This window comes from Protopterus annectens, chromosome 5.part0 (assembly GCF_019279795.1).
Source record: "Protopterus annectens isolate FY-2018-M chromosome 5.part0, PAN1.0, whole genome shotgun sequence".
Taxonomy (NCBI): domain Eukaryota; kingdom Metazoa; phylum Chordata; order Ceratodontiformes; family Protopteridae; genus Protopterus; species Protopterus annectens.
Window position 1 is genome coordinate 1585913673 of NC_056735.1, and position 72089 is coordinate 1585985761.

A 72089-nucleotide genomic window follows, 5' to 3' on the forward strand; every position below is an offset into this window, starting at 1 on the left:
CTGGGAAATATAGACCCATTAGTCTGATTAGTCTAATTTGTATGGCTATGGAACATATCATATCTGATTTATTAAACGATAATGTCAAAAGGTCATACAGTTTGACTCCAAGTAGTATGCTTTTTTAAGGGGAAATCATGCCTACTAAATCTAGTAAACTTCTTTGCGTAGGTCACTGAGGCAGAACATAGTGGTCATTCTGTCCATACATTCTATTTGGATCCTCTCAACTCATTTGATATTACCCCATTTGCTGGTATTGTAAATATGAACCATAAATTTCACTTTTATGTCATCATTTGGATACAAAATATCTTAAAGATAGATCCCATAGTATTATGGTGGCAGACAACTCCTCTGAAAGTAAAATGGTAACTAGTGTTGTACCTCAGGGCTCAGTGATATGACCCCTTCCTTTTGGCTTATATTTCTCTGACCTCAACTGCACTTCAGCTGTTATCATCAAACAATCCTCCAATAACGATCCATTATAGTAGAAGCTGATAATCTCTAACAAATGGTGTATAGAAACAATTTAAAATTCGGTGCAAAGAAAGGTGCAATTTCTTCCTCAATGTACAATATAGCCAATACTCCACGCCAAACTAACAAGGTACACATAGATTTTGATATCTGCATTGATAATACACTCTCCTTCAACCACCATGTAGCATCAGTAGTCAGAAAATTATTCTATATAGTGTAACAAATATTGAAAGGCATATCATCAAGATCAAATAAATTATCATCCATCTGCATGCAGCACTTATTAGGCCATTTATAAAATACAATGTCTCCTTATCAGACAACTAGAAAGGCCATAACGATCAATAACAAAGAAAATTGTTGGCCTAAGGACCCAATGCAATGCTTGAAGCCCTACCCTTATATGTAGTCTCTTACATGTTCTTACATGGAAATCTATGTCTGGTATTCTGTGACATTAGTGATTCAACCATTCTTGAACTCTTGCAGCTGCTACAAAAAAGGAACGACGCCACAATTACTAATAAAAAGGACTTAAATATCCACCAACATATAAAGAAAACTCATTGGGGGGACATATTTATTATCCAGCTGTTATTATCCCATCTCTGGAATAACCTACCCCTGCAGTTAAGCCAAGCATTGCCCTGCATCCTTTAATTTAAGCATTAAAGACTCTTGAGTGCCTGCAAACCTATCCCTGGAGAAGTATGTTCTGCTCTTCTAGACATAGGGGTATAACTTGTGGGTGGGCACTAGTAAGGCACAAATGGTGTCTTGACTCCTTTGCTTTGTAATTCTTATGCTATTGTGATCCTAGTTCCTTATGACATGAGTAAAATGATTTATCACTTTAGAATCAGTGAATGATTGTGCATAACACTATGGTGTATTTCAGAGTATATTTATGTATGTGCATGTTTATTTGCTTATTTGGCTGCTTAAATCCCAGTGGCCATAGAAACTTTTGCAGGGATGAACTAAGGAAAAACAAGCTTCACAAAATAATGACAAAAGAAAAGTAACAAATATCATTAGTTTAATGCTTGAATTAGTGAAACTCTTTCACTGGGTGCAGGCCTCTTGCCCCAGACATGTGCATGGCGAAACACATATTCTAACTAAATAACCTCACCACCAACAGCATGTTGTCCTTGGATATTGGTATATGATATGTATGCAGATAGCCTTTAAGTTTCTGTAATGGGGGGAGGGGGTGCATGCCATTTATGAATATCAATTTTGTCTGTGGAAAGAGTTATAGAGCAAGACTGAAATTCCTTCCATTTACACAGTGAGCTGAAACTAGGAAGATAGGAATGTCCTTTCTTCCTCATCCATATGGACAACATAATGTACTGTACCATAAAGAGATGTAAGTAAAAAAAAAACTAAAGGCTGTAGTGTATGCAAGTGTCTTGCTGAAGCATGACAAATAATTAAACAATAAGGAGTGACCAGAGTAATGTTAATGAGCTCGTTAATTATAACTTGGGGGTGTCATGTGGTACAAGGTCTTTGTATTCTGCATGTAGCTGAGATCTGGGATGAGCCACACTCCAATGTACTTCAAAAAGTCTACTTTTCTCAGGAAATGCACCGTCTGAAACTAGACTAGTCTATTTCTTATCAAAACCAACCAGTTTTTATGTATACTAAAACCCATAGCTTCTGTTTATTAAGACTGACCTACAGATCCAGTTTATCTAACCACTGTCATGTCTCTGTGAGATTTGAGGATAATCTGAAGGAGACAACATGGTGATGTATATTGGATTCTTGTAGTACCAGGTCATTTGCATAGCAGATGATATAGAATTTCTTAAGGCAGATAGGTATTGCATTAATGAAAAGGAAGAACAGGTGGGGTCCTAGTACATGAAGTAGAAGAACCAGTTTTCTTTCATCTTGTAAAGAAAATGGAGCCTGTTCTATAATAACATGGAAAAGTCTGTCCAGAAAGTAAATGGTGAACAATTGCAATTTCACATTTCCTAGGCCACAGAGTTATTATTTATTATTTATTATTTATTTCTCTTTGTTTACCAAGAAGTTCTCACTGGGGTTTATTCCATTTTCAGCAGAGACTAGGGAGAAGAGTGCCACATATTATGCGACTACAGGTATAGACAAAAAAATGACATATTGTAAAATAGACTGAATTTACATTAAATCACAATTGCATGGAAACATCTAGAATACATTATTTAACATACAGTAGCCTATGAATTTAAGGAAATACATTTTAATGAAGTTGCTGGTTACAGATAAATTACACAGATAGGTGCATTGCATAATACATCCATTGTCTGTCAGTAAGAGGTACAGAGTAGGGTAGGAAAGGTAACAAGGGATTTTGCAGGAGGTAGAACTTAAGAGGAGAAGTAGTTATATGAAACATTAGGTAGATTGAGGTAGAAAGCTTGTACAGGCCTGCATTAAAGAAAATAGAGGTAGTAGAAGTTACATAGCAAATGGAAGTTTTGTAAGAGAGAAAGTATGTAGCGGGTGGAGTGGCAGGCTCTAGAAGAATAGTGTAAATGACAGCTGTGGGAGAATGTACAGTGACATTTATTGGCTATATAACTATAAAGTTTCATATGTAAGACTAGGGTACTGAGAGATTAAATAAAGGGAGTGTAACTTTGAAGGCAGAGCATAGGTTGAATATGGGGGTGGTTAGCCTGGAGTAAATTAAGTAAGGTGATAAACTTGTGGTCTAGAAATAAAGTCTAGAAAAATAGTACTAGATATCACCTTATCAATTATATCTAATGAACAGTTATAGTTTGCAGGCACATTGACAAATTCTAAACTCATGTTTTTGTCACTGAAGAGTACAATAGGAGCTTAGGTGGTTTTAATCGGTTCCGGTACAGATGCCTCCAAAATCTTTGATACAAGAGGAAAAAGGGAAATGAATGCAAGGGATTCATCAACATTTTAGGTCCTGTTTAAGCAAAAGTACAATATTTGCCATTTGCAGAGACATTTGATAGTACCCTGTTTTGAAATATATTGTAAGAATGTGCCTCGAAGGCACTGCAAAAAAGGAACACGGACAGTTATAATTTTATGGCAAGGTCTGCTAGTATATGTGTGGCCAAAATGAAATATATATAAAGAATCCACTTTTTGATTTAATAGAACCACTTTATCAGTGTAATTTTTAAAGCACAACCATGCAATCACTCAAGGACTGTATTTCTTCAAATGTAGGAATAATGGCAAAAATGTTGCACAAAGTAGAAAGCAACCTTTTTGGGATCTTTTTCCTGCTGTGTAACAATGTTAGGAGAAGACATTACCTCTGTCTTCCTCCGTTTGTGAGATTGTTAATCTTGATCTAGAATCTCTAGTCATTTGTCAGCAAAGCTAACTATCTCTGCCTCTTTTATCGAGCATTAGATTTTTTGCAGTGCTCTCTCAAAAAAAAATCACTATAACTTTTGGACTGTTAGTGTACTGTAGATGTATTCCATGCTGATTTCCTATCAGTGAAGGCCTTGTGAATTTTCAGAATGACCAAGGACTAGGTGCCCCTTTAGACCTTCCAATTTTTATTTGCTAGAAACAGGAATTATGTCAGTGTGTATTCCTTTTGGTCATTAACAGTCCAATCTTTAGAAACCATGAATTCCACAACTGATTCTGCTGACATTTCAAAGCATAATTTTTTTAGGTTGTATACATAATCCGAAAGCACTTTGGATAGACTGCAGTGATCTCTGGTACTTCAAATGAAGTAGAAAATAAACTTTTAGGTAAGTTGGTGCATACTCAGTTTGGACAGCACACTTAGAAGTCAGAGACTGGTAAAGGAAACATCATTAATGGAACAAAGTGAGTTCTGCCGAGGGTTTCTATTGAATGGATGGTTTAGGTTATCCAATAAGATAGTGTTCTATCATTATTACTAAGGCATGATGGAATTGATAGTTATGCCGGTGGAAGGTACACAGGCTGATAGTTTGTTATGCCTGGTCAATTTTTAGCTGGAGTTTGTTGCCAATGATGCACATACACGATGACCAGCTGGGGAAGTCACCACACAGATATGTAGAACAGGAAATGATTACAACACTGATGTATCTTTTTTCCAGCAGAAGAAACACTTTATCTCTTCAGTCTCATGTGGCACTGGAATTGATGTAAAGTATGCAAAATATATTCAGATATATTAACTTCTGGTTTTAGTCTAGTTATTGTGTTTACCAGATTACATAGTTTATCTGCACCTGTACAGGGTTCAAAGGAAAGGAACATGGTTTCCCATGGCTTGCATTTCCACTTGATATCTAAATTCACTTACTATTAGCTGACAAGTCTGTGCAATTACTGGCAAAGCTGGACACTGAATCAAAGACAAGCAGTATCTAATGTTAGTAGACCTTATCATGTAGCAGGCTAGAGATCCACTGATAATAGACAGAAGGGGGGGAGACATAATATATGAGGAGCAGCTATGGTTAACTACAAATTCTAAGATTAACCCAATTGCTTACAGAATATAAATGTTACTTTTCATTGTCAGAACGACCAACACAAATGGTATGTAAGCACAAATTAGATACTTACACTCCAACATCATGACCTACCTCACTGCAAAAAGGTAAGTATTTAGAAACGAAATGCCTTATCAATACAAATTAAATACGATCAAATATAAGTGTAATAGAGAATGAAAATGTAGCAATCATTGCATAGCTGAGCTCAGAACCAGCAATATTATGGAAAATCCCACCAATAGTCAGTTAATGTAAATCCCAGCAATAGTCAGTTAATGCAAATCCCAACAATAGTCAGTTACTGAAAATCCCAACAATAGTTAGTTAATGTAAATCCCAGCAATAGTCAGTTAATGCAAATCCCAACAATAGTCAGTTACTGAAAATCCCAACAATAGTTAGTTAATGCAAATCCCAACAATAGTCAGTTAATGTAAATCCCAGCAATAGTCAGTTAATGCAAATCCCAACAATAGTCAGTTAATGCAAATCCCAACAATAGTCAGTTACTGAAAATCCCAACAATAGCTAGTTAATGCAAATCCCAACAATAGTCAGCTACTGTAAATCTCAACAATAGTCAGTTAATGTAAATCCCAACAAAAGTCAGTTAATGCAAATCCCAACAATAGTCAGTTACTGTAAATCCCAACTATAGTCAGTTAATGTAAATCCCAACAATAGTCAGTTAATTTTTTGAGAACAGCAAGTAGCAATAGCTACCATGATAAGCAAATGAATAAAATAACAATTAACATCATTAAAGTGAACAGGATTATAACCCTTCCACCATGTACCAGTTTTAATCAGTCCATTAAAAATGAAAAAGAGCTTTAACAATGAAGCTACTCAATGACTCAATGTACCTTATATTGTCTTCATACTAGTACCTCTTAATTTTCAAGAAATATTCAGACTGTCTTTGATTTGCCTCATGATTTTGTCTTGACCCTTGCACTGTTTTTGATTTTTGGGTAAGTTATTGAGGATTATAGTCAGTCAATATTGTTGGACATTTGAGTTTCAGACATCTTGTTGTTCGGCAAATGCATGTTAATAGAAAATCTCTTTTTCTATTAACTTTTTTAGTGTATTAGAGAAATATCTACAATTGTTTTTGATTTTTGGCCATTGCTGCCCATTATCTTTGGCTTTGTCTAGAATTAATGAGCAAAGAAGTTGAGAGGTATGTTCACAGTGAAAGATAACTTTAAAAATACCAAGAGTTACTTCAAAGTTCCTGTTTAAATGAATTTTAATACATAAAATTGTGATGTCAATTAAATAAAAATCAAATAGCTCAGACAAAATTCAGTTAAGCAGCAGGCAATAGGCAAGAATTTGGGAAGCTAGAAAACAGATTCAGCTAGTAGGCCTGGTTCAGACCACAGCCAGTCAAAACAACACCATGAACACTTTACATTACTCTACAATTATGGCAGGCCCTGCATTACCTATTTTGTAAATGGAGTAAGATGTTCTAATTTAGTTCGAAAGGTGTTCAAAGTAAAACAAGTGAGTAGTCAAATATCATGTTACTAGGACAGATGATTTGCTCATTCATACTGTATGAGCCCCTAGCCCCATATGCAGCCATTCATTCTTTTAGTTATTTTTTCATGTAGTTATTGCAGGTTTCAAGAGTATACCTGGAGACTTTGGCTATCTGAGCCAGCTGGCATCAAACTCATCATCTCTGTAACCTTCTTCACCCAAGGATGTAGCAATCTATTTTATGCCATAATATTGTAGCATTGTTTATTAATCTCAAACTTTGTAATGTCCTTTTATTTATACTGTTTTGGTTGTAATTGTACTTAACTTATAAACACCTTAATGAAGTTGAACTGGAATTTGAATTCCTGCTGAAAATGGAAAAGAGCTTAAATTAACAACTTACAGGAAGTGGAACATTAAGAATAAAATGTCATTTATTGTAGCATGTTCTTACAAGTCTAAAAGGCTTCAAGATGAGTTTTCTCCCTGTAAATACAGTCAAAAAATGTTATGGTGACTGAGTGAGGGATTCTAGAAACATAAATAGAAATGGTTCAACTAACCAGTGAAGCAAAGGTATTGTACCTGATAATAAATAAGTTAATCTGGTAAGATTCTCTTATACGATTTTAATTGGCACATCGGCACTGCATCTGAAGGAGGTGAAAGGGGCTGTGAGAGGAAGAAAAACAGAGCAAAAATTGAAAGATAGAATTTATGGACATATTTATGATATAAAAAGAAGAAAGAAATGAACGCTCTGTACAAAACAAAAAAAACACACATATATACATGTGTATATATATATATATATATATATATATATATATATATATATATATATATGTGTGTGTGTGTGTGTGTGTGTGGTTTCACTTCATAATACTGAAATATCAAAATACTAAAATTCAGAACACTGAAACCAAAATCCTGAAAACTCAAAATACTGAAAGTGAAAATACTGAAAACACACAGCATACATATACTGAGTTTAAACAAGATAAATCATATTACTTTCCACCAAGTATAACCAGGGGGGCAAGCCTCCTGCACCCCACACCCCCTGGTACATAAATATATCAACTCCAAGATTGCACTTCACTACACTAAGTGCAATCTTGGAGTTGATATATTTAAGTAGCAGGGAGTGTGGGGGGCACAGCCCTCCACATGGGGGGTGTAGGGGGCACAGTCCCTGTGCTTATATTTGAAGGAATGTAATTAGTTTTTTGTTGTTTACAGTCAGTATATGTATCTTATCTGTTTTCAGTATTTTGACATTCAGGATTTTGAGTTTTCAGGATTTTGATTTTCAGGATTTTGAGCTTACATATTATGAAGTTTTCTCATCTTCAGTGTTTTGATATTTCAGTATTATGAAGTGAAACCATGTATGTATGTGTATATATATATATATATATATATATATATATATATATATATATATATATATCGCAACCTGGGACATGATTTTAAATCTACTATAGTTGAAAATGTGGTTCCTAATAAAAGAGAGGGGGCCCTGGTCACTTATTTTAAAAAAGAGCGAACTCTATTGGCAGCTTTGGCTTAATGTTGGAGGCTGGCTTGGTCTTAATGAATGTACGTCAATTTCCAGTTTATTAAAACTGTAGATAATGAACTATTTTACATTGTTTATGATTTTTTTTATTTATTTATTTTTAATTCTTTCTATTTTTTTTTTTTATTCTTTCTTTGTGAAGAATTATATATACCTTTGTTGAATGAAAGTGAAAGTTTTATAACTAAGGATGTATTTCTTCAACATGTATGTTCCATTGTTATCATGTGTAAGGTTTCTGAAAGATTATTGGGAGTTGGTTAGGGGCTTGGCAGTCACATCGTTTTAAATTTGTGATATAAAATACTGTTGTTATATGTGTTTTTTTTTTATCTGATGAAGTTTTTATGAAAAACAATAGGGCTAATCTTTATCCGACTGAATATATTGTTTTAATGGCTGTTACATGCTGACTAACATCATATTTGTTGAACTTTGTACTACCACATCCAGAAGCAGGTAATGGTGGTTCCTGCCTGAATAATGATCAGCTACTGCAGAATGAGGTTGGGGATTTTGACGAATGCATTGTGAGATTTCACATTCTTTAGGTGCTGGAGGAGGTGACAGGTTTCAAGAGCTCATGTAGGAAGGGCAAGGGCAGGACTCAGGATCTAGAACTGGCAAGTGTTTATTATTTAATAGTGGGAGTGCAAGATACCATGGCCTTAAGTTTTTCCAAAGATACCACTGATGACCATATATTTAGCTGGGACAAATTTACCTAATATGACACTAACAGGAAATAGTTTGAGAGCTTGTGATGGAGGTCAGTCGGTTGCATGTGTCTGCATGCCAGGACAGCAAATTATGGATTATACTCCCCAAACCACAAAGGACAAAATTTTGAGGAAGAATACGGGGACATTTTTGATTTAAATAATAATGAAGGTATTCAAGAAATAATAGAGATGAATCTAATTAGGTCTAAGGGCTTAGCAGTGTCCCTTACAGTTCTGGAAAAAATTCTTAGGCAGTCCGGATTTGAACTTCATCTAAATGATGGTGATGATAACAGAAAATGAGCCACATCAAATTGTACCTCTATTGACCAATCTGCTTACTGTCAGAGAGGCTCTAAAGGTAAGCAGGTCTATCATGGCTACTGCTACTATATGACCAGCATTTTTGTATGGTCAAGGTAGTTAATAAAACTGAACCTTATTTACAACAAGTACCTGTCACTCAGGTTCTTGGTTAGTCCCTTTCATCTCAGCGATCCCACTGCTTATGTTTAATCCTTTACTACCACATTCTATGCACATGAAAATGTGCCTGTCCCCCTTAGAAACAATTACTGTACTAAATTCAAAAATACCCCCTACCCCCATGGAGGAACCCTAATATAAAAGACTCTATTATAAAAGAAAAAAAAATAATTTTCAATTATCTGTGGCTAAGAACACTATATATAGACTGGATAGCATTCCAAGCTGCCTATTAGTTAGCCAGAAACGTGTTCTTGGACCCTCTGAAGAGGCTATTTAATATTAGCCTCACCATACCAGGTAATTAGTAATTATAGACCCATAAGCCTGACCAGTGCCATCTGTAAGACTATGAAAAGGATCATTATAGAACTAATATATATGGATACAGGTAACCTGCAGACTCTTGACCCAACCCAGTTTAGCTTTGTCAAAAGTGGTATTGTATACTTAATCTGGTTGTCATCTTTTAAAGTCACTGATACAACAGATGAGTGGAAATCAGTGCACATTGTGTATCTAGATCTCTCAAAGGCATTCATTGCCATTCCACACTCAGGCATCATAGATAAACTCTACCAGATCAAAACTGGCATTGCTTATGTAACTTGTTGGGCAGCAAACTGGCTCACAAATAGAACTCAGAAAGTAAGGGCAGGCAGCTCTACCTTCTCTAACAGATATGTCTGTAGTGGAGTGACCCAGGTTTCAAGCTTAAGCCACTCCTCAATGGCTTTTACATCTCAGAGGTCAAAGCTAATGTAAAGAGATTGTGGATGACCTAGTTTACAGATAACCGCTGATTTGGTGTCATTCTAAACTCTCCAGAGGCCACTAGGATCCTACAAGAGGGCCTGTTCCAAACAAATAGTTGGTATCAAAGATATGGACTAAAACTATGTGAAAATAAATGCATACTTTTTCCTTCGGGAAGCATGACTCCCCTTTTACCTGTCATACTTACACCCCCCTCCAGAAAGTTGATCCCTTGGTTAGAGATCTGGGAACATATGTCGAAAGGAAACTGTCCTTTGATAACCATGTGTCCATTATTGCAAGGCAGTCTTTTATTATTGCACAGTTTCCATGTAAGAGTATGGCATTCATATCTAGAGACATGATTTATTTATTTTATTTTACATTTGTTGACCGGGATAGTCTGACTGGATACATGTCCATTTTCGGTGGAGGCCCAGGGAGAAAAGCTCCAAAGGTAATTACATCAACAAACATGACAAAAATGCACATTTAGAAAAGTTTACCGACTCAGTTAACATTTGAGTTATACTAGCTAACACATTTATGGTGTAGCACACTTAAAATAACAGACTGAATAGTATTAGTACACAAGTATTTCCAAAATTTAGTCAGGTTTAGTGCAGGATCATAACCAATGCGATTTAAAATACTGCTTGAGACTTTTCTTAAATTGTGTTAGGGTGGTCTCTAGAGTGATGTCAGCAGGCAGCGTGTTCCAAGTTTTACTGACAGAATTGGCAAACAGAGAGTTTCCAGCAAAGTTTTTGGATTTAACAGTTTGGCCTACCAATCTATTAGATGAGCGAAGTGGTCTAAGGTTACAGTGGTGATAGATAATATTTTTAAGAGAAGGTGTATTATCTGGTTGGTTAAGTACTTTATGAGCAATTATTAGTTGGTTGTACTTTAATAGGCTGGGCAGCTCTAGCCAACCAAGATAGTTTAGGTTTTTACAATGATGTGTTCTATAAGGCATACCAGTGGCAAATCTAGCTATGTGGTTATAACAGGAAGAGAGTTTATTAAGATCACTTTTGTTTAATTTAGTGAGTATAGGGGAGGCATAGAAAAGGGTAGAGAGTAAATGAGAGTGGGCTATGGCAATTCTAGCAGGTGGGGAAAGAAATGGTTTAATTATGTATAATGTACCAAGTTTTTTGTAAATGGTTTTGATAGTTTGGTTGACATGCTTATCAAATTTAAGACTGTTATCAACCAAAACACCTAGAAGTTTTGTGCAATCATCAGGGGAGATTGTGGTACCATTATTAGATTTAATGGAGAAGGGTAGTACAAAGGAACTTTGGGTGGGTGAGAAGAGTAGAAGTTTTGTTTTGTTTGGGTTTAAAATTAGATGACACTCAGAAAGCCAGTTTTCGAGTATGTTAAATGTATCTAGGGTTAGTGTCTGCAATACTGGTTGGGAGGTGGCAGAGCATATCAAAGTAGAGTCATCTGTGTATTGAATACAATTAGCTTTTGGAATGGCTGTATGGAGGTCATTAATGAAAATGGAGAACAAAAGAGGGCCGAGAATGGATCCCTATGGGACTCCAAGGGTGTTGGGAAAGAGGTTGGATAGTTTGTTCTGCCATAGGACAGCTTGTTGTCTATCACAGAGATATGATTGGAACCATTGGAGAGAATGATTGTCTAAGGAAATTGCTTTCTAAGTGGAAATAAGTACTTGGAGGTTAACCATATCAAAAACTTTTTATAGATCCAAAAAAGGGCAGAGGATAGTTTGTTAATGTGTATGTTATAGTTAATAGCATCAGAGATGGTAAGAAGGACTGAGGTGGTACTATGGTGTGGTCTAAAGCCATGCTGAGATTTAGCCAGTAGGTGGTTCTGTATTAGTGCAGAAGCTACTTATGGATGCACTTTTCCATAATTTTCCATAATTGCTCCATGTTACTTGCACTCAATAGGCAGATCATTGAGAATAATTACCCTTTTTGTATGTACCTGTCCAAACACTTGTCACAACTGGAATGCTTTCTCACTAAAAAAGTTTAAAGGTCTAAATTATAAAAACTATGCAGACTAACACAAAGCTTTGTCTTTCTTCTGTCACATGGGCTTTGGAGAGATGACCTCTGTCTCATGTCTAGAATCTATTCAGTCAGACCTATCACATGTTTGGAAGTCCAATGGTATCACAAACACCTGCTCAGGAGATCTCTATTTCTATTACAAAATTAACAGAACATAAAGGACAGAAAGGTAATTTTCACAGAGAATACTGCTTCTGTGGAGCTCTCTTTCACTTGACATAAAGCAAACAAATTAGATAAATGGATGGGTAACTACAGATTCACTCCCAACCTAAGGAGAAACTCACCTTTTAGATTGTTGCTGCGGGATAGGCATTTACCAAATCAGTAGATAATTTGTTGAAGGGTGATTTACATTAGCCTTGTTGAGCATGGTTGACTAACCAAGTCATGTATTGCCTCATTTCTTGTTTAGTATAATGGTGTTTCCTTTTACCAGGATGACTGAGTTAAGAATAAAGATACTGAATTCCATGTGGATGTGGGTGGGAGATCAGCTGGGTTCAGCTGGAAAAGAAGCCTTTGTAGGGCAGCAATGTTTCAGCAGTAAATGGCCAGCAAATTGGGACAGTGAGGCTCACAAAGATGTAACATTTCTGAAAATCGTTATGGTTTGGACAATGACAGTAGCCTGGGTAGATGAAGATCACAGCAACAGAATAACTTTTTTGCTCAAATAACCAGGCTGCTGTTGTGGCACTAAACAAAAGCAAAACACATTTAGAAAGAGGAGAGTTTTTGTTGACAGCCTTGGTGTTATAGAGGTTAAACATTAATGTGTCTTTCTGTGCATGGTACTATTCACAGAAAGTTAATGAATTATCTTAGATTCTATCACATTTTCTGCTCTGCACATTCCAGGCACTGTCTCCAGGAACATATATGCATTCAAAATAGATAGTACACAAGTCTGAGAGACTGGCAAAGGCATGTGGTTTGATTGATCTCTGAATCTTGTGGTAGATTTAAGCTTGTATAGTCAGGTGCAGAAGTTCTCTGACTTCAGCAAGCAGGAAGCAGTCATCAGGTTGCCCAAGGGATGGAAAAGAGTACAGGCACATACAGAAGCTCAATAGCTGCTCCTAGACAGGGAGTTTTTACCTTTGACTCTAAAAGGGCTGTAAATTATCGACATGAATTATGACATGTATGACTCATTAACAATATTGACCCTATTCCTATACTATGTAATGTTCAGAATAAGTGATATGCTAAGCAATGAGTGATATGGGAGTGTCCAGCAGCTGCTGATATGAGACAACATTTTTATTGCTTCAGGCAGGTTCTGTAAGGACTAAAAGGTCCCCAGACTGATCAAGGATCTAAGTGAGCCTTAAAATCACTGAATGCAAATTCTGGCACCCTTTTGTATCCAGTCAAAATATCCGTAATGCTACAGTACCATCCGTCCATGAAACAAAAAAAAAATCAAGACAGCCCTGAGTACGCTGTCATCAGGCAAGCTTCTTTGTACACAATACCCAGAGATGTAGCTAAAGAAACATTTGGAATATCCATGGCTTGATCGTGCAGGGTATGATTCACATTCTGTATATATTGTAAGGGCTTCAGATTTAAACAAAAATGAGGCAGGCCATAGATCTGATGAATTAGTCAGGGAGATGGCCTACTAGGACTTACTTGGGGTATGCATAATAAAAACAAGGAAAATGATGGAGGTAAGGGGCTAGTAGGGGACTGGAGGAGAGATCATTCAAAATGGCAACTTCAGGGTAGGGGTAAGAACTGTATCACTATACATACATGTGCTAACTAGAATTTTTTGTTTTGTTATAGATTATATCAGGCTTCAACTTGTGGGACATTCTTTCTTGTTTTGGGCAAACAACAGAGCATTAGCATTCCCTGGGGACAGATATTTAGGGCATGACCCTAGAAAGTTCCAGCATTATTGGAAGGGAGAAAGGGTTTGGCCTCATCTTCATCCTATTTTGGATAAGGTGTTTGAAGTAAATGGTGAACATCAAGTTATAGTATTGTATTTAAGCTGAAATGACTTAAGCAGTACACATATGAGAGAGCTGCACTCTTTTGTGCTGAATGATCATTAGATCAAAGTTTGTTCAAAGTACAGTAATGCCAGTTATCATTGGAAGATCGGTCTAAAGGTCTAAAGTAGGCTGATAATCAAAAAAACAATAGGTAGAAAGACAAGACATCTAAGATTCACAATATGACAATAATTTCAGGGGTCTAAGATTTTTTAGCCTTTGAACATAGGAATTTTTATGAGTGGGATATGATGTGATATAGGGAGAATGGGTTTTTTTGAATGGCTTTAGTCTTGACCTCTCTAATGTACATCTTAGGCATTTGTTGCAGGATTTAGAAGACACGTCCGATGGCAAGGTGTTGTAAAGACAAATGGTGAGGCTATGTGATCAAGACTCATGAGGATAAGTGATAAAAGTACGAGATCTAGGGAAGTAAAGGTTGTAGTTCAAGGAATGCAACCTGCTGTATGAAAAAAGACTCATTCCTCTCATGCCAGCTTTGCAAGAATTAGAAACACATAGAAAGTTAACACTGCAAAGAACTTGGGGAGAAAAGCAGCTGAAATAAATTCTTATTAGGATGCAGAAGCAGGGATCTAGGCCTTCCTCAGAAATAATTAGTCAACAGAAGAGGAAAATGCTATCCTGTCAAAATGAGGCAGCTCTGGTGGACAGGCAGATAGACAAACTTAGGTGAGGGCAATTGGTGACATACAAACTTGGAAAAGAGAGTGCGAATGTCATGATACAGTGTGGTTTCAGGCCTCTGGCCACACAGTGGTTCTTTAGGCCTCTGGCATATTTTGAAGAATGTAGTGAACTGAATGAATAACTGATCTATAGTGTGAAAATAGCAAAGTCAAGCTGAAATAATAATTCACATGCAGAGTGAAATGTGATGTGAAAATGAGATGTTGTTACATTCTGCATATTCTAAAATATTCCCGGTTAGGGGTCGCCACAGCAGAACTCCAGTCCGCTCATGATTGGCAGTGGATTTTTACAGTGCCAAGTTGCCAGCCCGACACCCAACTTTCAAAGAAGGCACACCCATTCACACACACCTACCTGCATGTCTTTAATGTCACTTCAACCACCGGGAGGACATGCAGACTCCACACAGAAGGCGCTCCAGCCAAGAATCGAATGGGAGAACCTCTTGCTGTGAGGCAACAATAGTAACCGCTGCACCAAAGCAGCTCTTCTGTAGTGCTACAATGGTACTGTTAAATGGTATGAATGCTTTTTAGTGGTTTTATAACATTTATTAAGCTACATGTAAGTAAAGTCTACTCAAAAAAAGTGGAAGGCTTTCAGTCTACTGGGAAAAGTAGGGAGAAATAGAGTTTGATAACAGATAGCACATCCTTCCTTAGTACAAAAGAAAAAAGTTGTCTTGTGAGAAGGCTTGTCAAGGAGCATGACTTTCTTGAGAAAAATGTGTTGGAGCTATGAGAATGTTACTCTGACTAGGACTGGCAGCCTTGTTTCATGAGTAGATGGAAAAATATTAAACTAATGGCAACTGATGGGTAAAATAATACAGATCTCTTCCTTTTATGCTACAATAATAGGGTTTTTATGAGTCTGACATGTGAAATTAAAGATGATACTGACATGAGGAAAAAGGCATTTAGCATGGCCTTTCTGTAGCAAGAGAAAGCATGAAAGAAGAGTTGCATGGAAGGGAACAAAATATAAGTCTTCCTGAAGAATAATGAGTCAGAATGCAGGAGTATGTTGCTTAACAAAAACAGGCAGCTGTAGATGATTGGTGAATGTTCAAAACTGATAAAGTTATTGCAGTTGCTGGTCATACAAATTAAATAAGAGCAAGGGGCTGCTATGGCATAGCACCTTGCAAATCATTAACCCTGATCCTGTCTCTGCCATAAGCTCAAACCTACACATTTACTTATAAAAAGCCCTTCCCCTAACAGTGGCACTATTCAGAAATATTGCTATGAACATTTTGTTGTGGTTTGGGTTAAAGGACTGGAAGAGGAAACAATTTGTTTTTTAATATTCCTTGTTTTTTTTTTTTTCATTCATGTAGGTTTGTTTCTGAAGTGCTAGCATTTCTTCTTTGTGTATGCCAGTGCTTTCTGATATCATCTATCTATCTATATTTATATATTTATATATATATATATATATATATATATATATATATATATATATATATATATACATAGATATAAAGATATAAATATAGATTTAGAAAGATATAGACATATTAAAACAAAAACAATCTAGTAGCCAAGGACCAAAAATTAATATCAAAGTTGATTGTAAAGCAGCTCCAAATACACCCAGAGCAGGAGCTGCTTTCTAAGAAATGTTGATACTGCAAAAGCATATCTGGAGAGAGGGAAATAGGGAGGGGTCACTACAGCAATGCTCATATAAACATCTATTGTAGTGTTATGTTGACTTACAGAACTGTACTATGTTCTTCATTAAGTTCATTGCTGCTTATATGGTTAGATTACCCCAGGTTAGACTGACTGGGAGGAGGAAGGATGAGAGTCCAGGATACGCTGGAGAATGGTCTTAGACCTGGGGAATGTATCTAGTATATAGCATTTTGCAAACATATGCATAAAAGACAAAGATGCAGCTTCTGGAATATTAATAAAATCCAGTGTTTTCAAAAAATACAAAAATGAAGCCAAGACTCTTGTAAAATAAGCCATGCCCTTGCCTGGAATTTCCTTGTTGTGATGGGTATAAAAAAGGTAATAGCATGAAACAACCACTTGGAAATAGTGCGCTTTGACGCATTTTTTTTCTACATTCACAAGAAATGAACAACTGATTAGGTTTCCTAAACAATTTTATTCTGTCAAGACAGTGCCTGAATTGTCTGTGGACATCTAATGTATGAAACATCCTTTCTCCCTAGTTTTTAGGTTCTAGAGAAAAGACAGGGAGATGGATAGCTTAGCTTAAACTCAGATACTACTTTAGGAATAAATGAAGGATTACTTCTCAAAGAAATGCTACCTCTGCATAAAATGAACAATACAGCAACAGCAAAATCACATGAACATGGATAAGTTATCTCCTCCACGACACCAAAAACAATAGAAAGTAAGCACGGCTTATAAACATTTTGTATTTTTATAAGCCATGCTGTCAGCTTTCCCTGTTGCTAAAATGAGGAATAGTTAACCCATCATAAGATCTTTCAACTCAGGTACTCTTCTTGCATTTGTCAAAGCAAAACGTATCACTGTTTTCCATGTTCAGGACCTCAAGTAAATCTGATGAGCTGATTCTTATGGGGCAGAGCTAATTTTTCAAACTAAAAATTATGATCCCAAGGAGACACTTGTTTCCTAGGAGGTTTTGTATGTAACACTGCCTTCAAAAACATTTTCACATGAGAATGCATCAAAAGAGGGAGCCCCATGGGCAGATAAGCTGAAATAGCCAACAAATGAACCTGGGTAGAGGAGTAAGAAAGGCAAGAGTAGTGTAACTTACACAAATAATATAATAAAATAATAGACATGGAGGAGTGCTAATTCTGGTCTTTTCTCCAGTCAGAAAATCTTTTTCATTTGCTAATATATGTTTTTTTTCTTCCTTTAATACCTGCTGCATATGCTCAAGAAAATAGGTGCATAAACAGTATTTGGATTCTATCATTTGGGAATTTAGTTGCAGTTGTATTGGAAGGAAGAGAAAGTGGACTCTCCACCACTGAATGTCCCTTTTCACAAACCCCAAAACTGGAATCTGGAATGTCAGAGTATAATGATGTTTTGAACATATACATTTTAGGTGCCACCAGAATTTTCTCATATGGAGTCTTGCTAGTAGGATCATACGAATCATCGATACCATGAGACCCAAAATCTGTAAGTATTTCCTTACTGATGCAGATCTAAATTTTACTGTGGAAAAAAGGCTCTTTTAACTGAGGTATCTAGGACACACCATAGGAAAACAATCCTGTGAGGAGGAGTGCAACAAGACATTTGCATGTTCTCCTACAAAACACTCTAAGTAGGAGATATCTCACCTAGGTGAGAGATTACTGACACTTTAAAAAAGACTATGCAAAATAAGCAAGTCAGATAAATAACGAAAATATGAATATCCCACAGTAGTCAATAGGGTATCACAGGGGCTACATACTTTTTTAAATACCATTGGAGACATGGATAGGTCAAAGGTTGATGCAATTAACTGATTGTTTGATCAAGAGAAAGAAAACCTTAAGAAACGTTGAAAACCTGGATCTATAAGAATGTGATGATATGCATCATTTAAATCTAGTATTACCACAAAACCCATAGGGGAATATGTATGAGAATTTCCGACAGCATATAAACTATAAAATGGAATTGATGCTGACAGAGTTTATAGTCATTAGAACAAAATTCAATTATGACAATAGCACAAAAGGGTAATAAAAGAATGTCATATGGAGCAAAGAATCTTGTTGGGAGGGTGGCCTAATGGTTAAGGTGTTTGCCTTACAAACACAAGGTGCAGGGTTTGAGTCTCACAAGGGATATTTGACTAAGCTTAAAATGGCTCGCAAGGGCAGTTAGCTTAGTACGAATCTATAAATCTATAAATCAATAAAAAAAAATTGTGTTGTTAAATAAAGTCATAGTGGAGAACTGTAAAAAGAGGAAGAATCTAAGTATGGCATGGATAGACTACAAAAAAGCATTTGAAAGTATCCCACATTCATGGAAAAAAGAGTGCTTAAAAATGTATAAGATACACACTGCATGGATAAACTACATCACAGCACCCATAAAACAGAGCAAAACCACTTATCAGTTAAGCCATGATAAAGGACAAATTGTTATTTCAGGGATAAAAATGTCAAGAGAGATATTCCAGGGTGTCTCTCTGAGACTGCTGTTCTTTTGCCTTGCCTTTAACCCGTTAAGCTGGCTGCTTAACTGATTAGGTCATGGCTGTAATTTGCCTCCCAGAAAGAAACAAAGTGTAAAGACTTCTCATCTTCTCTTTGTAGATGATTTAAAACAGAATAGCTCATCAGATTAAGAACTGAAAGCACAAATGCAAGTAATGAAATATTTCAGATAATTTGGTCTTGATAAATGTGCAAAAGCAACCTTTAAAGCAGGAAGCAGCTACAGCACCAAGAAAACATCAGTTTGGGACAAGAATGCGATATAAAAGAGCTTGAGCAAGAGGGGGTGTACAAATATTTGAGAATTGCTGAAGGAGCAACAATAAAACATGAACAAATGTGAATACAACTCAGTAAGGAATATTTTAGAAGACTTAAATTAATCCTGAAAACAGTGTTAACATCTAGGAAAAAAGTTCAGACTATAAACCAATTTGCTCTTCCTGTCCTAACTTAAATTTTTTGGAGAGACTGACTGGCCCCAAAAGGTGTTAGATTAGACAGGAAAGCAAGAAGGATGCTTCATGCTCAAATGATTTGTAAAAATCAATGCGTACCAACATTATATATTCCCTGTTCCGAATGAGGTATGGGGCTCCTTAAAAGTGATTACATGTACATATCTGCAATTGTGGGACTGCATATATATCTGCTGATGTCACAAGACGCAAACACAGTAAAAGGTCTGAAACATGAGGAGAATAAATCTAAGATGATCTCCCTGCTTAGTCTAGCAAAAGCATATCAGCGTCAAATGAGAATTGAAATCAAACCAGAAGTAGATAAAAGTCAGGCAGCAATTGAATGTGCCAGAGAACAAAAGAGAGAATATGAGGTTAAGGATCAAATGAGAAAACAAGAAATGTGGAAAATGCATTAATATTTGCAAGTATAGAAAACTCATGGAACAACCTCATGTTGTTTAGGATTGAATGCAGAAATGGTTAAGGAGAGGTGAATTCAAACAAAAAGATGCAAAGTTAATATTGGAGACCCAAGATAGTGGACTACATACACGTTGGTTTACAAAGTCCATTGGACATGTGGGAGAAACAGGCAAATGTAGATTGTGTCAAACAGAATTGGAAACGGTTGCACACCTTGTTGCTGGCTGTGACATATTAATGGCGGAATGACTGTACACTGAAAAGTATAATATGGCAAGACTTGTTGCACTGGGGATTGCGCAAACATTATGATACTGAAGTAGCTGAAAAACACTGGAAACATGATCCACAAAGTATCATAGAAAATGATGAAGACTACATCACATGGGATCACCCATTACCAGCAGTTCAAAAGATAGATGTGAGAAAATCAGATATAGTGGTCCATGAAAAGAAGACAAAAGTAGCATTTATCATTAAAATCGCTACACCCAGTGACTAGAGCGACTTGTGTACAGAGAGACACAGAGTTATAAAATATCAGGATTTGTAGGCAGAGATGAGAGCAATGTGGAAGGAAGATACTCAGACAGTTCCAGAAGTAGTAGGAGCAATGGGTCTTATAAAAAAATAAATCTATAATCCTATTTAGATATGTTGCTGATACATGCAACTCCATACGAATTGCAGAGGGAGTCATTCACATTGCATGTGCTGCAAAGAGCACATCTGGCTAACATCAGAGATTGAAACGATACTAATTTCATAAACTTTAATCATACTTTGACTTAGGAATGGGGACCTTTCCCGTCATGGTATTAGAATCCTGAAAGACCTGGAGAAATGAAAAAAGAATGAGAAGTAACAAATTCTGAAGGAATAACATTTTGAGCTTGGGCAATATAAAAAAAAAAGTTTTAAAATGAATGATCCAAACTGGACTCTTTCTTTGATGCCAGAAACATTCTTGAATAAAACTCTTCTACCAGTTGAGGAAGATGGACTGTTTCTGTCATCTCCAGAAACAGCAGATGCTGAAGAACAGGAGAGGAAGAGGGATTGGTTTTGCAGATGAAGGGGAATCCCTGGTAGAAGACGGAGAGACTCCCATTGCCATCTGTAACCTTATTGGTTTAGTCCTATGACCCATCTGTGTTTTGCCAAAGAGGGAATGGAGGTTCAGACTTTCAGTAAGGATTAAAGGTTTGTCAGAGTGAGTGTGGGGGGGGGAGATCTCTTAAATAGTCATTCATACTTATGAGATTGTCCTTTGTTCTGAGGATTTCCTCCTTTCTTTTTGGAACTTCTGTTCTATTGCTTTTTAAACATTGCTTACTGTCCACTTGTGATTGTTTATTTTGTTTTTTGATAAAGATTAAGGCCCTTGTTAAACTTGGAAAAGGATACAAATGCGAAAAATTCCTTGAATCAGCTTGCCCCTCTCGTCACACTTCTTTAGGACCTCTGCAGCTCAGATGGTCCAAAAACTCTCTCTCTCTCTCTCTCTCTCTCTCTCTCTCTCTCTCTCTCTCTCTCTGTATGTGGGAATTCAAAATTTTAGCTTTAACATTCTCTGGAAGGTTTGGAGTATTCTACCAAGCAAACCTCCTCATTGCAGTTCTAGTAGCAGCAGCATTAGACCTGCCCTGAGCAGAATCATAAGCACATTTTAAACAGCGGGTTGCTACCTGAGACACAGAAGCAAATAAATTAAAATAAGATGCCTTTTTCTCAGAAAAGGAAACAGATGCCATAATCTTCTTCATGTTCTCAAAAGTATCAAGCATAAACGTTAACATATGAGCTTGACAGTTATGAATTCCAAAAATAAGAAGTGTTGCAGAAAAATTCATTTTTTTCCTTAATCTTTCAACAGCCTTTCCATCATCATCAGAAGGAGAGGAATTGGTATTAACCAGATGTTTAGCAGCAGCTGTGTTTACTAGAGCAATAGCTGCCAAGTGCAATCCAGAATTAGTATAAAACAACTTAAAAGACTGAGAAGATATATACAATCTATCTGCTTTCTTGGGGGCAGCAGGATGCATGCCAGGCAAGTTATATGTTATGACAAAAACATTCTCCCATACTGAAAGTATAGGAGGAAATGTAATAGGTTCATAAAAATCCAGTTGCTATAAATCATAATGCTTTATAGGTACGATGGAATGTCAGTATGCTCTCACTGAAACAAACAATGAATTCTGGTAATAGTTTAATTCAAGGAGAATCTATCTGAGACTTGGCAGAAACCAAACTCCTCTCAGAATCTAAATCAGAAACCTGAGGAGACAAAACAGAATCTGTCCCTTCAGAATCATTCTGTGGGTCACATTCATGAGCCTCTTCAGAAAATCAACATTTCCTTTTTTATTTACCAGAAAAAAAACTGACCTGCAAGGAGCAACGGCCTAAACCAAACTCTCAGCTAATCTCTATAAATCACTCCTGGCCACAAAGTGACTGAAACAGGAAAAGAAATATGTCTTTGTTTGTAACTGAGTTTCATAAGGTGACTAATGATGTCCTTACATTCACTGCTGCAGTATTCTTAACATATGGGATTCCCTGATATGGAAGCCTGATGTTTGGCCAGTCTACCAAGGACTACTGTTGCTTTAAGGTATGCTGAAAGTCACCCAAATACTCCTTGTGTAGCATAGGGCATAAGGGTGACATTCAGGCCTACCGTAATCAGAAATTCTTTGCCACCAGGCTGAATTTATCTTTTCACCATCAGTCTGTTTACTTGTGTCCATTTTCCATCATTTGAATGCATTTTCATTCTTCAGTGACTACCTACAGACCTGTTTGCTGACTTCTAGCAGTTGCAGATAAGTGCCCCATTGAGGTTTTTGTTTTTTCTTGCTTTTTTGTGCTCCTTCAGATTAATGTCATCCAGGAAGAGTAAATGCCAGTGTGGGAGACAGATTCCCCATAAAGACAAACATGATAAGTGCCTTTTTTGCCTAGGAGTTTCTCATGACCATACATCTTGTTCCGTTCTTCAGGCATTTATCCAGAAAACCCTTCGCAGTGCACTTTCTTCCCTTTCCTTGTATCATGAGAATCAGCATCTTAAGCTTCTCGCTAACAATACAATGGAAGGAATCTCCCTCCCCAAGGGTCAGCAGTTAGGAAAGAAGAAGGTAAAAGATATGATCAGAATCTTCTGTTGTCCAGCCTTTGCCAGGTGTTTCTTCCGAGGTCGTTACAAACCTGGAGGCTTACCCAGCTGTGTTGTTGGATTTCTCTGCCACGACCATTTTGCAGCATTTTGGAGGCCAGTGAGGATCTGGCTGGCCGCACGTCCGGACAGGCTTTGCAGCAATCCATCTTGGATGTTCAGGGAGAACCACTGTTCATTTTTTTCCAAGGGGACTAGGGGAGTTCCTCAGATTTTAATTGGGGAAAAAGTTCCTACTATGGTTCTCAACTGCCATCCTATGTTTGAGCCATCTCAGTTTTTTGGAAGGAATGCTCCCTTAAAAAAGAAACAAAAAATTACCCATTTCCTCTGTTCCTAGGGATTCCCAAAGTGAATTTCAGGCCATCACTCAGTGGCCGTTTACTACTTTAATGTTCTTAGAGTCTCCTCACAGGGTTTCAGTTCTTGACCCTCCTTGGTCTTCTACTCCTCCCAAAAGGGCTAGAGAACAAGATTCTTCTGAGGATGAGTTGGATTCTGACGATGAGTTCTACTTATTCTGCTCAGATTCCTTCTCCTTTGGACTATGGGTCAATGGAGGACCAATCTATACGTCCTGGTATTCCTTTTGAGGAAATTTCTGTTGGGGGCACACTCTCTAGGATTATGGATTTTTTTAAGTGGGACTGTGCTTAGGTCTCTGATATTTATATGAGGTACTATGAGTTGCTGTAGTTGGAATCTTCTAAACCTATGGCTTTTCCTCCTGTTTTGGCTGCTTTGCTGGATGCTTTTTCATATGTCTCTCATGCATCTGATTCTCCGCCTCCTTCTCCCAAGAAGCGTGACAGGTTTTATAGGGTGCTTGAAGATTGTTATTTTTATATAAATTTCCTGCTTCTCACCCCTCTAAAGTGTCTATAGCCTCTAATAAGACATCTCAGTTGCTTTCTTCAACCAAGTTATTGTCTTCTGACAAGGAGAGTAGAACTATGGGAAGGCTGAGTAGGAAGGTTTACACTTCTGCCACCCTAGCTTTTAGGGTTGTTAATTATCAGACCCATATGCCTAGATATGTGTTGGCTCTTCTTTCTCAGGCCTGTCAACGTATTTCTAATATTCCAGACTATGAGGGAAAAACTTCTGTTCTTTCCTTGCTAGGGACTTCCTTTCAAGTTGTTCATCATTCTATTAAATGTAGATGCCTTTTCTAGGGCTGCTGTTTTTGGCTCAGTGATGAGGAGGTATTCTTGGCATAGGCTTCATCCTCTACCATGTGATATTAAAACTAAGTTGATGGATGCTCCTCTGGATTCTAAATTTTTGTTTGGGGAACAGTTGCTGTTTGTTTAAGTCCATTCAGGATAATGGTGAGGCCTTACAGGAGCTTAAACATGAGTTTGTTTCTCCTGTGCCTAAATTTCAGAGAGACTACTCCACTAAGTCTGCCTTTTTTCATAGGCAATCCTTCCCTTCAAGTGGCAAATAGATTCCTCCTGCTAAGGCTACTCAGTTTTCAGGGATTCCGAAGCCTTCCTTTCTGGACAAACCAGGTGATTTATGACTATCTGTCTCTTCCCAGTCACATTACTCTTACTCTTCACTTTTCTATTTTTCTTCCTGTTTGGTTTACTCAGGATTCTCGAGCTTTGTCTATCATTCATCAGGGATACTTCATGATGTGGAAATCCCATCCTCCTTTTATGGGCATTCCTCCACCTCCTCAAGAACAACTTCCCTTTTTTCTAGATTTTCTTCAAAATCTCTTGACTCAGGGTATTATTCAAGAGGTGCCTGTGCACCAAAGGGGAAAAGGGTTCTACTCAAGACTACTCAAGACTGTTTCTAGTGCCCAGAAAAGAGGACACTTGGAGACTTATTATAGACCTCTCTCATCTAACCACCTTTCTAAAAGTGCCTTCCTTTCAGATGTTGTCCCTTCACATTCTGTTTCCTCTCTTTCTCCCTCAGGCCTATATGGTATCTCTTGATCTCAAGGATGCTTATCTCCATATTCCAATCCATCCTCTTTTCAGGAAGTTTCTGAATTTCTTTGTTGCTTCCTTGCATTTTCAGTTCTCTGCTTTGCTGTGTGGCCTTTCTACTGTCCCAAGGGTGTTCACCAAATGTCTTCCTCTTGTGATTGTTTTTTGCAGGCTCCAAGAGATCCAAAGATTTCCTTAGTTAGACAACCTTCTGATTCAGGTGTCCTCTTCAGAAACCCTTTGGCAAAATCGTCAGTTTGCTGTTTCTCTTCTTCAAAGCCTGTTGTTCACTATAAATTTCAAAGGTCTTGCCTGAGTCCTTCTCAGGATCATGTTTTTCTGGGTTGCAGGATTCAGATGGTGCCAATTTCTTTCACATTCTTCTTCCCCTGGCTTCCATTACTACCAGGAAGTTTCTGAGAGCTCTGGGTTTCATGACATCCACCATTCTGATGCTCCCTCTGGCCAGACTTCACACGAGAAAGTTTCAGTGGTTTTTGAAGTTAGTGCTGCTTCAATATGCACATCTTCTAGATTTTGTAGTTCCTCTTCTTCCTTGTCTCAGACAGGAACTTCACTGGTGGATTCAGTAGTTGACTCTGAATCCAGGGATCCCTTTCCATTACCCTCTTCCCTCTCAGGAATTGTTTACAGGCACTTCAGCCATGAGATGGAGGGTGACATTTGGCTCTCTAAAGCTACAGGAGATGTGGTCACCTCATCAGCAAAAGGAGCACGATTGTCAAAAAGATGAGTGTTCTTCTGCTGGCTCCTCAGGCCTTTTATCCTCTTTTCTCTCCAAGGCCTCTCAAGGTGTTCACAGACAACACCACAGTGATGTGGTATATCAACACACAGGGAGGACGGAGATCTTATCTTTTTTGCTAGTTGGTAATTCTGGTATGAGATCTTAAGTGACTCTTCAGGCAGTTTATTTATTCATTTGTTTGCATTTGTTTACCAGGATGGACCACTGGACCTAGAAGAGCCCATTCGCAATGGTGGCCCAGAAAGAAAAGCTCCATATAAAAACACACATAAATTATACACAAGTACATAGTTAGGTACACAATTAAATACACATTTGGGTACATATATATATGGAATAATAGTTATCTACATAACAGGTAAAACGTGCCAGTTTCATACACTTCAAATCAAAAAACTAAGTATAACAACTTTTGAAGATAGATTCTCATGATCAAAATAGGGATGAAGTAGTAAGCCAACATAGATATACTTGTCAATAACATTAGTTCACTATAGCTATCAATTTGGTATAACAACAAGTATTTATTTCATTAGAAGCAGAAGGGGTGTATAGCCAGAGATAGGGGAGAGCTGAGAAATCAGGATTTGAAAGGTATGGAATTGGTAAATGTGCAACACCACAGGGTGGAGAGGTATTGCCGTAGAGATGTTTTGAAAGCAGAAGCATTTGTAATAGTTCTTATTAATAGCGGGAGGGTGTTCCACTGCTTTGCTACTGTGAAGGAGTATGTCATCTAGCCCACTGGAAGGTTTGTTTTTTTCTACTTTCAGGAGAAGTTGGTTCTCTGATCTAAGAGGCCAATTAGGGTAGTAGTGAGTGAATATAGAGGTAAGGGCTGGGCAGTCTGAAGGTCTGAAAATAATGTTATGTGCAGTAGATAATTATATATATGTGAGGTAATTAGGGAGTTCAAGACACTTAAGTAAGTGTAAGGAGGATCAGTGATGGGAGGAGTATTTTGCATTAGTTACAAACTTGGCTATTTTGTTATAACAGGTTTCAAGTTTGGATTTTAGGGGGGACTGTATATTTGTAAGTAGAGGAGCACCATATGTTAGAGAAAGTAGGAGATAGGTAGTATCAAGGGTTTGTTTTGTGGAGTGGCTAAGGAAGTATTTATGTCTGTAAAGGATGGCAAATTTTTGATGATTTTTTTTTTTGATGCTATTGTGCACATGCAGCTCATATATCAGGTTTTGGTCTAGCATCTCACTTAGTAGCTTTGTGAGACATGACCTCGATAATAGTATTGTTTTGAGAGTGAATAGTGAACTCTGCCTTGTTTAGGGAGGTGGTTTTCTTAGGGGTAAATAATATGAGTTTTTTTTGTTAGGGTTAAGTGGAAGATGGTTATTGATCTTCCAGGTTTCAGTAGAGGCAAAGGAATTTTGGGTAATTTGTTGTAGTTCTGGTATGGAGTTAGCTGTGCAGATGATGTTTGAATCATCTGCATATTGTATTCTCGAACACTGAGTAACTACAGAGATTAACTGCAGTTAATATCACTTCTGATCAGAACATTGTAGCAGATACTCTGAGCAAGTCCTTAACTCAGTCCCATGAGTGGATGCTTCACAGGATGTATTCCTGGACATTATCCACCAGTTGGGGTACTCCACAAGTGGATGTTTTTGCCTCAGCTCTGAACAGACAACTTCCTCTGTTTTGTGCCAGTGTCGCAGGTCCTCTGGTGTGGAAGGCAGACACCCTATCATAGGTCCATAGATTAGTACTAGGCTAACTGCCTTTGTGGCCATTTTAAGCCTATCCAATTACCCCATGTGAGAATCAAACCATGTATCTCGTGTCTGTAAGGTAAGCACCTTAACCATTATGCCAACTTCCTCCATTCTAAACAACTTTCTTCCTAAAGGAGAGAATCAAACACTGTACCATTATACCAAGCCAAATCTTCATTTTCTTAGAAGGGAATGTTTCTTTATGCATCCCCTCCCCTTCCTCTTATTCTAAAAGTCCTGCTCAAAATTCAACAGGATGCACCCAAAATCTTGTTGATGACTCCCTTTTGGCTGTGGCAGCACTGTTTCCCTCTACTTGTGCATCTAGACAGGGGAATCATCACATATTACCTCACAGGATGGATCTAATCACACAAGCCAAGGGATCTATCATCCATCCACACCTGTCCATGCTTCAACTGACATTGTGGGTGATAAGATTTTGATTCCTCATAGGTACCTTTTTTTCTGAGGACATGCTGCAAGTCACACAGGATTCCAAGAAACTTACTACTAGGGAATCCTACTTATCCAAATAGAAGAAGAGCTTCTATTTGGTGTCTTTCTTGTAACCTGAACCCACTTACTGTGGACATACCTCACAACCTGGAAACATCAAAAATCTGGTCGAATGTCCGTGAAAAACAGACACAGCTGGCCAAAAATCTGGGTGATAATTAACATAAAAATTGCATATATAACTATGTAACCCCACCTACTCCAAGGGAATTGTAGGATACCAACATTCAAAAACAGAACAGTAGTGTTTTATTTATATTAACATTTGAATTTGTATAAAACTATAATGCATTTTATACACTGCTACACTAATATTAAATAAAATATAATCAGAGCAATACTGCTTTATCTATATTAACATATGTTGTGTCTTTCGGCTTTTCCCGGTTAGGGGTCGCCACAGTAGAACTCTGGTCTGCTAATGATTGGCAGTTGATTTTTATGTGCCGAGTTGCCAGCCCTGATGCACAACCTTCAACGTAGATATGCCCATTCACGCATGTCTCCACACAGAAGACGCTCTAGCTGAGAATTGAACAGGACAACGTCTTACTGTGAGGCAACAACGCTACCGCAGCACCACCACTGCAATTATCTATATTAACATATGAACTTGTATAAAACTAAAGCACACTCTGCATAACTATGCTTTATTACTTATCAGTTATCAAGGAAGATGGTTTACCCCACTGTCTGATTATATTTTAATAGGAAGAAATCTAGCTTGTATACAATTAGAAATGTTAAAGAGTGGAAAGAGAGAGGGGGGAAGAGGTGGGATTGAGATTGTGTCAATATAGTTGGTTTTACACTCTGTTATTTACCAGAAAATTTGAAATAAAGTAGTTGGAGTTTACCTCCAAAAAGCACACAGCTGTACTGAGGCAACCATACCCACCTGAAATAAACCCATTACTAACTCGAAGAACAAGCCACCCTGGTGGAATCCCACCATCAACAAGTTGTATAACAAAAGGAATAAAGCCTTGGCCAAAAGTAGGCTGTACAATGCCCAGCAAGGCAGAAAGCCCCCCCCATCAAATTAAATATTCAAGTTGGGAGTCTTATCAAGTCCAGCAAAACCAAATTTGAGGTGAAGATAGCCTCATTGGCAAAGGACATCAACAAGACCATCTTCAGCTATTTGTGCCAACCCAAAGGTAGTAGTCAACAGTGCAGAACAGTGTGCTGAACTAATTCAAATAGAAACTCTTCTTCTTCTTCTTCTTCTTTTTATTATTATTATTATTATTATTATTATTATTATTATTATATTCTAGCTGCAGGATATAGCAAACCCATTTTTTCATAAACCTAGCTCTAATTTCACCCCATTTTCCCCCTGAAACCTCTCAAGGGATGCCCTTTATCATAACTAGCCCCAGCTATCAGTAGAAAACAAGTATTTAATGCCCTCCACTAAACAAAAATATTATATTTATTGGCCCAGATAATATCTCATGATGCCTCCTGAACAGCATGAAACATGATCTGTCAAGCCCTCTAAAATCATAGCTTCCTAACTGCATTCAAGTCTAGTGAATAGAGGACTGTAACAGTTATCCCCCTGTGCAAGAGCGGGACTTCTAGTGATCCAGGTAACTACAGGCCTAAAAATCTAACTAGTCTGATACGTACATAAATCCATGAAGAAAATTGTCAAGAACATTACAAATGAAAACAAAGGAATTCTTCAGACACTGAATCCAAAACATTGTGGCATTTTCAAAAAACAGATGATGCCTTTCTCTATCAGGTGGACTTTTTTCTGAAAGTCACTAAATCTATGGTCAAGGATATAACAGTAAACACTGCATGACCTGGCCAAAGCATTCAACACTATTCTCTATCTGAGCATTTACAGAAAACTGATGAAACTAGGAGTAAACTCATACATCACTTATTGGATAGCCAACTGTTTCACAGACTGGACGCAGGAAGTCAGGATAGGAGACTCTTCTTCCACAAAAAAAGGTTAGTGGCTGGTGGTGCCACTCAGGTCTCAATGGTGGAGCATCTCCTTTTTGGCCTCTACCTTTCAGAAGATAATGTCTAATGTCTTTGGCTGACTCAAACAAGCTCCTCGTGGTCCTGCAGAGTGGTCCCAGCTACAGAGAACTCATAAAAGTGACTACTTTCTGGATTTAAGTATCTTTGCTGTTTTTTTACTTGGAATAGCTTCTCTAGCTTACCCTAAACAAGCTTAAACTGTTTTTTAGCTGTTTGCTGCATTATTTTAAAATCTGCACTTAAAGTTACTTTTTAGTTGAATTTGATCAAAAGTTTGTTTGTTTAATTTAACTGTTGAGGCTGCCCACTAAAGTGTGTTAGCTTGTGTAACTGATTTATCACTGTTTCTGCATTTTCTGTTTGTTTCTATCAAAAAAACAAAAAAACAAAAAAATAATCCTTGTTTTCCCTCCTCTCCTCGACTAGTTTAGACCAGTTTACAGGCATTGCTGTATTCTGAGCTGTGGTGTAGTTCCTGTGTTGTCCATTACCTTACTTGAATAGAAGGAAGTTTCTTTACTCACCAGTGGGAGTGGGAGCCTTGAGCAGCCTACCTGTCCCTGTAGGAAGTGACCTCAGCTCAAGAGCTGTAGTAATTGGTTGTTTTGGACCATTTCTAGCTCTTTTGTAGTTCCCTGTTTAAAATCCGCCTCTGGGCGTTTTTTTCTGGCTATACTACTCAGACAAGCTCCTTGTGGTCCTGCAGAGTGGTCCTAGCTACAGAGAACTCAGAAAAGTGACTACTTTCTGGATTTAAGTATCTTTGCTGTTTTTTTACTTGGAATAGCTTCTCTAGCTTACCCTAAACAAGCTTAAACTGTTTTTTTAGCTGTTTGCTGCATTATTTTAAAATCTGCACTTAAAGTTACTTTTTAGTCAAATTTGATCGAAGGTTTGTTTGTTTGTTTGTTTAATTTAACTGTTGAGGCTGCCCGCTAAAATGTGCTAGCCTGTGTAACTGATTTATCACTGTTTCTGCATTTTCTGTGTGTTTCTATCAAAAAAACAAAAAAACAAAAACATAATCCTTGTTTTCTCTCCTCTCCTCGACTAGTTTAGACCAGTTTACAGGCATTGCTGTATTCTGGGCTGTGGTGTAGTTCCTGTGTAGTCCATTACCTTACTTGGATAGAAGGAAGTTTCTTTGCTCACCAGTGGGAGTGGGGAGCCTTGAGCAGCCTACCTGTCCCTGTAGGAAGTGACCTCAGCACAAGAGCTGTAGTAATTGGTTGTTTTGGACCATTTCTAGCTCTTTTGTAGTTCCCTGTTTAAAATCCATGTTTGCACAGCTTTGCGCGGTTGTGCGCATAGCATAGCGCCGGTTAAACAAGGTTAAACTTCTTCTGGCTCCACCAAGTCTGCTCTTCAAATTTTCCCTTAAGGAAGCTCTACTCTTAGTATAATCAGACTACTCACTATATTATAAGCCTAGCACTTGTTCTCAAAACTTCTCTACTAAGTAAGCACTCTTGTACTAAGTAAGCACTACATCCACCTACCACCCCTGTGAATATCCACTTCCCTTAAAGGCACAGCACTCCCTTATACTGTTCTAGCATGTCAAATGGTAGATTACTGGCATCCTCTCCAGTTCAGCTGGTTAATCTGGGTATCTTGAGACAATGCTACAATTGTCTCATGTACACAGGCAACCCTCTCCTCCTCCCAATAAACACAAATACATGTGAGAGATGCAACTATATAGCCAAACTGGAGGCTGAACTCTCTCAACTCAGGGCTGGCATGACCAGACAGGAGGAGATGGTAACCACACACACAACAAATCCAGTCCCACATAGACCTACCACAACTGCAAACCAAACACATAAAGACACAAAGACATACTCGGAGGCTCTAATAAAAAACTTACCAAAACAACAGAGGCTCCCAAAGCAGACATCCAAAAATCCACCACTTCAAAACAAAACACATGCAACACATACTTCAATAAATCAGTGTGTCAACCAATCACAGCCCTTAAGGCCAAACACCATGCCTGATACACTAGTAATAGGTGACTCTATAGTCAGACACACTGATGTTCCGCTTACCAGTCTGAACAAGGAGAGGGTGACTGTGAGCTGCCTATCGGGAGCTAGGATCCGCCACATAACACACGCACTCAGGTCACTCCAAAGCAAGTACAAATATGACTCCGTCATTGTCTATGCTGGCGTGAATGACCTGAGATGTACCTCCCTGGACTACATGAAAAGAGACATAGAGGAGCTCTCTGATTATGTAGCCCAGGCTGGTATGACCCTGACCCTGAGCAGCATCTTGCCCTCACCAAGAATGATGCCAAATTACAAAGACAAGATGATCAGCTTTAATAATTGTCTCAAGTACTGGTGTCATTCTAAGGGGATCCAATGTCTGCCTGCCTGGGAAGACATGTTGGACAAGCCACGCTGCTTCCCAAGGGACGGCTTGTACCTGTCACCACTGGGCTTCCGGATATTGGCTAAGGCTCTTGCCACCCCCATAGTGCCTTTTTTAGGCAAGGCTCAAAAGACAAACCCACCTACTTAGAAAACAAAAATGGAAAAAAACTAAGGGTAATGCTGCTCAACGCCAGAAGTCTAAATCTCAAGATGCAGGCACTCGATGCACTCCTCAGTATGGAGAACATCGACGTCTGTGCAGTACCTGAAACCTGGTTCAAGGCTCCTGAGAGCACCCCAGCACTACCAGGCTATACCTTGTATCATGCTTTTCGGCCCCAAAACCCGGGCTGAACCGCAAAGGGAGGGGTAGTGTCCATATTCATCAAGGACACCCACACCTCCAGGTTAGTAGCAACACATGAAGCATCAGGGACCTTACAGGTGCAACTAACTATAGGCAAAACTGCTATACAACTGGTAGCATGTTACAGACCACCATCCCAATCTCAGGAACCCCACTCAGCCTTCCTGAAGACATTGGAGGATATGAATGTATCACAAAATACCATCATACTGGGAGACTTCAACTACCCAAACATAGATTGGGTTCATTATTCTAGCCCTAACACCCTAGCCCAAAGGTTCCTGGAATTCATAAATTCAAATGCACTGGAACAACTAGTCACCTCTCCCACTAGGGGAGATAATATACTAGACCTGATCATCACAAACATGGGGACAAAATGCTCAACACCGGAGGTATACCCCTCACTAGTGAGATCTGACCACAAACTAATCACCCTGGATATACATATCCCACCTCCACCCCCAGCACAAAAGACCACAGTGAAAAACTTCTCAAAAGCAGACTTCACTCTTCTTAAGACTGAGATGGTATCCTTTAAGCCCACTGGGCCAGTGGATACCACATCCCACAATGCCGAATCCTTCACAAATGCTTTCTATGGACATCTCCAAGAATGCATGGATCATGCAATCCCAAATAAATCCAAGTCCCTCTCCACCAAAGGCAAGCATCCTGTCTGGTGGACCTCAGCCATTAACAAATTGTATAACAAAAGAAGGAAGCTACTGCACGACAGAGCAAAATCCCATAAAGGGAAGACATCTCTAATCAACATTAGCAGAAAACTACGTTCTCTCATAAAAACATCCAAGGCCAACTTTGAGAGTAAAATCTCTAAGGACACTAAAGATAACCACAAAGCCTTCTTCAGCTATGTTAGAAACCTGGGCAGAAACCCTCAGATATGCTCAGAGTTAGTTCACAACAACAAAAAATACACTGAACCCACAGATATTGCCAACATTCTGGCTGACAGGTTCAGTGCAAATTTCTCCCCTCCCTCACCCCCAAAAGAAGAAATACTTATCCCAGCTCAATGTAATCTCCCTGTCATCTCAGATGTCCAAGTGAGAACCGCCCTCAACAAAGCTAAAAACACAGCATCAATGGGACCTGACGGTATCCCGGGTTGCATGCTACGTGAACTCCAAGAGGAGCTAAACCCGCACATAAAAATGCTATTTAACCTTAGCCTTACTACAGGATATGTACATGAACACTGGCGTACAGCAACAGTGGTCCCACTCCACAAAGGCGGTACCTCTACAGACCCTGGGAACTACTGCCCCATAAGCTTAACCAGCCTGGTCTGCAAAGCTATGGAAAGAATCATTATGGAACTCATAAACAGAGACATAGGGGACCTACAGACACTTGACCCCACCCAGTTTGGCTTTGTAAAGGGCAGATCCTGCCTTTTGAACCTGGTTGACTTTTTTGAAACAGTCACTAGAGCCATTGATGAGGGCAAAGCAGTCCATACAGCCTACCTGGACTTGGCTAAGGCCTTCAACACAATACCCCACTCAGGCATCATAGATAAGCTCAACAGCTTAAACGTAAACCCTTATGTCACTAGATGGGTTGCAAACTGGCTAAAGGACAGAACCCATAAAGTTAAAATCGCTGGAGCAATGTCAGACTCAAAGCCAGTCACAAGTGGTGTCCCACAGGGATCTGTCCTGGGATCCCTCTTGTTCGGCATTTATTTCTCAGATGTTAAAGCAAACATGGGAGGGTTGTGGTTGACAAAGTTCACAGATGACTGCAAACTAGGCGCCATAGTCGATACACCAGTGGACACATACATCCTACAAAAAGGCCTCACAGAAATGGACAACTGGTGCTGGAGTCACAGCCTTAAACTAAATGCCAAAAAATGTATAGTCATCCCCTTTGGGAAAAACAAAGTACCCACAAATTATCACATAGACAGCAACCCACTGAGTATGGAAAAAGTAATCAGAGACCTAGGGACCCAAGTCGACAGCGACCTCTCATTTGACACCCACATTGCCAAAGTGGTTAGAAAAACATTCTACCTTGCACACCTCATCATGAAGGGATTCACATCCAGATCCAAGGATGTCATTGTACCCCTATACTCCTCCCTTATCAGACCCATGATTGAGTACAATGCCCCATTTGGTATGTACCTCACCTGGCATTTGCAACAGCTGGAGAGACCACAAAAGTACCTCACCAAGAGGATCAAGGGTCTCCAACATATGTCTTATTCTTCCAGACTAAAGAAACTCCAGCTCTATTCAGTAGCATACCACCTGTTCAGAGGTGATCTCTGCCTGGCGTACAAGGCCATGTCCAATCAGGATCTGATGGACATGCTCCACCTCAAAAAATCCAAATCCATCAGGACCACGAGAGCTAAAGACTTAAACCTCGGCACAAGTATGAATAGGACATGCTGGAGGGATAGATTCATAACCCAGAGGCTTCCCATGCTTTGGAACAAGATCCCAGTTCATGTTAGGCAGAGCCCCTCACTGACTCTCTTCAAGAGAAATCTTGATGAGTGGATGGGAGATCGTAAGTTTACCCCAGGGGTCACATCTGTGTCACTGCTAGACAGGGGCACAGTAAACTAATTCTGTTATATAAGGGGACCTTCATTGTGTCACTACTAGACAGAGGCACAGTATTCTAAATCTATTCTGTGCATTTTTGTACCATTTCATGGGGTGGCGAAACCACATCACTATGGCTAGGCTTACAAATGCCCCAGGGCAGATAGCCTAGTACTAAACTATGAAACTATGAAACTATGTTTATGAACGACTGCAAGTCTGACCCTGTAAAAGAATTCCCCAAAGACACTAATATCCTCCAACAGAGCTTGTCAAAAAATAAGAACTGGTGCCAAAGCCATGGTCTAATACTAAATTCCAAAAGATATATAATAGTAAAGGGCGCCACCCTGGTAAATTACCACATAGACAATACATCCCTAAGTGTAGAGCCAGTGGATAGACACTTAGGAACATATGTGTACAATGACTTGGCCTTTGACCATCATGTGCCTACTGTTGTAAGAAAATCATTCTATATTGCACAACTTATACCCAAGGGAATGGCATCCAGGCATCCAACTTGAATGCCCAAAGAGATTCCTCACAAAAGAATACAAGGCATTAGCAAGATGTAAAATGCAGACTGCTGCAAAACCTTATCTTTATACTCAGTCTTCTACAGACTACTGGTGAGTGATCTATGCCTGGCTTACAAGGCATCATCTGATCCAGTACTGATAGACTTGCTGCACATCATGAAGACTACAGCATTAGAAATACCTAATTAAAGGACCTAAATCTTGTTTGCAACATAAATAAAGCATGTTAGAAGGACAGGTATGTGTCTCAGAAGCTAACCCTAAAGAGGGCCAAGCTTACCATCCAGATGAAGCAAAGTTCATCCCTATTATTCAAACACAACTTGGACCAATGAATGGGGATTCAGAAATATATCCCTAGACTGGCACCTATGCCCATATTGGGCAGAGACAACTTATAAATGCTCTAGCACGTAACTCAAATAGTCCCCTTCTCTGGAGCAGGATTCTCATGGATATGAAATAGTGTTTATCCTTGAACTAATACAAATTCCACCTGGACCAATGGATTGGAAATTGGAAATTTACCCCTGGACTGGCCTGGAAGGATAGAGGTAGCTTGTAAATGTTATGCCACCTAAGCCCAAATACATGCTCCTGGGCAATTTATTCCATCATGTAAAAACTGAAAAACATGGCTAGAATTAAAAAGGCATGCTAGAGCCATTTGTCTAGTAGTCACCTATGAACATACATGACCTCCAACGTGATAGAAACTTGCAGAAGCAATCTTACAAATTTGAGCAGATGAGCCATGGGAAGTATACAATGCATAAGTAAAAAACAATCTTGTAACAGCCATCATCCATCTTTTTTGTTGTCTACTCACCTCAGCATGTAGCTATGTGTACCTGTTAACAAGATATAACAATTGTACTGTTTTTTTTTTTTTTTTCAGAAACAGACGCAGCTATTATGTGTTCCTTAATAGCAGACATTCTTGCCTTTGGTGTTCCTATACCATATAAAAACATTAAATATGACAACCAATATTCTTTTTATTATAACTAATTTAAATTATGAGAAAAAGGCAGATATATTTCTATTTATGATACAGTTAAAGATAAACATATTTAGTTTGATAATGAATATGTTTTATTAAGTGGCAAAGTGCTGGATATGGTTAAACACTGACAACAAGTATTGTTTCAAGACTTTTTAATTCAATTTTATGTAGACAGATATTTGCAAACTTTTCTGACTTTTAATACACTTTCAGCTTGTCAGACCATTTTTATAAACTTTAAGATCATCTGATCATTAGTACTTACCTATGCAATAAATGCAATATTTAATCTTAGTATTACTTCTTACTTGATCAATAAAAACAGTATAATAATATATCCTCTTGTTGCTCTGAGGGTGTAATTTATGTCATTCAGTGATCTTGTAATTTTTATTATATAGGAAGGGATACAAGAAAACTTAAATACGGATATAAGAACATCCAACTAATATAAGGAATGTCAGAAAACCCTTTAGCTGTACAGTACAATGAAATGCAAGGTGGAGTTCTAAATTTGAATGTTTTGTCTTACAGTTGGTTTCGTTTAATGCTAGTGTAAAACTTTGGCCAAGGAAAAGCTTCTTATCAAAGAGAGTACTTTTGTTTTAAAATATAACAACTTAAAGAAATTTGATTTTAACAGTATGCAGTTCAAGAGACTTAATTTTTTAATTGTATTATTTATTTTACTGTTTGATTATAATTGTCTGTATTATTATTTATTTCCACATCATTTTGTCCTTCAGTTTCTTCACTGAAACTTTCATTTGAGGTGTTAAGAGACTGAACTGACTGAATACAGATTTTCAATAAGTGGGCATTTAATAATTTATTGAAATCAGATTCACAATGATTACATTGATGCTAATATACATTTAATAAAACAAAGTAAGTATCATTTGTATAGATTTAAAATGTTATTTTATATCTGAAGGGTTAACTTCTTCTTTTTGGTCCATTCTAATTATTGTGAATATTTTAAACCATAACACCAGTTTCAAATTAATGAAACCAAGTAGTTCACAGCCACTCAATGCCACTCCGCAAGGGTCAAACCAACAATCCAGCCCCTCAAATTAGAGAAGAAAGGACTCGGTAAATCATTACAAACAAAGTCACTTTATTAAATAAATGCTTTAAATGAAGCCCAGACCTTTAAAATAAAAAACAAGTACTTTCATTCTTTACAATCGCAGGACTTCTTCAAAGTTCAAATACTTTTTCCACAATCCATCCCTTTAAGTACTCAGTCTTAGTACCTCCCTTTTTTCTTAGTTAATTAATTGAATAATATTTCCAAATATGCATTAATGCATAATTCTTTATCTTTTCATTTTACCAATATTTTCCGATAAACTGTAAAAAACAAAACATATGTTAAAAACTGTGTGTGTGTGTGTGCGTGTCTACGTGTATTTACAAAATATATTAAAATAATATATATATATATATATATATATATATATATATATATATATATATATATATATATATATATATATATATATATGGGTCTACCTGACATCATCGACAGCGGAAAACACCGACAAGCGAATCGCGAGCGCCAGAAGATCGACAATGCAGAAGACCAACGCGATGGATGAAAACACAGAAGCCGAGGAAGCCGACATGGGAAAAGGCTGTGTAAGTATGCGGTAGTGACGGACGTTAGGGTGCGAGTAAGGTAAGTGTGGATATTGACGGTCTGTGGGGATAGGGGTGGGTTAAGTGAGTTAGGGTTAGGGACTGGGTTAGGTAAGTGTGTGGTAGTGATAGTCTTTGGGTTAGGGGAGGGTTAAGTGAGTTAGGGTTAGGGCGCGGGTTAGGTAAGTGTGTGGTAGTGATAGTGTTTGGGTTAGGGGTGGATTAAGTGAGTTAGGGTTAAAGACTGGGTTAGGTAAGTGTGCGGTAGTGATAGTCTTTGGGTTAGGGGCGGGTTAAGTGAGTTAGGGTTAGGGCGTGGGTTAGCTGAGTATGTGATAGTGACAGACATTAGGGTTAGGGTTTGGGTTAGGGTTGTAGATAGTTGTGTATGTGTGGTTTAGTGTGTTTGTAGGGATTTTGGTGTGTTTCTGTTGTGTGTGTGTTTTTTTGGACAGGGGATGTGTTTTGTTTGTTGATTGTTGTTATTGTGGTGTGTGCAGTGTATGAGGTTTCATGTTTTTGTACCGTCGGTTATTTCGTTGTCGGGCATGTGAGGTTTCGTGTTTTTGCACTGTCAGTTATGTGGTGTCAGTAATTTCGTTGTCGGTGTTCTGGGGTTTCGATTATGTCAGGTAGAACCATATATATATATATATATATATATATATATATATATATATATATATTCATATGACCTAACTTTCATTTGACTGAAATTCATTTGATTGAGACCATATAACGTAAAGGTCATAATACTGAAAACTCACTTGACTGAACATCATAACACAGACACCTTGCAGTGCTAAATTTCAGCATAGTAGTGGCAGTGTGTAGACTATTGTAAGGTAAGTTAAAGGTATATGCCCTTTTCCCCACTGTAGTGTGATCCTCGAGTTAGTATATATAGTTGGGGGCACAGACCCCAAATTGGGAGTGTGGGGGTCATAGCATCCCAACTAGTTTGGTTTTGTATTGTAGGGTTTCTGATAAGAGGGTATATAATTAGTTTTTAAGTTCTGGAAAGTGTTAGTAATTGGTATTGTAAGTGTGGATGTCCATAGTTTGCAATTTAGTGTGTTTAAATCTAGCATTGTAAGGTGTCGGTGTTATGAGTTTTAGTCAATTGAGTTTTCAGTATTATGAACTATATGGTCTCGGTCAAATTAATGTCAGTCATATGAAAGTTAGGACATATGAAGTAGACCCATATATATATCCATATGTGTATCTATATAACATTTTTGTAAAATAATTTATTATTTAAACTTTTCTTCTTTCTTAAAAAACGTATTAGGGAAATGTGGTCATTCAGCCCACTTAAACCAGTTGCATTGGTTTTTAATTGCTATTTGGCTTCCTTGCATTCCAGTCTAATCTTTATTGGTCCTCCCCTTTGATCTTTTTTCTGCCACTTTAATAATAAAAAAAACCTAAAGGAATGGCCCTTATTGTTTTCTATATGCATCCAAATAGCATTACACTGGTAACATCTCCCACATTTTTTTCATCCCATTGTTTTTCACTGCTCTTTCTCTGTCACCATTCCTGGCCTCTAGGAGGTTTCTTAACCTTCAATCTCTCCTATATGTAACCACAGGTCCATTCCTCATATTGTTCTTATCCATCCCCCGATTTCAGAAACCTTCCAGTTATTAATCATGATATTCTTAATGACTTTAGTATCCTTATTATAAGTAATAATAAAGACCTTTTAAAATCTGTTAATGTTGTTATCATGCCTTTCAAAAAGAGGGGGTCCCGTACATAAAAGGGGTTTGTATATACTTGTGGTCATTTTGAAATATACTTCATTAAAGATCTCTTCTAAGAGCATATTGGATAACACCTTTTCAATAACATGGATCTCAGTTTCTCTCCTATATAAAATTTATCAAGGCTTGAGACCATTCTAGATAGTCTCACTAGGTGACCTTTAACTAATGCCTTTTTCTGGTATTTGGGGTGACAACTGTCAAAATGAATCAAGGTATTTTAATATGTGGGTTTTCTGTATATGTTTGAAGAGAAACATCTATTAGTGCGATCTATGGTGATTTCTGTATCAAGGTAGCATATGCTCATTTTGTACTTTATGGTGAACCTTATGGAGTCAGTAGTGTAGTTTATAAAATGAAAAAATACTCATCTAACCTATCTTCTCTATCTCTCCAGAATATTATCAAATCATCTAAAACGTGCCCAGAAAATGTCTACTTGTTTTGGAATTCTGAGTTAAAAACAATGCTTTTTTTCCTAACATGCTAGAACAATATTCTCAAAAATGGGGGCACAAGGTGCTCCCATTGCTACCCTCATTTTCTGTATCAGCTGGTCCCTTCAAACCAGATGCAATCGCTATCTAATACTAATTCCATCAATAATTCAAGAACCCAAAGGTATCATTGGCCAAGTTTTCCATGGAGACAAATAACTCAGTAAACAAAATTAAACTAAACTGGTGTGGTATTACTGTAAATAAATCTATTACATCAGTGGTTGTTAAAATAAGATGTTCTCTGTATACTTCATCATGTATCTTAGCAAGGTAGTCCCAGGAATCAAACTGTGTCCTTAATAATGATGACATGTTTTAGATTTACATGAATAAATTTTGCACACCCATATGTTTTTGATGTTTTAGCATCCAGAATAGGGTACAAAGGTGGGTTGTGTAATTTTTATGGATTTTTAGTATTCCAAAAATTCCTGGTAAATATGAATATTCTGTGCCAGTAATTTGTCCTTGAGTCAATAAGTCATACAAGATAGTGGTACAAATTCAATAAAGTTTACACAATCATTGTTTCTGTTTGCATGATGCAGCATGATGCAAACACAAGAGCAGTGAGTTTTAGATTCAGTAAACTCCATGTAGCGGCACGCAAACTTGTGCACTCGTGCAATACTAGAAACATTTGTGGAATGCAAATTTCAGCACAAGTAGCTGAATTTTTTTGCTAATGAAGTGAAACAACACAGTAGAGCAATCCAACAACCTTAAACACTACAGTGTATACCCAGTGCCCATGTTGGTAGTGTACCGGGATCTGCACAGAAGCAAAGGCATGTAAAAGTCCAGAAATATGGACAGAATGCCCATGAAAAAGTAACCAAAAACATACACTGTGGATATCTGAAAGCATTAGGCGGGGTCAGATTGGTATAAATTTAAAATACTTTTTACCTCATGTTTGCACAGTGTGCCAAACATGATGCAAAAGCTTTTAAATATGCATAGCAGAAATGTCATGTAAAAAGGAGTATAATGTAGTGTCACAACAAGTAAAGTATCACCTTGCCTTGTGTCTTTAAAATCATGCTCCCATGCTGTTGCCCAGCTTGCACAGTTACTACCTATTGTAGATTCCAGGCTGTTGGCATAGTTATTATGCAAATGAGTGCCAAAATTATTGGATTTGTTGAATCACAAAAAACAGGAACCATGTAAGCATGTTCACTTTGTGTAAGCTCCTATACAGTGTTTATGTTTCAAGTGTATGTTAATGACTTCAGGGGGGTGTCAGGTAACTTTGTTTTTTTGGGGGGTGTATTGCTTGTGATTGTGCAGTGTGCCACCTGCTGCAAATGGTTTTGGTGATGCATACTTTGTTTGTGTGACCAGACCGCCCACAAATCAGACATGAGCTAGACAACCAGAAATAGAACCTGGATGCATTCAATTAATATTGCAGATCACTGCTGGGCATCGTACAAACCCAGTAAGTGGGGCTGCGCTCTGAAAACAGGTTCCAGTGATGAGCCTTCACATAGCTACTCTTGTGGTGACAGGTGTTAGGTATTGGTCCTGGGTTCAAGTTCAATGCATGGTAACTATTCTCATACTGTTCTGACATTGCAGCTTATAGAAATGAAATGTAAGTTGCAGTACTTAGTGTTTTCTTTAAATTTCATAACAATAGGGATGAAAATATAAAATTTTACATGGCTTACCTTAATTATGCACATCTGCGCTCTGCTGTTTGCCAGTGCACACAGTGCACTACTGCGCACTGAAACAGGAACTTTAAATCATGTTAATCATATCATAAGCAGTTGAGTTCCATCTTAATTGGACAATCTCACATGGTGGACCTACTCCAGAAATGTATAAAGTATGCCTACAGCCTACATTCTGATTTTCCCTTGATACTTCAAGACCATTGGTGTGGAGACTTGAAAATTTTAACTGAGATAATACTAGGGGCTGCTGCAGCTATTTTACATCTGCATGTGCTAGAGACTGAAGTCAATGCTGCTGGTGCTGCTGACAATAGACCTAGACTGAGAAGGAGAAAAGTGTTCTGGCCCAGGGTAACCTACCAGGTGCTACATGAGCTGGAGATTGTAGAGTGCTACAGGGTGGACAGGGACATATTACAAGAACTCTGCAAGCATTGCCGCCCTCATCTCAGAGCCAGAGCCAACCAAGGGGAACCCATCCCAGTGGAAACTAAGATATGTGTTGCCCTTGGGATATTAGCTACAGGTGCTTTTCAAAGACCAACTGGGAACATGATGGGGGTGTTACAGGCATCAGCATCCAGGATAATCCACAAGTTCCTGGATGCTATGCTCTTACATGCCAATGAGCACATATGATTTCCCCTTTCCCCTGATGAGAGGGCCGGCAATATGCAATGGTTCTATCATGTAGCACACTGCCATAAAGTACTGGGTGCCATAGATTGCACTCATGTACACATCAAGGCACTACCTGGTGAGCAGGGTAGAATCTACACTAACCGCAAGGTATACCACTCCTTCAGCTGCCAAGCTGAGTGCAATACCCAGGGGATTATCTTGAATGTGTGCACTGGCAACCCTGGCAGTTATCACAACGCCCATATCTGGCACACAACACAGCTGCACCAGATGCTTGATAGGGGGGGATATGCCACAAGGCCATTTACTGGGGGATGCTGGCTATGCCATGGACCCAAGGATGAAGCCACCCATCAGAAATGCGCACACATCCATGGAAGAATGTCATAATGAGGCACACACATGAACTAGGAACATCACAGAGCATGTGTTTGGGCTTCTGAAGTCATGGTTTTGGTTCCTAGAAATATCAGGTGGAGCCTTGCAGTATACTCCATGCACATGTACAAAAATATTCACAGGATGTGCTATGCTGCACAATCTGATCTTGTGGAAACAGCTGCAGCAGGATCAGCAAGGGGAAGGGACACACATCCCCTACCAATGCCTGGGTCATAAAAGTCACAGTCACAGGAGTACTTGGAAGAGGAATCCCCAGTTGCCATCCCTGTAGGAAGAAGTACACATGCTCAGTATGACCTTACTTTGGTTAAGAGACAATGTATAGCACATTCATGGACCACTTAGGGACCTAGGGACGAATACTGTTCTCCTACTCACATACATACATTAAAAAGTAGGTCAGGCAACTCACAACCTGTACCTATCCATGTATAAGCTGTGTACTGCTTGCATCAGACAGAGTCAGCCCTGAACTACAGTTGTGCCAACCACTGCATTTGCAAAGTAGGTTCTTAACTTGCACTGTAGTCTTGTAGAGTATTATGATATATCCTTTGTAGCTATGAACTTGGTACAGTATGCAAGTAAATGGTGTATTTGTACAGATATTAAAGTAACATTTGACTACTGACACTATTTTACTAGTATGTATCCATTTGTAATCAGTAGGCCTCATGTATGAAACTTTCATGCAGTCCTACTGTAGCAGATTACTAGTACATCAGTCAAGGCAGAAGTTAGAAAGTGAGGCTACACCTCGCAGTGTCTGACTTCAGACTTGTCTGTATCCTAACTGTAGATATGGTTTGTTCCCCAACCCCCTAAACAAGGGTGTCCCCTTGTAACTGTCATAACAGTTACTAATCTATGCTACCCCCAAACCCATGATATTTGGGTGTTTGCTGCAGTTATTATCCCCCACATTTCCAGGAGAATAATATACATTTGATCATACATTGCATGTATTAGGTAACTCATGTATAGCAGTGTACATTGCTATGCAGCTGGTTGTGTGATGAATAACCCCTGTTCTGGCAAGCTGCTTCTGTGGCCAAAAGGACAAGCAGCCATCTTGTATGATGAAGCTGTAATGCTGTTGATGGTTTGAATCCTGATAAAGTACAGGTTTTGGATGTGTACTAGCAAAAGGTTGTTTTTTACAGACTGTGACACTGTGTCCCATACTGTTACCAACTTTGTCTTGTCTTAATTCCACATTTGCACAATGTGCTTTTTGATAAGGTTTAGCTGGTTTGTGCAGAGCGCAGCAGTGCAGAAACAGTGAAAGAGGAAATAGGATTTATGTCTGACTGCCAACCACAGACACTGGATACATTCAATTATTGCCGTTAGTAATCAGGAAATCCCAGCCTAGAGTATATTTAGGAGGGCGCTGTAGTAATAGGTATATACTACATAATAGTAAGACTCAGATGTGAGCAATGCACCTTGCATTTGCACACTGCTTACCTACGTGCAAACAGTAAAAAATAGTGAAAGGCGCACATGTGTACACATTTAACTATAGCACAAATCCGATGCTTCTCACACTCTCTTTTTATATATACATATATCTATATCTATATCTATATCTATATATATATATATATATATATATATATATATATATATATATGTGTGTGTGTGTGTGTGTGTGTGTGTGTGTGGTGGTGGGGGGCTCACTTTATAATCTCGAAATACTGAAATATTGAATTTCAGTATCTACATAACCAAATCCGGACATGTCGAATCAGCGGTTATGGTGGTGCATTGTGTTACTGGATAGCTGGAGATTCATAGGTTCATAGGTAGGTACTAGGCTATTGGCCCAAGGGCCTATATAAGCCTAGCCAAAAAGGTACCCTGGCTTTCGCCGCCCAAGAAAATTATTTTCCTGTGCCCCTGTCGAGCAGAGCCACTGAAGTGATCCCCGGGGTGAATTTCCTATCTCCTATCCAATCGTCAAGATTTTTTCTTGAAGAGTGCTAATGAGGAGCTTTGTTTGATATAGACAGGTAGTTTGTTCCAGAGTATGGGAAGTCTCTGGGACAGGAATCTATCCCTCCAGCATGTTCTGTTTATTGTGGTGATAAAGGTTTAGGTCCCTAGAGCGTGTAGCTCATAGGGATTGGGATTTCTTTAAGTGGAGCATGTCCAACAGCTCTGGGTTTGACATAGCTTTGGATCTTAGGCAGAGATCGCCTATGAGTAGGCGATATGCGATGGAGTAAAGCTGGAGTTTTTTTATATGGTCTTCATAGGGTATCTGTTTGAGGCCGATAATCCTCTTTGTGAGGCATTTCTGTGGCCTTTCCAGGTGTTGTAGATGTCCTCTGAGGTACATACCAAAAGGGGTGCTGTATTCTATAATGGGTGTAATGAGTGACAAGTAGAGGGGAACAATAACCTCTTTTATCCTGGATGAGAAACCTTTTGTGATGAGGTGTGCCACGTAGAAATATTTCCTGACTACTGTGGCGATGTGATTATCAAAGGAGAGACTACTGTCCACCTGTGTCCCAAGGTCTCTCATCACACTTTCAGTGTTAAGTAGACTACCGCCTATGTGGTAGTTCATGGGTACAGAGTTTTTACCAAAAGAGATGACAATGCACTTTTTGGCACTGAGCTTGAGGCCATGGCTTTGACGCCAAGCATCTGTCTCAGTGAGGCCCTTTTGTAGAATGTCCACATCATTAGGAGTTTTGATTATGGCTCCTAGTTTGCAGTCATCTGTGAACTTCATTAGCCAAAGACCTTCTGTGTTAGCCTGTGTTTCACAGAAGTAGACACTAAACAGAAGAGGACCCGGGACTGAACTCTGTGGTACTCCACTTGTCACTGGTCTGAAGTCAGATTTGGAGTCTGCTACTTTTACAGTGTGGGTTCTGTCAATGAGCCAGTTGAAGTCTGAAGGCTTCCCTTCAACACAGAAAGGCTTGGGGGATCAGAAACTTACAAACAGTCCTAGATATAGCAGGTATTCAGGTAAGTGTTTTTATTGTAAGGGTTTTGGGTCAGGATCTTATTGTATGTTAGTGTGTTGGGAAGTTGTAGATGTAGGTTAAGGTATGTATGTAAGAGTGTGAGTATGTAAGTGTTGAGAATGGTGGTGTTTGTATGTATATGATGTGGGTTTGTGTGAGGGGAATGTAGATTGTGTAGTGGTGGGTTTCGTGTCTGTGTCATTTTTAGTGTGACCTCAGAGTTGAGGGGTGCAGTGGGGCTTGCTCCCTGCTTATATATAGGATAGGTGTTTGTATGTCCACACAGCCTACCTGGACTTCGCTAAGGCCTTCAACACCATTCCACACTCTGGCATCACAGATAAGTTCACCAGCTTGAACATTAACCCCTATGTCATGAGATGGGTGGCCAACTGGCTCACGGATAGAATACATATGGTCAGAGTCACGGGTGCCATGTCCGACTCTAAACCAGCTACAAGTGGCATTCCACAGGGCTCTGTCCTGGGACCCTTCCTGTTCGGTATACACTTCTCTGAGGTACAGGCAAGCATGGGAGGACTATGGCTGACCAAGTTCGCAGATGACTGCAAACTGGGGCCATAATCGACTCATCGGCTGACACAGACATCCTCCAGAAGGGTCTCACAGAGACAGATACCTGGTGTCAAAACCATAGCCTCAAGCTGAATGCCAAAAATGCATAGTCATCACCTTTAGGAAAAATAAAGTGCCCACGAATTATCACATAGGTGGCAATCCACTAAGTATGGAAGATGTAATTAGGGACCTGGGGACCCAGGTAGATAGCAACCTCTCCTTCGATAATCACATTGCTAAGTGGTTAGAAATTCCTTCTATATAGCCCACCTAATCACAAAAGGGTTCACCTCTAGATCAAGAGAGGTTATTGTGCCCCTCTACTCATCACTCATTAGGCCCATAATAGAGTACAATGCCCCATTTGGAATGTACCTTACTTGACACCTGCAACAGCTAGAAAGACCACAGAAGTACCTCACAAAGAGAATCATGGGCCTCAAAGAGATGTCCTATGCAGCTCATCTAAAAAAACTCCAGCTTTACTCGGTTGCTTATCGCCTGCTAAGAGGTGATCTCTGCCTGACGTATAAGGCCATGTCCTACCCGGAATTAATAGACATGCTCCACCTTAAGAAAACCAAATCTCTTAGAGCCACACGCTCCAGTGAACTAAACCTCAGCACAACAATAAACAGGACATGCTGGAGGGATAGATTCCTGTCCCAGAGACTTCCCTTGCTCTGGAATAAAATCCCAGTTTATGTTAGGCAGAGCCCCTTGCTGACTCTCTTCAAGAGAAATTTTGATGAGTGGATGGGAAATCGTAAATTTACCCATGGGATCACTTCAGTGGCCCTGCTAGACAGAGGCCCAGGAAACTAATTTAAAAGGGAGGCGAAAGCCAACACATTCTGGCTAGGCTTATAAATGCCCTTGAGCAGATAGCCTAGTACCTACCTATGAACTTATGTATGTTGTTTTGTTTGTGTGCATTTTATTTGTTTCTTGTAGTGTGGGGAGGAAGGTATATGTGTGTTTGTGTTGTGTAGGGTGTGTTTAAATGTCGCAGTTTTGAATTTCGCGGTTTTGGAGTTTTGGTATTTTGATTTTTTGGCTTTATAGTCTCGAGATACTGAAATTCAATATTTCAGTATTTTGAGATTATAAAGTGAATTTATATATATATATATATATATATATATATATATATATATATATATATATATATATATATATATATGCATATACACATATATGTCCATACTGCCCTACGTACCTCTCAAGCTCAAGCTGTTAGTGCAGAAAATGGACAAAGCCTCAAATAATGAGGGGACAAAAGCCCAAAAATAGGGAACCTTTTTAAATATTGCACTTGCAAACATAGAAAGGTGATAGAGTAACAGGCATTGCATTAGCATTAAATTTCTGAAGGATATGATGTGTGGAATTCAGATGTCTTCCATTATTTTCTGACATCATTTCTGAATGACTTGTCATTGATTTTCCAGAAAAAAACACAATATTGTTTGAAACAGACTAAAAATATGAGTCAAACATCCTGACATGCAAAATCTGGAGAATTGTGAGGTATGTTGCCTTATAATTCTCAGACACTATGTCTCCCCTAAGATTACTTGTGGAAACATTGCAAATTCAGGGCACAGTGTAAGTATATGGAGATATATTGACTAGCCATCAGTTTGTTTCTCCACCAGCAACAACACCGGCAAGCACAACAACCCTGGGTCACCTTGAGTTTTCCACACATATATCAACCACTGTACAAGTTGTAATATATGATGTTCTGTTCCCCACAAGGACAGGGCCAATCAGTGTGCTCACAGGATTGCTCATCCAAACACAATCAAGTAGGCTCAATAAGGTTGCTGTTGTTACACATCTATGCAGGCTTCCCAAGCTGTTGTTGAAACATAGCTTAGTTATGTCATCTAGTATAAGTTCACCTGCAGTCCTATATAAATCATACTTGAGCTGTGGTGCTTGTCTTAAGTACTCTGATCTGTAGTCCATAAACGTAGATAGTTAGAGGTTTGAATCTCACAGTAGTCAACTGTGTGTGCGTGTGTGTGTGTGTGTGTGTGTGTGTGTGTGTGTGTGTGTGTGTGTGTGTGTCTGTATCCCAATCTGACTTGGTCTTCCATTGTTTTGGTGCTTGCGCAAACATCCAGTCAAAGCAACTCTCCAAACTCTTGTCTCCCACATGGCCTGCTGATGTCATGTACCATAACATCACCTTCAGTCCTGTTAAAATTAGACTTATTCTGGGGTGCATTTGTTAAGTACTCTGATCTATAGTATCAAAATCTAGAGAGGTAGTGGTTATATTCTCATTGTAGCCAACTTGGTGTGTGTGTGTCTCCATAAAGAACAGTGTAAGTGGGTATCCCAATAGCATGGCTTTGCACTGCTTTTGTGCTTTTACAAACATTCAGTCAAGGTAGTCCTCCAAACTCTTGTCCTCCACATGGTCTGCTGATGTCATCTAACATAAGATCACTTGCAGTCCTGTTAAAATCATGCCTGTACTGTGACATGTGCGTTAAGTACTCTATTCTGTGGTATGTAAATTAAATAGGTAGGGTTCTTATTCTCACTGTAGTCAATTGTGGTAGATGTTATGCAGAGCAATTTACAGCAGCCTAAGGGACACTGCCCTCTTGTCATCGACAGACACTGGTCATATCAACAGTGATATCAGATTATTGGATATGTATACATGACAACATGCCATGGTCACACACTGGCCTAACAGACTGGTAGATGTCACCTCATCCTATATAAGACAGACAACAGGGACATACCTGTTATTGTATGCATAAACATGATATTTGCAATGGTGATGGACAGTTTGGCACATTAGATCACATAGGGGTTCCCGTAAATTATGATTTTTGTGGATGACATTTTAATCTGTATTGACAATAGGGAACAGGTTTATAAGACCCTGGGAGGTGGACATATGCTTTACAGAGGAGGAGAATGAAGGTCAGAAGGACTAAGATAGAATATATGTGTGTGAATGAGAGGGCGGCTAGAGGAATGGTTAGGATGCAGGGAGTACAGTTAGCAAAAACATATAATGTGAAATACTTTGGTTTAACAGTTCAGAGTAATGGTGAGTGTAGAAGACAGATGAAGAAGAAACAACATGCAGGATGGAGTGGATGGAGAAGTGTGTCAGGAGTGAGCTTTGACAGAAGGGCACCAATCAGACTGAAAGGAAAGGTCTACAAGATGGTAGAGAGTCTGGCTATGTCATATGGGTTGCAGATGGTGCCACTGAGAAAAAGACAGGAGTTGGCAGAGTCCCAGATGTTACAATTTGCATTGTGTGTGCTAAAGATGGATAGGAGTATTAACCACATATTAGAATGTCAGCTCATGCTGTATGGTTTGGAGACAGAGAGGTGGGATTGTGCTGGTTTGGATATGTGCTGAGGCATGATGCTGGGTATATATTGGTTGAAGCATGCTAAAGATGAAGGTGCCATTTAAGAGGAAAATAGTAAAGCCTAAGATAAGTCTCATGGATGTGTTGGCAGAGGACATGTTGGTGGTTGGTGTGACAGCACAAGATGCAGAGGACAGGTAGAAATAAAAGCAGATGATCTACTGTTGTGAGCCATAATGGTACTATCCAAAAGAACAGGAAGAAGAAGATGATGTCTGTGTTTGGAGAAAACCCATCTGTATACCTGTGGCAGGAGTGTACAGTAGGAGGATTTATTTGAAGGTTAGAATGTTTGGACTCGTTTTGGGCTTTAACAGTGTGTCTTTCTATTATCTGTTCTGGATTGTGAGCACAGGCTGTAACACTTTGCCCTCAAAAATGCAGAAATGGCTGATGCTATGTAGAAGATCAGATCTAGCTGTCAGAACCATTATTGCATAACAAGCAGCAACTTACCCACTTACTGGTCTATATCATAACATCAAAGTTTTAAACATTGAAAGTTATAATATCGAACCCCAAACACCGAAATCTGAAAACATCGAACAGTCAGAATACCGAATATTTTCCCAGGGAAAAAAAATTGCTATTCCGAGAAACATACACACAACACAAACACACACAAAAAACAGCAATCCACACACTTACACTTAAATTCCTACACCTAAACCTAAACTAAACTTTACATACACTACTAGCTATCCACTTACCTTAACCCAACCCTAACCCTAAGGTCTGTCACTATCGCACACTCACCTCACCAGTGCCCTAACCCTAACTCACCTAACCCGCCCCCTAACCCTAACCTACAAACAACCGCACACTTACCTGACCTGCGCCCTAACACTAACTCACCTAACCTGCCCCTAACTCTAACCTACACACAATCGCACACTTACCTGACCCGCGCCCTAACCCTAACTCACCTAACCCACCCCTAACCCTAACGTCCACACAACCACACACTTACCTGACCCGGTCCCTAACACTAACTCACCTAACCCACCCCCTAACCCTAACCTACACACAATCGCACACTTACCTTAACCCGACCTGTAACGTTCCAATATATCAAATGCTGAAAACGGCGAAGCCACAGCAATGGCCCACTGAATTCTTTCCCTGGGAAAGAATTTGGTGTCCTGCACCTTCGCTGTTTTTAGCGTTCAACATTACGGGTTCGATATTATAACATTCGATGTTTAAAAACTTCAGTGTTATAATATAGACCCCCCACTTACATATCAATAACAGAGGTATTGATTCACATTACGAAGTCCTTCATAATGTACATCCCATAGATTATTCACCTGAAACAGAAGTCAGATCACATAACCCCTTTTTTTTTGCATTCTCTATGCAGATAGCAGGTTCAAACCTCCCATTCTCACTTATCATTTGCCCTCTGTTTTGCCTGCTAGCATAGCTGACATGAGTTTTGTGACAGTGCAGATAATGTATCATGTGGACTGAATATCCTGGTTTTCCTACATCACTGAAGTACACATTTCAAGACATCCACCTATAGTATGAATCTGGGATCAGTGGCTCTTCCTTCCATAAGTGTAACACTAAACAGGTTGTCCCTCACACACCTTGACTCCTAAGCATAATAGGCACCCAGCCCAGAACATCATGTGCAGAGATACTCCCCACAAACCATCCTAAACAGCAGACACAACCTAAACACAATCAGGCTACAAGTAGACAATGCACATAAGAAATATCATCATCACTGTCTCATCATAGAAGTGCTTAAGGCAATGGGCATGTATCCCAAAGTTTTCATAATAGTTGACTGTATAGTGAGATGTGCAGATGCCCCACTCATCAGCTTAAGCAAGGATAAGCTTAGTGTCAGCTGTGTGGCAGACATAGTCCTTACAGCAAACATGCAATCAAGTCTCTCATCAAGTCCCACTCTTAATCTAGCATACTTCGTCTTGGTATGCACAACTTGAGACTTGACTATAGGAAATATTTGAATACACACACATGATTGAGCTATCTAAATATGGGTCCAAGCCAGGTATGTCCCTATGTTTGAGCAGAATTATACCCTCACATAGGATGATACCACTCTATAAAGAACAACAGATTATCTGTGTAATTCTAAGGTTATACAGTACCTGTCAGTGTAGGATAACATGGTGGGTAGAGCACATGCTTTGCCAGACATAAGCCATTTGACTGAAGCATAATCCCTATATTAGGCAAGGTCACAAAAGCAGAATAACCAATGTGAAAATGTATAACTCCAACAACGCAAGGGCCATGCTGCTAAACATTAGGAGTTTGCATCTTAAACTGCACTCTCTGTAAGCACTCTTCGCACTCTAGATGTTGATGCCTGTGCAGTCACAGAAACCTGGTTCAAGGCCGCAGTAAGTACTTTGGCCTTGCAAGGCTACAATGCTTTCCAAACAAACAGACAGCAAGTGGAAGTTGTGTGAACAACAGGAGGTGTCATATCTATTTACATTGAAGATTAGTACTTCTCAAGACTGTTTAGAGAAGATAATTATATGGAGTTATTCTATGGCTAAAATACTGTGGACAGGAAACCCCATCATGTTATCACCATTAATAGGTCACCATCCATCAACACAAAAGGCCACACAGCCTATATATTACTACATGGAACAATTAAAGTAGAACAAAACAACCCAGGCAGGGGTGAGTGAAAGTATTAATCCATTGATTGAGATAATTATAGGGCAACAAACTCACTTGCACATTATTAGCTGGAGTATGTGCACTGAAATGCCATGGAAGAAATAGTGTACCACCCCACAAGGTTCACTCATGTTCCAGACCTGTATCTCAACAATATGAGTGAACAATGTAATGACACATGTGTAGTGCCTGCACTGTTTAGCCAACCATAAGGAGGTATGTTTTGAAGTAGATATATCTACTGAACTCCCCAAAGGTGGAGTCAGGCTCACAAACATTAGCAAAGATAACTATAACCTCCTAATATATATTCTAAACTACTTCCAAGACACAGTTTCCACAAAGGACATTGACAGATATAGTAACTTACTCCCTGATACCCTGTCTATACATCTACCCAAGTGTATACACACAGCCATGCCTGATAGGCTCAAACAAAGATCATCTGGAAAATACAAACCATATGGGTGGATGTCTGTCGTTACTAAATTATGCAGTGACTGAAAGAAGCTGCTGTTTACAAATGCAGTATTTAGAATCAAGAACTAGAAGGCCATTCTCTTCATCATTAACATGCAAATAAGACACCTTGAAAAACCCTCACAGAGCAACTATGGTAATAATTTACATGACAATATATCCAGGGATAGCCATAAGGCTTTCTTCATGTACATCTGCAAACTGACATATAAATATATATATATATATATATATATATATATATATATATACACACACACACACACACACACACACACACACACACACACACACACACACACACACACACACACACACAGAAAACACAGATGTATTTGGAACCAATTGTGTATGGTAGCGCCATACCTCTCAACCTCTTAGAGCAAGAAATCTGGACAAAGCTACAACAAATAAGGGGACAGAGGGCAAAAAATGAGGACAATTTTTAAATATTGCAATTACAAGCTTAGAAAGTTGATAAAATAAAAGGTTTTACATTAGCATGAATTTTCTGATGGGTATGAAGTCTGAAATTCAAATGTCTGTCATTATTTCCAGAATTAAATCCTCAATAATTAGCTAGCGATTTGCCAGTAAACTAAAATGTTATGAGGAACAGACAAAAAATATAAGCCAAAAATCTGGACATTCTGGGAAAATCTGGACAGTTGAGAGGCATGGGTACTGTACACACTGTCCCAGTGTAACTTCCAAACCTGATAGCAGACACGTATGGCTGAAAAGTGTCCCCCCTGCCAACACCAAACCTACTACAAACCATGTGTGCAACATCACCTCCAACCTGTGGTATCTATAAAGAGTAAGTTATCACTGCCCTCTTCAAGACTAGGAACACATTCTCCATGGGACCAGATGGAATTGAAGCATTTGTTCTTCACATGCTTCGGCAGTGAGCTACTCTACTAGACACCATATTCAGCCAGTCTGAATACTGCTGTTGTCCACATTGAATGGAATGCAATGATACATTTCCAACCACACAAGAGATGATTGGCAAAATGCAAGTGTAATTATAGAACCTTAACTTTATGCAACCTCTGCTGTAAGGCAATGGATACAGTTTGCATGCATCTCAGATAGAAGAAAATAGGTGACCTCCAAATACTAGATGTGCTCCAGTTAGGTGTTCTCAGGGGGTATCTTGTGGCTGCAAAACCTGGTGGGATTCAAGACTGTGACCAGAGACATACACAAATTCAAAAATTTGCACACATCTTGTTGTAATTTGGCCAAGGCCTTCAACACAATCTAGCATTTGTTGTCAGTGGGAAACTAACCAAGGTGAATATCAAATCCTATGTTATCAGTTGATTTGCAAATGGGATCACAGACCAACAACATTCAATCACAGTGCGAGACTTTACTTCAAGCAGCAGACATGTCATCTGTGTAGTGACAGAAGTGTCAGTGCTGTGGCCCCTCATTTTTGACATATATATATATCAGATGTGCTGAACAAAACAGAGGGTCTGTGGCACTAATGACTGTTGACAAATCCATGGATGTTACATGAACTGCACAGAAATGCATCAGCATACCCTGTGGTAATAATAAATGTTCCTGCCTATTATAAAATAGCCATGAGTACACTATTCCCCACTTCTGAATTCATTGACCTTGGAACACATGTCAACTGAAACCTGTGGGAAGTAAACATTTTACATCATACATGTGATTAGCAACAGCATTACATCAATAACAATATATGTTAACAATCCCTTTTACTCATCCCTAATAATTTGTATTAATGAATATAATCCTCACTTTGATATGTATTGCTCCAGACACCTGGACCAACCTGACAGGCATCAGAAACATCTGGTAATAAAACATCAGAGGGTCTCCAACATGTCTCTTCTGTGGGCAGACTGAAGTATCTGTCATTGTGTGCAGTATCATATAGAGAGCTCTGCGGCTGATTATGTATGCCTTACAAGGCTATCAGTGGCCAAAATGTGATGAAATTGCTGCATATGCATAAATAATGTGGGATTCAAGTTACCTATTCCAGGGACCTCAATTTACACTATCACATACATAGGACATGTTGGCGAGACAGATACATCTCTCAAAGGTTGTTTCTCCTCTGCAGTAAGCTTCAAATCCATGTCATGCAGAGCACCTCAATTACCCTGTTGAAGGACATGCTGGATGACTTGCTATGAAAACATTATCTGCCAAGTATCACTGCTGCTTCACTCCTCAACATGGGTGGTCCTTGCTAGACAAACCTTGGCCATGCATTATATCTGACTTTTAATATTATATTGTGATATAACAGCTATGCCTCTCAACAATATCAGTCACATCCTATGAACCTTGGAACCTGCAGCATTGTACAAGCAAACAGGAACATTACACGGTATTACTAGATTTGTCTTCAGTGCTGATATACAGTTCTGAGCTTTGAATGGGTTGACCTTGGATGTGCACCCATTTGTTTGCATTAAATCTTTAAAGAGAAAGCTAGATCTATTAATGAGATGCATTTAATTGTCTCAATTCACAGCCCTTACAAAAACATCTGCTATAAAGTAAATAAATTATTATGCTAACGACTGTCTAAATGGCTACATGCAAGCTAAACGACAGGTACAAATATCAGTTCAACAGCGCAAATGCAGGTAATACCATCATATTAATATAGATAACCACCCTGTGCAGCAGACACATAGCTTTAGTATCCCTGAATTTGAAAGATGAACAACAGAAATGTGGCACAGTTATCATCACTTGCACAGGGTGTTATGTGGGGGTGCAGAAGGCCTAGGCTGACATTGGTGTGTGAGTCTATATGTCAGACAGCTGGGAACTGTGCATGATACAACTGGCACAACTGAAAGTTCATCTCTGTCCCTGAACATGAGACCTGGCACTGCCAGGAGTTACACTGGCAACTTCACACCCAAGGTCAGATGCTGTGTAGCTACCTAAAGGTGACTGATGTCTGCTGGATGTGATCCCTTCATGGGAATTCCCAGAACAGTGATCAACAGATAACACAAGGGTTACCAAACAAGAAAAGTAGCATGCTGAACATATCCTTGTTTGTGCCATAACAGATACTCACTTTTGCTCACACACCCAACACAACAGTCCATTCTGGTTTGTCCTATAGCAGGGACTCATCCCCCCCCCAAAAAAAAAACAGTATAACAGGCTAAGTGACAAATGTGCTAACCAAACAACAGTGTAAATTCAAAAGTGCTCTCAAAGGACCTACCCATGAAGCATGTGTGCATAGTTATCACACAGCATTTGACCTTCAGCCTACTCTACAGCCTCTGTAACTCTGAAATGGCTGGTAAACAAGGCCATGTCATGAGTGCAGTTCTAACAAATGCTTACTGATTTACTTCACATTATTCCTAAGTACATTCCCGCATATGCATTATTTAGTCAACAAAATGGATGCATATCTGATGAAATACAATACTCCTCTGTCGACATATACTGTTCCAAATTAAATATGTAACTGAGTTTGAATTCTGCTACCACTCTTATACTCATACACATTTGCCTTTTTATAATGGTGTACATTACTTAGTGATTGCATCTGACCTAGTCTGTGCTTCAGAGATGCTAATTACAGCATGCACTGCTGCACTGCATACTAATATATCAATCTCATGGAGCTACTCAACAAGATATAAGGCATCAATGTAGGCATTATGCCTTTGTTATATGTGCAATGAGGGAATACTGGAGTACAGATACAACATAAGTACTGACAGATTGTTAGTAGCAGCTGCATTTTACATACGTTTGTGTGTGATATAGGCTAAAGGCAACACTGCTGCTGTCAATAGCCATAGACAGAGACAGTGAAGACTTTTCAGGCCAACAACACAGTAAAGGAATTGTGGGACCTCTGGCAGCCTTGAGTCACATAAAGAGCCAAACACAGGGAACCCATCCCAGTGGAATATAAGGTATGTATTGAAGTTAGTATATTAGCAACAGGTGCCATTAACAGACTACCAGGGGACATGCTTGGTGCTTCATAGGCATCAGCATCCAGTATCTTCCAAACATTCCTGCATGCTATGCTGCAACATGGTAGAGAGCACATATATTTTAACATAATTTCTGAGAAAATCACAAGTATGCTGCAACTGTAACTACTCTCCAGTAATGTGTGCCACATATTGCAGTCATGTACGCAAGAGAACAGCACCTAGGGAACAGGGTAGGGTCTACATTAGCTGTAAGGTCTACCACTTGAACAACTGCTAAGTCATGTGTAATGTAATGGGAGTCATGTGGAACATGTGTGCTGGCAACCCTAGCAGTTAGCATGGGTTGAATATGTGCCACATTCCCCATCTACATCAGATGTGTGATATGGAGGATATATTCACAGCTCACATAGGTGTTGATGCATGCTATGCACTGGAGTCATGTCTGAGGAAACCCATCAGACACATACACAGATACACACACACACACACACACACACACACACACACACACACACACACACACACACACACACACACACACACACACACACACATGCACGCACACACACCGTAATGAGACACACAGTCCAACCTGTAATGCCATGGAGCATGTTTTTCAGCTACTGCACTCACAGTGCCAGTGCCTGCATACCTCTGGCTGAGGGCACCATTACAATCCACCGACATGTCCCTCAATTCTAATACTATGTGCTATGCTACCCAAGTTAATATAGTGGAAACCATTGCAGCAGGATCATCAAGGGGTTGGGGAACACATCCTGCCAACAATGCCAAAGTCACCAAAGTCACAGGCCAATGATGACTCATAGAAGGAACTGGCAGGTATGGTTGTAGGCAGATATAGCCATGCTCAGTAAGTCCTTGCATTAGCTATGAGACAAGCCATAGCACACTGACTCAAAACCTAGGAGGCTAAAACCATCCTCAGAGATCATCATACATCTCCATTAGGGATGCATTACAGAAAACAGTTATCAACCATAACTAAATCATATAACAGGCAGGATGCCAGACATGTACTGTAACCAGACCAACACAGTCTTGTTAGTGTCATAGCAGAGACACATCTTTGCTCCCCCACCCCCAAAAGAATAGCCATTGCTTGCTTGAGACATCCATCCTGTCTTTCCTTAGTTGGCAGATGCATATTGTATTATTCCCATTAATATCCTTTCACATTGTAAATGCAATGATATTGAATAGTGTACACACTGTATGTCCCAGACTACTAGACAGATAACTGATGAATGACCAAGAAACAAAGACATGTAAAATAGTGCTGTATATTTTGCAAGCAAACATCATACTTTTACAAGCAAACATCATAATGGGATGTGTAATCAGTAAGTGCAGCACTGTAAAAGTGAAACATTTCACTAGATGTAGCGGTAACATGATATTTTTATTATGACTGTACGTTATTATATGATTATGTGCTGAACATCCCTCCAAGCTGTACAGATTTTTGCAGAATGTCCAGATGTTGGAATCATATATTTGGTCTGTTTCTCATACAGTTGTGGTTTTCTTTAAAATCACTGCCAAATCATTGAGGATTGAAGTCAGGAAGTAATGGCATACATTTGAGTTTCAGACTTCATATCCTTTAGAAATGTAATGCTAATGCGGAACCTGTTATTCTATCCATTTGTAAGTATGCAACATCAATATTTAAAATATTTAGAATGTCTCTATTTTTAGGCCTTTCTCCCCCCATTATTTATGTTTTTCTCCAGAGTCCTTGCGCAAAGATGTTGACAGACATGGTGATGGATGCCTGTTTCTGCTTGCCGCAAATGTGTATGTTCGAAACGCAGGGTTAAGGCACCCATCCTCTATTTGGCATGTGCATCAGATGGTGAATTAAACTGTAGAATTATGTAGGAATATTTCCTGTGTAGTTACATAATCTAGTAATGTGTGTAATACATTGTTTTTATATGCTGCCTATTACTGCTTGTTTTTATCTAAATATTTGGAAGCACTGTCTGTATGTTGCTGCATGTTTGTGTGTGCAGCATAAATGGTGTCAGGTAGGCTCAGCTGTTTTGCATGCACAGCAGCAGTGCACAAACTGTAGAAGTGGACCACCCAGGTAGCAGATGGGATCCACACATCTAAAAATAAACCTTGGATGTATTCTCTTAATGTTAGTCTGCATAGCGCAAACCCTTACATGTAACAGTGAGAACCTCAGGATCAATATTAATGTACTAGATTTTCATGTAACCTCCCCTGAGGCTGCAGATGTTACATGTTGGTCTGAAGTTCACATGGTTCTGGGTTCTGATGCAAGGATTGCAACTTGTGTTTTACTAATGTGTCCTTGCATTACTTATCAATGTAATTAAACATACACATGTATTCTTTAAGTCTTCTACTCACAACAGCTATGAGTATAGGACTATGATGTATAAGGTCCAGAGTTCTAATACAGCAGACATCTGTCTCTTTTCAATGGTGTCCCACTTCACATTATAGTCACCCTGAATTATAACAGTTTACCTAGTATTTCTTATATCCTGAGTATTTTCCTGATGGATGACACAGTGATATTGTCAGTTATGAAAAGATATGATAATATCTGTATTAAAAAACATTCACTTTATTGTTTCCTGTCACATAAACCTGCTGTGTTGAGAATATGTGACAATAAGTATTAATTGTTTAAAATATATCTGATAATTGACTGACTCAGTGGCTGGATGGGTTAATGCATTGTTGATGAAGTCAGATGGTACTGGGTTTAAAATAGGGTGGCGGCATACATTTTGCAAGTGTATATGATGCTTTCACATACATTCACTGCTCTTACTGCTGCTTACCATTGCTTAGTGATGATGTGCATCATGCACCATCGCACAATGATGCTTTAAAGAAAAGAAATAGGAGAAAGAAGGAAAGTGGTCAGGTGGGGAGCAAACAGGGGAAAAACAAAGCGAAAGGAAGGCAGGAATGTACAGCAAGGGTCTAAGTAAGAACCACAGCTATCCATTTCTTCAACAGTAACAACTGGGCACATGTACAGTTTATTAGCCGAATTTGGATGGTCACGTCCAGAGAAAGGGGTGACAGCAACATAATTGCATTGTGAAGCCACCTAGCCCAAATTATGTCTGTCAAGTAGTCATGTGTGTGAAATGGAAAGCTATGTATTGGACAAAATGTTTTTTTGGGACAGGTGCCCCTTTTTTTAAGGAAAGAGTGGAATGTTGGGGAAGGGACATAGGGAGGACTGAGGCAGGCAAGTTGGGAAGATGAGGAAGTATTTGCAGACAGACAAGATACACAAAAAAAGAGACAGGGTCAGTAAAGGACACATGAGGGGGGTGATCACCTTTGTTGGCATGCGGGAGGGGGGGGTTCAAGGTCCCATGGATATCAGCACAGTAACAGTGTGACTCAAGTCCTCGCACATTGGACTGCCAGCACTGTCCCATCACTACACCACTAGCTGCAGTGGCTGATGTCTGTGCTTACATCCAGACTGCTATATCAGGATGGAAGCAGGCTCTCCATCAAGTATAGGCATGTGCCCATGGTCTGGTGCACAATCCTATGCACCACAGCTGGCAACTCCACTCAGGTGATGTATGCACCCCCTCTGCCAAAGCTCTCAGAGTGGACCACAGGCCTTGCCCCTGGGGCAGAACTATCTGAGGGTCCAGCTAGGGCAGAGGTAGCATGGGGTTGCTGCCAGGCTGCAGCCCAGAAGTGCTGGGCCTTGGTGCTTCAGCCGGTGGAGCGAGTGTAGGCAGATCACTGGGAACTGGCCTATCCTTCTGCGCTGTAGTAATAACATAAATAAAATGCAAACCAAAAATTAAATAAAACCTAAAACAAACTAAATGAAAATTATAAAAAATAAAGAAACAATAATAAAGCAGTTTAAAAAGTTTCAGCAAAATGATAAATCATAACAATGAAAAAGTATTCAACAACAAAGAAATATGACATTATACATAATAAACAAAACATAAGACATAATACCAAATAATATAATAATAAGTAATTTGATTATGTAAATAATATAATAACAATCAAATAATAATAATAAAAATACAAATAAAATAATATTAAAATAAAAAATCCATTAATAAATAAAAAAAGAGAAGGGGTGGGGTGAGAGGAAAAAAAGAGGAACATAAGTAAATTCACAGATAATATACAAAGTTTTCTACAATTAATGGTATTCTATTCTGTTACATTCTACTGTTAACAATACCAGCTGCTAAGAATTTCTTTTTTATTACTTGGAATACATGTACAGTGATTAGACTTGACAGCAGGCCATTCAAGCCACAGGTCTAGAGGTCTGCACATCAAATGCTATAATGATGATTAATTAACAGTAGTGTATTTTTATTGATGGCAAGTTAAAACAGTATTTTAATCAGATGAGCTTTAAATTTGGGGAGTGTAGTATTAGAACCCACAAACAGTGACTACTAGTAATACTATACATTTCCTTTGGAATACAATATAATGCAAGTACTCTTTCCTTTTACACTTTATAGACTCATTTTCACTGTTACCTGAGAATGTGCAACTGTTGCTTTGTGTTACAGACCATACCGCTCCACGTTTTAGAGCAGGATAGCTTGACATATCATAAATTTTAACAGGTGTGCAATGACCCATAACTAGGAACATACTTCAAATATTTCTGTTACACACATGGATAGTTGCACAGGATTTGGGTTAGCATACATTTTGACACTCATTATTAATTGACTTCAATATAAATTACTTGCCAGAAAACCATGAATCCTACAATGAACAGACCAAAACAGTGATTCTTAAATGTGGGTATTTAGCAGAAATAAGTACAGTTGAAAGCTATACTACAGAGTAATGCATGCATACTTGCCTTTACAGTTCAGATATGCATTCCCAAGTTCATACAACTGTATAATACAACAACTAATCCATCTATCACTGTTAAGGCTGCAATAACAGTACTTTACATAATTATGCTTACTTACCACGTGCTTCTCACATCTTGGCCAATTGCCTCACTTGAGACCTCACATCCGTGGCCCTCCCTTCTACAGCTGTGGAAAACAGTAAAAAGAAAAAGCATCATGAATACCAGTTTCTACCACTTTCAGTTTGAATATTTATGGGTACTGAATATAAAGTATACAAATGCATCTCTGAGGTGTTCCCTGCCTGACACTCCATGATCCAGCAATCAAGGGTATCCATTTTCCTCTGGTGGAGGATGTCATAAAGATGATGACATTGTTCCCCAGTGGAGGGGATACAGGTTACACTGGTAAGGGAGGTATGGAGGCAGACTGCCGGAGCTCTCCTGTACAAAGATTAATTCTCTGTGTTCTACAAGGTTTTGCAGCCAACAACACTGGGATGCACAGCGAAACATCTCTTAGGTGTGCAGCACATTATTAATATGCATTGTGCATTGCAGAGAGCAGTTTGTGGCATGTACACAGATGCACTTCATGTAGGTGTTGAATCCTGGCAGGTATCTATTTTTGAGTATGGTATATTCAATTAATTTATGGAAATCTCTTCATATTTCTCTATAAATAATCGACTTTCCATCCTAGAGTTGTAATCTATAATGTCCATGACTACCAACTCTTCCCCTTTGTCAGGTTTTATTATTCTTAACTATTTGTTTCCACTTAAATCCTTTAATAACCCCATTTCCCCTTCATTCATATCATTGGTAATATTATTGTTATTAATATTGTTTGAAATTTTTTATCTCTTCCTGATATCAGTTTCACACATCTTTTCAAATAAGGTAATAGTAGGATGTAGGAGAGGGCTGTAAAGACTTGGCTTTTTAAATAAATCAACTGACTGAAATGTACTACTGGTTTCCCCTAGTAAAACATCCAATTCAATTTTCTATTAAAAAGTTTCAAATCAATTAAAGTCTCTACTAATGTCTCCTTCCTTGTGGGTAAAAAGATGAGCCCCTTTTCAAAAAGAGAAGTACAATTTCTGCTTAATAACTGAGCTATAAATCTAAATCTTCAAATCACCCTTTTCATTAGTTATTAATGTCAACAGTTCCTTGTGCTGTATTTCTTCCTTCCTCCCTTTTTTTGGGATCTGAAAAAGGAGGGGAAAAAGGGAGTTGTAACTATTGCCCCAGGGGTTTCATACTTCCTCTATCCTGTCTCCCAAAATCACCCATATGGGTGTTTAACTCTAACCCCTGGGTGGAGATTTTCTTAAGAGACTCTCTTGTCTCCTATTATCATTAGTCAAGCTCCTTTCAGTATTGTGATCTTTCCCATAGATGCTCTTCTTCCCACCGTTTGGGGGTTTGGGGGTTTGGGGTATGCCTTCTGATTTTTATAATCACTCCTATCTCAAATGAGTTTTTTTTCCTCTTCTTTTGATTTTAACTTCATTCAAAACCTTATCTACATTTAAAAAATGTAGTTTTTTTTCCTAATAGTCATACAACAAATCATTATTTATACTGTTGTCAATATTAATAACGTCAGTCCCCAAAATGTCCATATTGTTCTGGTTATGTCGCATCAATAATTCCATAAGATCAAATCCATGACGATCAAACATTTTCAGTAGTTCACAGTATAAATCAGTCCCCTCCTGTAAACCTGTGGGAAACTACCATATCCTTAAACCTTTAGGCCAATCCCTTCTTTCATACACACTCTAAAATAACTGTTCTCTATCTTGAGTTAAAAGCATTTTGTGAGCTTATTTTCAAAATTCTGTAGCTGTTTAATCAAGGGTAACCCAAGAATCTGATCTGCCGAATGTTCTTTTCCGAAATGAAAATCTTTGTAAAACCACTCTTTTAAGTGGAAATTGTGGGTGCCTGTGTCATGTTGCCAGCCATGGGCTGTATTAATATTCTCCTTTTCTATTCCAATGTTGGTATAGCTGCCCATACACTCTCCATGGCTAGTATTCCCTAGCAAGCATGGTAAAATGTGTCCATGTGCACTCTGAGTCAAACTGTCTTTGGTCACTATCGCAGTTCCATGACCATTAATCCTCTCATCCAAAAGATTGATTTTTTGTGTTAAAAGGGTTTAAAGGGGCCACTAGCTATGTAAGGTTTCTGAAGGAGAATTCGAGTTGATCCAAATCAGTGCAGCTGTTGGAATAACTTGCTTACGCATTTAGCACAGGCAGTGACATCATCAGTGAACTGAGAATGCTCTCCTAAAACTAAAAACCATGAAACCAGTTTCAAAACAATCAAACCAAGCAGTTCACAGCCACTCAGCACCACTCCACAAGGGTCAAATTAGCACTCCAGACCTTCAATACGGAGAAGAATGGAATCAGTAAAGTATTAAAAACAAAGTCACTTTATTAAAGAAATGCTTACAATGAAGCTCAGACCTTTAAAACAATTGTTTTCATCCTTACTTGGTTTTATTGATGTGATTTTTTTATTGGGTGGAATTTCAGTTAGTAGTTTCTGAGGTTATAATTGGTAAGGCAAAAAGCTGAGACACCATGCAAAGGATGAAAAAAAATTCTTTATTTTTATTTCATCCTTCTCATGGTGTCATAGTTTTTTGCCTTACCATTTATAAGCTTTGACTAGTCCTGCTGCAAATAAAATGGGTCTATATTAGAACATCGACTTTTTTAAAATGTTGACTGTTCTAATATCGACCCATATTCAGCGAACACTGACAATATCGAACATGCAGAACAGTGAATTTTTTCCCAGGGAAACAATTTGCTGTTCCGACACACATACACACAACACAAGCACACCAAACAAACAGCAATCCACACATGTACGCTTAAAATCCTACATCTAACCCTACACTAAACTGTACATACACCACTAGCTATCCACTTAACCCAAACCCTAACCCTAAGATCCATCCCTATTGCATACTCAGCTCACCCGCACCATAACCCTAACTCACCTACCCTTCTCTAACCCTCACGTCCACACAATCTCACACTTACCTGACCTGCGCCCTAACCCTAACTCACCTGCCCAGTGCCCTAACCCTCAAGTCCACACAATCGCACATTTACCTGATCCTGACTCGTAACTTTCCACTACAGCACTGAAAATAGCGAAGCCACAGAAACAGCCAACTGAATTCCTTCCCTAGGAAGAAATTCGATGTTCCGCAGCTTCGCTATTTTCAGCATTCACTGAATAGAGGTCGATATCAGGAAATTTGAAAATGTGAAACTTTGATGTTCTAATATAGACCCAAATAAAATAACTGATCCTGCTAAGCCTGAGAACTGATGTAACTGTCTCATAGAGGTAGAGCTGCAACAAATATGTGTCCCACTAAGGCACAGAATTTCGCAGTAATGTACTATTTTCAACCATAAAGCAGTTGTAGTATATTGTATGTATTCTTATAAACAGTGTTTTATTTGTTAACTATTCAGTTATTCATAATATTGCTAATATATTCACAGATTTTGCATAATGATAGTCTTTCTTAGGGTGGCAGCATACAGTAGAAAATGTCATTAGTGTTATTCTCAGCAACTCCCTATTGAAATATCGGCACTTGAAATACCTACTGCTGACAAGCCGAAAAAAAAAAAAAAGAATGAGAACACAGTTGAAGAGCAAATCTCGAAAATCACACAAAATGATTAAAACAAAAAAGAATCCAGGAAACCAGGAATCACAATGAACACTATTTTATTATTTGGGAAGGTCATTCAATCCCAAGGTAGACAGGGCTGTGGTAACTTCCGAATGAGCATAGCAGAGAAAAAAAATTAAATGAACATGACATTCGGAAGGTACCACAGCCCTGCCTACCTAGGGATATAATAACCTTCCCAAAAAAAAAAAATAGTGTTAATTGGGATTCCTGGCTTCCTTGATTTTTTTTTTTTTGTTTTAAAGCTCAAAAGTCTCTCTTCAATTAAAACTTTGTTTTGCAACCCCCAAGCTTATATATGCCAACTCCAAGGTCACCATGCTTCAGAGAAAAGGGAATATTTTAAGAAATGGCATCTTGGACTTAGTATATGCAAGTCCTTTCTTTCAGCAATGTAGTCTCCATATTTTAGGACTCGATGTAGCAGGTCTCAACATTTCAAATGGTTACTATTCTCACTTAACACTCAGCTGTTGGCATGTTGATACAGGATTATCACATAAATGCTGTGTTGCATCAAATTGGCTCATGTCTCATACAGTGATACATAAGTTCATACTAGGCAATCGGATTGCAGATTAATATTTGCTTAGTAAATAACCAGATAGTGACCATAAATAAGAATCAACCTTTGTATTTTGTGTCTATAAGGAGTAAAAACCTTATAATACAATGACCCTCCATTAATATTCTAAAACGTGCACGCTGATTGGTCAGTGTGCACATTGTAAATCAGAGTTATACTAATGGAAAAAGGTCTGGTTGCCCGTACTTTTTCCATTAGTATAACTCTTTTTTTAAAGCAACGGAGAAAGCAAGATCTCCGTTGCTCTTTACACACTGTCTCGCTATGTTAAATGAGTTTAACATAGCGAGACAGTTTTAAAAAAAGTAACAGAGATCTTCCTATCTCCGTTGCTTTTTTAAACGTGTTTCGCTATGTTAAATGGGTTTAACATAGCGAGTCAGCTTTAAAAAAAGCAAAGGAGATTCTGTTGCTTTTTTTAAAGCTGTCTCACTATGTTAAACTCCTTTAACAAAACGAGACACTTTGTAAAAAGCAACGGAGATCTTGCTTTCTCCATTGCTTTTTTTAAAGCTGTCTCGCTATGTTAAACTCCTTTAACATAGCAAGACAGTTTGCAAAAAGCAACGGAGATCTTGCTTTCTCTGTTGCTTTTGCCCACAGTTCTGATGTACTGAGTAAGCATACGCATGCGCAGTACATCAGAACTGCCGCAGAATACCAGACAGCTGCGGAAGGGCAGCAAGGAGGCATTATACAATGCCATTATTTAAGAAAAGTAATTTTTTTTTTTCTTAAATAATGTCATTGTATAATAGCAATAACCCACTTCTGGGTGTAGGTAATGCTGGATTTACCCACGGTTGTCTTTGTTTGGCCACTCGGGCTTCGCCCTCGTGACCAAACCACACCAACCGTGGGTAAATCCAACATTACCCACACCCAGGCGTGGGTTATTGCTATAACCATCATGCTCACCTCCAGTTGCTCACTACTAAAGGAAAAAAAAAAGAGACCTTAATAAGAACTCATGAGCCCTAGTGTACTAGTCCAATTCTCTAACCCCTGAGCTACAAGGCCACAGTAGCCACAGAAAACGCACAAACATGCCATTACTTCCATTTCAGCAGATGACTGAAGGCGTGCACCTAGTACTTTACAGGCAATAGCATGATTGGCATTAAAGGAGGAGGATTATTCTTTGAAAGGATTGCTCATACATACCTTCTAGACAGAGATAACACAAAGACTGTCCAAATCCTTAACATGTATTTACTTTTTAATATTTTCTCTTCTGCAGCTGTACTTTTGATATTATCAGATATTAACATTGATGTCTCTGCAGTAAAATACAGATATAGTGATATATACATGGGTTATATTTAGTTTAAAGCTTGGGGTTATAGCATTTGTGGTGCTGTGCTTTGTACATATGACAGAGAAGAAACTGAAGATTTGCTGCTTATTCAAAGTACCTTGAATAATTCTGTATTTTGTTGTGTTTCATATATTTTTGTGGTCTTTCTCTGTCTATGATTTTTTTTCTCTTTTATTTTTGATTTTAACTATTTGTCTCAGTCATGCTGATTTCATATAGTTGTTTTCAAGCAGATATCTCATATGTGTTCCAGAACCATATTATAAAGCAGAGTGACAATGCTTGTTTACTGATAGATGTGTAATACTGCTATCATAAGAAGTACCATTCCATATTGGGAGGGGTGGACACTCTTCATGCCCTTTCTGTTTAGGCTTTCTGTGGATATCTGGATTAATCCAATGTGTCCTATACTGTCCAATGTATTTATCAAACAAGACTACATTTCTTAGCAACCATGGTTGGAAATGAGTTAAACAGCTATATTTAAAGCTATATAAAAGTGTTAGGAAGATCATTATTTTGTTAGCTGGATCATTAAATATTTTTTAACTTTTATTTTTGTCTTCCAGTGACTGAGGAATTCTTCATGCATATAGTGCTTCTTCACCTTTTTGTTAAGTTTATATTCTTGGAGCTAATGCACATAGAGATTGTTGCCAGGAACAACAAGCATTATTTGGAACATTTGAAGACAGTACATTATGTTTCTAGCTTTGTGTATAGAATATACAAAGAGCAGGTCAGTGTATCTAAATGTTTTGATGCATGCCACTAATTAAACATGCCAGAAATAGATATTTCATTTCTGATGTGAACTCTGATGCATTGAATGATCAAATATATACCAGAATTCTACTGACTTAGCAACATAGTGCAAAATGCAATTCTGCAAAATGGTTTGCTTCTTTATGATTCCAATGGCATTCTATCTATTTAACATATTTTCATTTAAGTAATAACAAAAAGGGAAATATACCTTGTTGCATCATCAACCCTAATGTTGCTGTAAGAGGGCTTGTACACTTTAAAAATATTGACCTATGTATGAGCAGGAACTTGTCGCATTAATTTTGATACTACTAAAGAACTAACAAGAAAAGTTGAAATAAGTAATTGGTGAAACACAGTAAAACATTTATAATTCATGTGTATATGTGAGTCAGGTTTGCTTACAAACTCCCTTTAACATAAATTGAGTGCATTTTTGACAAATTTCTTTCACCAAGTCTTTAGCTATAGCCATGACTGCTTTAATCACATTCATGAGCAATGCCTCAGCTTTGTTTTAAATATTTATTCCATGGAAAGAAAAAAGAATCATGTAAAATCAAAAAAAGGGATTTTCAGGTATTCTGACATTTTATCAGACGTACACATTATATATTAAATATTGTCCACATATATTAGTACAGTTGTTTCCATAGATATGCTGCAGTGCTGTCATTAGAAATTGTAATACTGCAAAAACATTAAAACATCTATTTCAGATATGTACTTACCTTTTTACTTTTGTTGCTTATTAAATTACTGTTGGCAAAATGAAGACCTCTCTCCTTCTCTTTTTATATTTATATCTATCTGTCTCACTATAGCTATATCTATATATCTGCCTCTCTGCATCTATCTATGTATATATATCTCTCTGTATCTCTCTTTCTCTCTCTGTAAATATAGATACATAGAACAGATAGACAGACACATATGTGTGGCTATGCATGCCCCAGGATCATGAGACATAGTATCTGCAATCCTCAATTAAATGTTAAATATCAGTCCAAGTTAAGCAATTTAATCAAGTTCCTTATCAGCCTTCTGATGTCCGAATGCCATATTAGTATCCTTTCCATGACGTGTAATCTCTTCTTATATACTAGGCAGAAGGTAGATTTACTTATTATTCCTGCTTCAGGCTCATATGTGCTGAATAAAGAAATGGTAATGAGATGGGCTTTCACTCATTGAAACTTCATTATTTCCTGCTGTTTCTTTAGTGCATTTAGTCACAGCATCTCTCGAGTGTCGGCTACATAATGAACGATTTGAATGTATTGCTGCGGCAGGAGAGTAATTTAACTAGTCTTTAGAATATTCAGAAAATGAATTGTAGCTTGCAACAGAAATCCCAACCTTTGTGAAATGAGACCAAGCAGAAAAATAAGCAGCAATGTATACTATTAAAAAGTCTGCAATCAAAATTACCTGAAAATCTTACATATTGGCAAATAAATACGAATAGATAAAACTCTGAAGTAGCAGAACTGCTATAGCAATAATAAATGTTAAGAGAAAAATGTGTTTATGAAAGCACAATCTTTAGCAAGCCAGAAAAATTGCAATGTGCTCTGAATTTATTATTTCATTTCACTTAAGTTGGTTCAATGAGCATTCAGAGGGGTTCTTTAGTTATTTTGTATTTATTAATGTATGCATACAAGCATTTATTTATTTATTTTGTTTATTGTTAACCACATATGTCTTAGAATTTTTTAGACATAAATCAGCTAAATGCAATATTATGAGCAGCTTGGGCCTCTACAAGTGCATGTGTGCTAGTAGCTCATGGCACACTTGCTTACAGCCATTTGTTCAAAAAAGCCTTCAACTACTTAGCCTAGCCTTAGAACTCTCATCTAGTTCCTAACTCAAGTTATAATTCCTTTTCCTTACTTAAAACTCCAATTAGCAATCCTGAATTCCCTACAAAAACTAACTAACCCTAAAACTCCCCTCCTGATCTCCAAACCTAAAACTCCCGGCCTTCCTGCTCCCTAAGATAACATCCTATCCCACTCCATAGCTGAAAAACTATCCTCCCCCCCTTTTAACCTAACAGTGCTTTCCTGTTCCCAACTCTAAATCTCACATCCCACTCCCTAACCATAAAACATCACCTCCCTAAACCTATATTTCTTTTCTAGTTATTGCCATAATTTGCATACCACCCCTTTCCACTACCTCCCCAGCTGCTTGCCCAGCCAAAGTCATATTCAAATACTAGTGTGAGTGACAGTCTGCTAGAGCTACAAGACCCTAAAGTCTCAATTATTGAGATAGTGGTCTTAGCACTTGTAGTAGAACTGTATACCTTAAACTAGCCAGTCAACAAGCAATTCCTTTTGAAGGTGCAAGAAAGCTGAGTACTGAGGACAGACCAACACAGTGACAAATGAAAGCATAGAAACTTAATACAGGCTCTGAGCAAATGGCTTTACCCTTCACTATGCAAAAGTCTCATAGTTTTGTTGGGTATATCCAGTCATGTATATAATGCTGTGTGTTAAATCTGACTTATTTTTCCTTTCCAAACTAATAATTTTGTTTGGTTATTTTCTTCTAAGGGAATAACTAAATAACTATTTCCTTCATTTTTTTTAATTTTTTTCAGTATCATGGCATTCCTTTCTTAACTATATTTTAGTTTTTAATTTGCAACTGTTTTGCATATATCTGTAGGTGTTATAACAAGTATGTGAAAATGCATGCTACAGTAGAAACAACATGTTCATCTTTCAACATTAACATATGCTCCTGTCTGATGGGGAGTCATTCCATATCCCTGTGAAACACTGGCCCATAAAAAGCTTAATGTATGAGCCTGACAATTTAATTTTGATCAGTGGCCATTTAGTCAATTTTTGGAAACAAATTCATGTTAGTTACATTAATGGTACTATAAGTTTAATAAAACAGAAATGAGCCAGCTAAGCCTGTGAATTGATGAAACATTTCTAGAGGTAGTGCTGCAACAAATATGTATTCCACTAAGGCACAGAATTTTGCAGTACTGTACCAATTCAATGCTGATCGAATTAG